This window comes from Myotis nattereri, assembly GCF_964212035.1.
Source record: "Myotis nattereri genome assembly, chromosome: 10".
NCBI lineage: Eukaryota > Metazoa > Chordata > Mammalia > Chiroptera > Vespertilionidae > Myotis > Myotis nattereri.
Window position 1 is genome coordinate 24343555 of NC_138085.1, and position 60948 is coordinate 24404502.

At 47.7% G+C, this 60948-nt stretch overlaps 1 protein-coding gene and 1 pseudogene across 4 annotated transcripts; one reads left to right on the plus strand and one right to left on the minus strand.

The window, feature by feature from the left end:
- Positions 1-14443: 14443 nt before the first annotated feature.
- Positions 14444-52541, minus strand: CHST10 (carbohydrate sulfotransferase 10). 3 transcript variants are annotated; one of them, XM_081100895.1, is made up of 8 exons: positions 52320-52541; positions 50397-50466; positions 36029-36117; positions 35060-35191; positions 27388-27479; positions 21302-21536; positions 18845-18950; positions 14444-17434 (listed from the first exon to the last, which is right to left on the minus strand). In XM_081100895.1, exons 3-8 carry the CDS (start codon positions 36069-36071, stop codon positions 16897-16899), a joined length of 1146 nt encoding a protein of 381 aa, XP_080957021.1. In that variant the 5' UTR covers positions 36072-36117; positions 50397-50466; positions 52320-52541; the 3' UTR covers positions 14444-16896. The 3 variants fall into 3 exon arrangements, with proteins under 3 accessions (XP_080957021.1, XP_080957022.1, XP_080957023.1); XM_081100896.1 differs by lacking the exon at positions 52320-52541 and adding an exon at positions 51116-51179; XM_081100897.1 differs by lacking the exon at positions 52320-52541 and adding an exon at positions 51116-51179 and having other exon boundaries at positions 35060-35216.
- Positions 52542-57832: 5291 nt separating this feature from the next.
- Positions 57833-60090, plus strand: LOC308526485 (corepressor interacting with RBPJ 1-like; annotated as a pseudogene). The gene is made up of 2 exons: positions 57833-57952; positions 58823-60090. The product of its transcript is annotated as a corepressor interacting with RBPJ 1-like (transcript).
- Positions 60091-60948: the final 858 nt, after the last annotated feature.

Sequence of the window (60948 nt, forward strand, 5' to 3'; positions counted from 1 at the left end):
CCAGGTGCCTGCGACCAGCTGGAGGAGGGAATTCTGGGTCCTGGGTGTGGGGTGAGGCAGAGGCAGTTAGGGGCGATCAGGCCAGTAGGAGAGCAGTTAAGGGTGATCAGACAGGCAGGCAGAGGGGTTAGGGGCAATCAGGCAGGCAGGCAGGTGAGTGATTAGGAGCCAGCGGTTCCGAATTGTGAAAGCAAGTCAGATATCCCCCAAGAGGTCCCAGATTGGAGAGGGTGCAGGCCGGGCTGAGGAACCCCGCCACCCCTGTGCATGAATTTCATGCACCAGGTCTCTAGTCTATATACATAAAAGCCCAGCAACCTGAACAGTGAAACGACCAAAGCAACCAGAATGACAGTTGGCTATGACATGTACTGTGGCAGCCAGTCAGCTTGATCTGGGCCCCGATGCTGCCCCTCTACCCACTGGCCCAGCCCCCAGTGGTCCCCCTACACCACAATTTAGGGGTGGGGCTAGCCAGCCAACCACCCGCAGCCCGTCCCATCTGCCGAACCAGCCTCATGGGCCCTCATTCTAAAATGGGAACACACACAGAAATCTAACTTTAAAATGGGTACACACACAGAAATCTAAGTCTAGGATATAAACAGGAAATTCACAGAGAGATACAGTTGGGCTGTGAGGAAGAGGATGAAGAAGACCCCAGATTTGCATAAAATTCAGGGCTCTAGGCCTCCTGTATCTGTATAACTCGGTCTCCAAGACCCAGTTTCCCCCAATTTTAGAATAGGGGATTATGAGAGTTTCTAACCCCAAAGGATTAATACAGGTCATTTCCCTCCCCTCTCCCCCTCTGCTGGCACCACAGGGTGGACGGGACCAGATTTCATGAAGGACGTGGCTTAGTCATTTCTTGCTGTGGAGCAATATCTCCACTGGCCTAGTGACACTACACATTCGTGACTGTCTGACAGCTTCTGCAGTCAGGAGCAGGGCATGCTGTAAGCGATCCCTCTGAATCAGGGCTCACCAGACCAGGGTTTTGGCTGAGACTGTAGTCTCCCCTGAGTGTCTAGGAGGAAAGGAGATACTTCCAATCTCACTCGGTTGTGGGCAGAATTCGGTTTCCTGCAGGTGTAGGACTGAGGGTGGATTTCTTGTGGCCGTGGCTGCGGCATCCTCAGCTCCGAGAGGCCACAGGGAGCTTCAGGGGTAACCCCAGCCCAGCCACTTGGTGCTGCACAGCCCACAGAGCAGAGGGCCAGCAACTCCAGCTGAATGGGCGCTGCAGTCTGTGTGAGGAACCTGTCAATGTGTCGGTGCCACCACGGTGGACATGTGCTCTCCTGCTGTCTTCAGATGTGTTCCTGGATGGGGCTGGATGGGATCAGAATCAGTGGGGTGGATGCCAGGGTGTCCTGGCAAAAGCCACCATTTGGGGTTGAGTGACAGTGTGTGTGTGAGGAGGGTGTGGGCACGAGGAGCCTGTGGATTTAGAAACTTGAGAGAAGTGGCCACTGAATTGTCATTTGAGTGATCTGACTGGGTGTGTCTCTGTCCCACAGCCTGACCATTCCCTGACCCAAGGCCCTGACGGTCATCAAGTGGAGCAGGGTCCCAGGACAGGAAGCCCTTACTGGGCTTTTCCCCAAAGGCTGTGGCTGGAAGCCCAGCGTCACCGTCCATGGAACCACCAGGGAGGAGGCGTGTTCTCCTGAGAGCTGGGGCTGCATCTGTGATTCTTGGGGGCAGGAGTCCTGCAGCTGTGGGCGCCGGGTTTGCATTTCCTTCAGCTCCCACTCTAGCACCCAAACTACCCGTCCCTGACCAGGCCCTTCATGGACTTCCACCCTCTGCCCTGTGCACATGTGCAGGCCCCGGTTCATGCAGACCAGCCCAGGGCCCTGGGGGGGCACCGCAGGGAAGTTCCCGTGTCCTTGGAGGGCAATGGGTGAGAACCTGCTGCTCGAGTCCAGCCCCCAGGGATGTCCAGGACCGATGGGTGTTGGTGTGACTATAACTTCTGGGCAGCCCTAGGCTATCAGATTCAATAAAAGTAATTGAGGTGAAATACATGTCACACACAACTGACCATCTGAGTCGTTTTTACGTCTACAGTTCACTGGTATGACGTATATTCACACTGCTGTGCAACCACCCCCACCCACCTCCACAATTTTTTCATCATGCAAAACGGTAGCATTAACCCCCTATCCCCCGCCCTCCCATCCTCTGGCAGCCACCCTTCCACTTCCCTTGTTTGTGACTATGAGGGAAACAGAAATGTCATGAAAGTGGGATCGTCCATATTCGGCCTCCTGTGATGGGATCATTTTCCTTAACACAGTGCCCTCAAGATGCATGTGCTTGGTCCCGGCAGGTGTCAGAATTCCCCTCCTTCTGAGGCTAATACTGTGGGAGCACATGGTGTTAGATGGCGGGGGCGGGGGGGTTGGCAGGGCTGGCAGCTCCCTGCCCACTGCCCCTGTGGGCTCCTTCCTTGGAGACTGAGGTTCCCCTTCAGGGCTGCAGGTTCCCAGCACCACATACCCATCCAGGTCTGGGAGCCTGGAACACACCTCCAGGTGCTCCTGGGAGGTGAGGTCCTCGTCCTGGCCGCACAGACAGCCCTGCAGCTTTCATTCAGCTGGTTTCAATACTGGGCACATGTCTAATTTTAAACAAAAGTTGAATTTCTAGCATCCAAATATCTCAGTCCAGGCCCTTCCATGCAACAGGAGCAGCCAGTGACATGGACCGTGAGAGTGTCCCCCTGGCCCCTGCCTGTTCCACCTGAGCCTCCTGGCAGTATCTGTTCCCCTTCTTGGCTTCCAGGCCCAGGGCAGGGGCAGGTTCTGTCCTCAGCTCAGTGCTCCTGCCTTTCCCTGGAGAAGGCTTGGCTGAGCCTGAAGGCCACCCCCATCCCCAACCAGGAGGTTCCATCTTCCTCCAGAAGCCCCAGGACCCTGAGAAGCTCTGGCCTCAAACCATGAACAGACCCCACAGATCTATGGTCTGACACAGCTCTTCACAAGGGCGATGTGAGGCCAGGGCAGGAGGGGACATGGGCAAGGCCTTCCATAGAGGCACTCATTCTACATTCATCCTGTTATGGAGGGCTTCCTACCGTTGGCCAGGCGCTAGTCCCCTCCCTCAGGTGCTTATGGACACTGGAAGGAGGTGTTTAAATGGATTTAGAACATGTAGACACCCCCCTTGTGATATGCCAAGTGTTCCCTCCATTTTTGAAATACTAATTTTTTAACACTCTCCATAGCCTCTGAGAGGATAGGCTTTTTACTATTGCTGAGTGTCCGATGGGGAAACTGAGGCACAAACAACACTGCTCTCAATCTTTGCACCCCTAGAGTACAAATATTAACACCACACAAGGTCTGTGGCGCAGGCATCGGGACATGGTTTGTCTGGGTGACTCCGCCTCAAGGTGTCAGTGAAGAAGGAGATGTGTTTCAACTGAGGCTCGACTGGGGACAGATTTCCTCCCAAGGTCACTTGCCTGTTGTTCCTTAGGATGCAGTTTGGACTGAGAGCCGGATTTCCTGCCTGTTGGCCTGGTAACTCCATCAGTTCATGCCTTCTACATAAGGCAGCTCAACACATGAATGCTTGTTCTCCCTGTTCCAGAGATATGACAGACAGACACACACACACACATACAGAGAGAAAGTAATATCAAGAGGAAGGAAGGGACCTCAAGAACGAGAGTACGAGAGAATGACAGGACCTGACACCCCATCCGCTGGGCTGTCCTCTATGTTGTCCAGAAGCCAGTTACTGAGCACTCAGCGGACACACAAGGATGTTCCCACCAGGAGGCTGGACTCACTCGAAGCCACTGTGAAGGCCCCTAATGGTTGGACCCACATGAGGCACATGGTCTGATTCTAAGCTTAACAAAAGACACTGGAAGGTTTTAGGCCAGTGGATGAGAATATCGGAATTTCCTGTCATTTCAAACCCTTACAAACTTGAAAATGAGGCCAAATGAGCAGTGACTTCCCTGACTTCACATGCTGTACCCCAGGCTTGTTTTGGTTGGTGTTCCTTGATGTGTCCCACTCATTCTTTTCACTCTTCCACCTCTATGTTTGGGTACCGGATTCACGGGACACCAGCCCACCGTGTTAGGGGCCTTGTCTCATCCTCACTGGGCAGCTTGGGAGCCTGAGGAGGCCCTGAGAGGCACAGAGGCTTCCCCAGGACATAGAACAGGTAAGAAAAAGGAGGTGTGAACACAGCTTTCTCCCCCAAGCTGAGGGCCTGGTACATTCCCAGGGAGATGGGGGAGGTTGTGTTAGGTATTGGTGTACAGGCATGAAGATGGCATGGACAAGGAGGGTGAGAGGTCAACAGCATAGAGGGGGTTTGAGGTGACTCTGATTGGAGGAAGGGCCAAGGTCATGCAACTTGAAGGGCTGACCTCACTTCCTTGGTGACAGAAATTAGAACCCTGGTAACCAGGTACCGACATTCTAGAGACAACTGCCTTTCCCGCTCACTTGACTGTAGAGGAGACCAGGATGTCTCTCTGGTTGCTTCCCATTCTTCTGACGCTCTGGGCAGAAGAAAGCCCAGGGTGAGAGATGTTTCTGTTGCTGTAGAAATTGGTGCAAGCGCCACTGTCGACACTTCTTGCCCTCGGGGAGGAGGCACCCACAGGTAACCAAGGGCAGCCAAGGCCAGGCCCATCCAAGCCAGGCACCAACTGGGCTCCCACCTGGGGAGCCCCACACCTCTTACCCCTCATCCCGGGTATGTGTGTGTGTCCGGGATGGTGAGAAAAAGCGTAGAATGAGGGACACACACATCCTGGGCAGGAGCAGGTTGGTAGGTGTCAGAAGCCTGGAGAGTGTGTCATATTCACTGCCCAGGTCATGGCTCACAGGAAGGGTAGCTGAGTGCTGAGGACTGAGCTCCACTACCCATTTGTTAATCTGAGGGTACTCAAGGGGTCATCAACTTCACTCCCTGCCTGGAGGTCTTTGCAGATGCCCCTCTCTGCCTGATCTGGGGAGCAGAATGGGTGGTGGGCATCTTCCCCACTGGTAATGCCCGGGCCCCTGACACCTCCTGGCCCAGTAGCGGGCTCTGTCTTTGCAGAGCTCCAACAAGGGCAGCGTAGAGCAGCTGGCTGACAGATTCACGTATGCCCTCAATGGGTACAAAGGACAAGTGCGTCAAGACAGGAAAACCGTCCAGTGCCAAACTGAGGTGAGAGCTGGCCCACACCCAGGACCCTGAGGTGACTGGGGTGGGACCAGAAGTCCGACTCAAATCTGGGGCCTCAAAGTTCTCACAAGCCCACTCCCAAAGTGATCTGTATCTTCAATCCTCCCGACCAGGTCCCTGGAAGGGTAAAAAAAACTGATGTGTTTGTTGGGATCATAGAGAAAACAGTTTTTGCTGTCTTTGTGTTTTGCTAATTAACTCCCTGCCCCCAGTATCCCGTGGACCAGAATAGCTCAACTGTCCTTGCAAACCTTCTCAAAGCCTATACATCATCCCACTTGATAGTGCTGTGTATGTTTTTAAAAGGGGCAAGAGGGATTAAGGTCTTAGATACTTTTCTCTGCAACCCATTATCTCACAGAGGATGACAAACCATTGTAGTGCGGCCAGGTGAGGAGCTGTGGCCTTACCCAGTTCCTTATCATCCCAACAAGGACAAAGTTTTCCTCAGTGATTCAGGCTTTCACTGTTAGGCCTTGATGTGAATCAGTTCTTGCTAGATCAGCAGGGCTGCTAGAACAACCTCACTGTGTCCTAATAGGCTGTAAGGGTGTGCTAGGTCTGCCATTACACAAGAACACAGACGTGGTGGAAGATTCCGGACACCTCCTGGCTCAGTAGCCGCTCTGTCTTTGCAGACCTCTAAGGAGGACATCATCGAGGTGGTGGCCCATGGGCCCGACTACACCACCTACCAGGTCAGGGTGCAGGTGAACCAGGCCGATGACACCATCCAGTGTCTGTCTGAGGTGAGAGTTGGCCCAGGACAACTAAGGACCCTAAGATGACCAGGGAGGGACGAGAATCCAGACTTCAATCTGCAAACTCCCCCAGGGCCCTCCCAGGGCTTTCCCACTAGCGTGTCTACAGTCTCATGACAAAGCAATCTGGTCCTCCACTTCCCCCACCAGCTACATGAGAGAATAGAAAGACACTCCTCACATGTTTGGGGGAACTTTAAAGAAAAAAAATAAGTTGTTTTATCTCACAGTAGGCCAGGAGCACATTTGGATTTTGCTATTTTGTTATTGTAACTCCCTGCCCCAGGTATCCCATGGGCCAGTCAGCTCCACTGTCCTCAAAGACCTCCTCTAAGCCTCACTCATCATCACACTTTACTGGGTGGTTTGTCAAAAAGATGGGAGGAGGCAAACTATTGGATATTTTTCTCTGCAACTTGTCATCTCACAGAGCAGGGCAAACCACCATAGGCCCGTGGGCCAGGAGCTGTGGCTACTCACCTCCATACCATCCCATAAAGGACGCAGTCTTCCTCAGGGCTGTTGACCGTGACATGCTGCACCTCTGCTGCTAGTTCAGCAGGCTGCCGCAACATCCTCACTGTGTCCTAACAGACTGTCTCAGTTTGCCAGGGTTGCCATGGGGTAGAGCCCCAGATTGGGGTGGAAGGTTCCTGAAGCCTCCTGGCCCGGTACCGGGCTCTGTCTTTGTAGAGCTCCAACCAGGACATCACTGAATTCACGTCACCTGAATGACTTGCTTGAAGACTAAAACTCAAATGCAGACACATAATGCAGTTTGAGGGGTTGCAAAGTCATGGGATTAGTGGTACACAATTCAGGCCACAGTACATGTAAAGTCCCCCGCTGGAGATGGACGCCCACTGCTGGGGGAAGGACTAGCACGTGTAAAATTTTAACGGCTGCAGGCAGATTCCAAACCCAAAGGGCTGTGGCAGGGACGTCGCCAACAGCAGTTTCTGATGATGGCAGCTGCCTTGCTCCCAGCCTGGCCCAGGAAATCTCACTCATTGAAATTTTCACCTGGCCAACGTCAAGTTGTCCAACTCAAACACAGTGTTCCATCCCTGGCAATTGCCTCAAGGGGACACGGAGGCACCTGTCACTTTTCACCCACCACATGGACTAGCTCCTCCCCGAGTCCTCTGGTCAGACTCCTGCCCCGTGATCGCCTTTCTCCCATCTGCAGTCTCCAGGCATTTGCCACCTTGCGGAATCTGCCATCTCCATAATGAGGGTCTTAAAATGCCCTTTAATGTAAAAGGATAAAACATAACTTTCTCTTTTGAAGTCAAAGGCTTCCATAGGCCATTTCTACCGTGTACACAGTTTCCACGCTGGGGAGGGACAAGGTCCCCACACCCTTTCCACCCATGTCAGTAGCAGGGAAGTCTCTGGTACCTGAGAGGGAATGTCATGCATAACAGTTCCCAGTTCTGACCTGCATGCCCTTGAGCAGACATTTGACATCCCTAAGACTCTGTGTTCTCATCGCTATAACGGGGACGTTCTTGAGGACTCACAGGGCCCGGGCTCTTCATATAGACGATTACTACAAGGAGGTTTGTTGATCCTCAGCTAAAGGAAAAAAAAAAAAAGATGCCTGGAAGGTGGAAATTGTATGAACAGGCACGGAACTTCAGTGGCACTTTGAAGACCTAGTACTTCGTCCAGCCGGGGCACTCCTGTCCCTCCTCTTGCACACGTCCCAGTGGGGCTGGGACCTCCTGACTGAGCTCCAAACCGCCATCCTTGTGGGGTTCACGGTCATGCCGCTGACATGGATGTCCTTCCGTCTCCCACCTGGTGTGCAACTGAGCGAACTGGTAACCTACATGAGTCCTGCAGGATGCAGGCCCTCCAGGAAGGCACCTCGGAGAAGGTGGCCATGGCCATGGTACCAGCTTTCCCGGGGGGAATCGTCCCCACATCTCCACGCTGGCCTGCTCCAGAGCCCAACGGTTCCTGGACGAGCTGCTAACTAGGTGAGCACACACTCGTGACTCTGCCCACTGCTAGCTGTGAAGCTTGAAAATGTCACCACATCTTCCTGAGTCTCAGGATGCTCCTCTGAAAAGTGGGCTGCTGGGGGGGGGAAACCTCATAGCACTGCTGTGGGGACAAGCCATGGCAGGTCTCACCTGCTCCCTGGCTCTGCAGACAGGGTAGCTGAACGTGCAGCGGTTGTTGGTGGCAATTCTTTCCCTCTGTCCCACGGAAAGAACTCTGACACACCCATCAGTGGCCTGTGGCATCGGAGGTTGCAAAGGCACATGGAAAGCGACCTGTTAAGCACTGTGAGATTTCACCTAGCCGGTCCTGCTGCTTGGTGTAGCCACACTGGGGATTTCTGGGGAGAGGAGGGGCCCAGGCTTCTGGTTGGAGTTTCTTTACTCGACAATGTGCATGAAGATCCTACCACAGACAGGCACTTTTGGAGACACTTAGCCTGACTCAAGGAATGAAACAGACACAAACCCTGGGCCTCAGTTCTAGGCAGTGGGTCTGGCAGTCACGCTGTCCATCATTCTCAGGTCGTGTCCACCATGCATGAGGGCTGATGCCATCAGAGTGTTTTTTCCATCTGGAGGCACACCTGCTTACAATGACTGGGGTGACACACCGCAGGACCAAGTCATAAAGTGAGTGGTCTCCGGGTCCAGAAGGAGGGCCCCCTGTGTCAGCAGAGTAGGGACTGTGAGAGGGGGAGTGCCTGGCAGAATCCTAATAGTATATATCATCTGATTCCCAAGAAAGGCCTGAGCTCTGGAGTCTTCTCTTCCAGGAGGACAGGAGTCAAAGACGACAGTGGGTGGGGTCCTGGGTCTAGTAGACCCAGATGCGACGCTGGGCTGAGTTGTCCCTCAGAGTCCCCTTCCTGCCACAGACCCACCCCGCTCTGCCTGCCCCTCTCCATATCCATCTCCCCTGACCACCGTGGCCAGGCTCAGAACAGGATTGTGGTGAGCAGGCTGCTCACAAGTCTGTCTCAGTCCTCAGCCCAGATGCCCAGGGCCTGGAGGATGGGGGTGGGCACTGCACTGGACCTTCAGGGGAGCTGCCAGTGGGAAAAAGAGTCTCACACAGACTCCGTGTTGAACCTGCTGGATCCCACACCTGCTATAATCGGCAGCCACACGGGGACTGGGGGTGGCATGGGGCTGTCCCCTGGATGGGCAAGGGGGGCCTGCACAGAGGCTCAGTCCCAAACAAGGTGCCATGAGAGGGCAGAGTGGAAGGAAAAACCAGGACTCAGACTCTGCTGCCCACCTGCCTCTCCCCAGGGCCTTTGCTGCAATGGTGGGGACCTGGCTGGACCACGTCCAGGGTTTTGGGCAGCCCCTTCCTTTTGCCTGGTTTGAGGTAGAGCAAGCCTTGGTGCCCTTCAACTCCCCTGCCCAAACCTGGTGGGCCACGCCCAAAATCTATGGTTGGAGCTGCAGCATCTTGAGCCCACCGAGGCAACTCAACAAGGTGAGGGGGACTGATAACCTGGGCAGATCATCTGGGGAGGGCAGGCTCATGGGCTGGAGTTCCCTGAAAGACGGTGGCATCTTTCCTGCCTGTGCAAAGTCACAGGAAAGCCAGGTGTGTGAGTCAATCTGTCTCTTTCTCCTGCCCCAGGTCCACGCCCAGAGCTCCAGAGCTCTCCAGAGCCAGAGGAAGGGCCTGCTCAGGGGCCAGAGCCTGGCCTGAGGCAGTACCTGAAGCCATTATGGAGCCAGTTGCTGTCTGCACTGGAAGCCTTCTCTATCTTTGTTCTAAGAGTTCTAGGCAATTACCTCAAATAACTAAGAGGAATACACCCCAACTATATATTTATAATAGCAAATAATGATAATTTCCAAAAATACCTAGCTATTTATGTAGACTATAATCCATTAAATTAAATACTCTGGAACAAATAAAGTTGTTGATTTAAAATATGTGTAGATGATATCTACTCGTGTATATAGATATATGTTTGTGTATATATGCTGATATGGGAAAATGCTCACTATACCACACATTTTAAAAATAACTTCTGAAATTTAATTTTTTTCTGGTAATTAAACAAGTATAAACTGATAAAATGATGAAATACAGTTTGGAAGTGTATAAAATGTTAACACTAGTGAACTCTAGGAAGTGGGACTGTTAGAATTGACAGTTTCTACTCTTTCTGCTTAGTACTTTTGGTTTTTACCAGAGGCCCAGTGCACGAATTTGAGCATCTTTTTTTTTTTAAATTAAATCTTTATTGTTCAGATTCTTACAGTTGTTCCTCCTTTCTCCCCCCCATAGCTCCCCTCCACCCAGTTCCCACCCCACCCTCCACCCTCACCCCTCCGCCCCCACCACTGTCCTCATCCATAGGTGCACGATTTTTGTCCAGTCTCTTCCTGTATACCCGACACCCCTTTCCCCCACAAGAATAGTCAGTCCACTCCCTTTCTATGCCCCTGATTCTATTATAATCACCAGTTTATTCTGTTCATCAGATTATTTATTCACTTGATTCTTAGATTCACTTGTTGATATATGTGTATTTGTTGTTCATAATTTGTATCTTTACCTTTTTCTTCTTCTTCTTCCTCTTCTTAAAGGATACCTTTCAGCATTTCATATAATACTGGTTTGGTGGTGATGCACTCCTTTAGCTTTTTCTTATCTGTGAAGCTCTTTATCTGACCTTCAATTCTGAATGATAGCTTTGCTGGATAAAGCAATCTTGGTTGTAGGTTCTTGGCATTCAACACTTTGAATATTTCTTGCCACTCCCTTCTGGCCAGCAAAGTTTCTGTTGAGAAATCAGCTGACAGTCGTATGGGTATTCCCTTGTAGGTAACTGACTCTTTCTCTTGATGTTTTTAAGATTCTCTCTGTTTCTTTTGCTCTTGGCATTTTAATTATGATGTGTCTTGGTGTGGTCCTCTTTGGATTCCTTTTGTTTGGGGTTCTCTGTGCTTCCTGGACTTGTAAGTCTATTTCTTTCACCAGGTAGGGGAAGTTTTCTGTCATTATTTCTTCAAATAGGTTTTCAATATCTTGCTCTCTCTCTTCTTCTGGCACCCCTATAATTCGGATGTTGGTACACTTGAAGCTGTCCCAGAGGCTCCTTACACTATCTTCATATTTTTGGATTCTTTTTTCATTTTGCTTTTCCGGTTGGGTGTTCTTTGCTTTTTCATATTTCAAATCTTTGACTTGATTCTTGTGATCCTCTAGTCTGCTGTTGGAACTCTGCATAATATCCTTTATTTCAGTCAGTGTATGCTTAATTTCTAGTTGGTCCTTTTTCATAACCTCAAGGGTCTCACTAGATTTCTTGAGGGTCTCACTACATTTATCGGCGGTCTCACCAGACTTTTTGAGGGTCTTACTAAATTTATCGGCGGTTTCTAGAAAGTTCTTGAAAAACCTTAAAAGTGTGGTTTTGAACTCTATATCCAGTAGTTTGCTTTCCTCCATTTCTGTCATTTGTGTCCTGTTTCTTTGTCTCTGCATATTTTATGCTTCCCTGTGTTGACAGAGTGGCTTTCTGTGTTAGGTGTCCTGTAGGGCCCAGTGGCTCAGCCTCCCCAATTACCTGAGGTGGACACTCTTGGTGCACCCCCTTGTGGACTTTGTGCACAGTCTTGTTGTAGTTAAGCCTTGATTGTTGTAGGTATCACTGGGAGGAATTGACCTCCAGGCCAATTGGCTGTGAGAATCAGCTGTGTGTGCAGTGGGAGAACTTCTGTGCTGGAAACACCCCTCCGGGGCAAGACTTGCTTCAGTGGGGCTTTGGTGCTCACTGAGTCTGCCCCCTGAGTGTGTCCTTTATGGATCCGAGGAGCTGCAATCTGGATGGTCCCACTCTGACCACTGGGTACACTGGCTCCTGGATCTCTAAGGAGGTGCTAATCTAGCCTCTGCCTGAGGCTACCCCACAGGAGCTCAGCTGTGAAGCAATGCAAGTTGCCATGGGGCCTTGGGCCAGCTGCAAGTTTGTTAGGTAATTTTCAGATTGCAAAGGGCCAGGCCTTTCATATGCAAAAGCCGGTGCACAGCTTGGGCAGGGCAGGGGTCCCAGGGGATCAACAGGGTGGAGCAAGCAGCTATGGCTGCTCTCAGAGGCCCCGTTTCTCAGTGTCCTGGCAATCGCTGCAAGCACCTCCGAGAGAAAGCTGCCCTCGAGTTCCGACTGATGCCAGACAGTCCAGTTTCTTCCGTATGAGTCTGGGTCCCCAGAGACTCACCCGGAACTGGAGCTCAGAGCTTGAGACTCCCTACCGATTGAGAAAGACAACCATGTCCTCAGCCGCCAGCCCTCTCTGTGTGCGCCTCCATACCTCTGTACTTTACTTCCACACCGCAGCTCCTCTGAGTCTCGTTATGCTTTTCTCTTTCCTAGTTGTAGAATTTCCACTCAGCCAGCCTTCCTGTGGTTCTGGATGATGTCCGTTCCGTCTTTTAGTTGTATTCTTGAAGTGGTTGTGCTAAGCAGCATTCTCCGGTGTTTACCTATGCCCGAATTTGAGCATCTTGAAAGGAACTGTGGGCTGCGAGGCTGCGGTGGGCACAGGGTCGAGTCTTGGCCCATCCTTCATGCCCCCAGCCAGCCCCATTCACTGCGGCCCCCGGTCCTGTATGCCGGCAGTCCTGCTCCTACCCACTGACGGCATGGAATGGTTGGGGCCGGTGCCAGCAGCGGGTTCAATTGCCCCTCAGGAGCAGGGGGAGGTGTAGAAGCCCTCAGGGGCTATCTGGGCCAGCAGCTGCTGCTCGCACCCACTGACGGTGCTGAGCGATTGAGACCAGTGCCAGGTGCTGGCAGTGGGTGCAAGTGAGGCTGGCGCAGGCAGCAGATGTGAGTGCTAGGCGGGACTGCGGCGCACGGGAGCAAAGAGTTTTCAGTAACCACTAGAGGCTCGCCCCAATGACAGCAACCAGTGCCCCACCTTGGTCTGGTGCCCCTGCTCACCTGCTCCACCATCCTGCTGTGGCCGATGCCTGCCATGCTCCGCACATACCCCCTGGTGGTCAGCGCACATCATAGCGACCGGTTTTTCTGCTGTTCGGCGTATTTGCATATTAGCCTTTTATTATATAGGAAATTACCTTCTGTCTTAGGTTCAACCATTTCTTTGAGAAGCTTTTGTTCCTTTTATTGGAGAATGACATTAGAACCAAGACCAAGGTACAAATGGTATCCTAGTTTCTGAGCATTATGTTCTTTCCCCCCAGATTTATGGAGGTATAACTATTATACAAAAATGCACATAATTAATGTATACAATTTAGGAGTTTGTGGTGATATCAACATACACTTACGTTGCTATCATCACAACCAAGGTATTAAATATTTCCATCACCTCTGAGTTCCCTGTGTCCCATTATTTATGGGTTTTTCTTTTTGTGCTAACAACACTTAACATGAGATCTCCCCTCTTAACATATTTTTAAGTGCACAACACATTATTTCTTAACTACAGGCATGATGTTGTGCCATAGATTCTCGGAGCTTTTTCTTTATCTATTGATATGACCGAGGAATTTTTGGCCTTTATTCTATTTATGTGGTGTATTACATTGTTTTGCATATGTTGACCCTTCCTTGAACCCCAGAAATAATTCCCACTTGTCATGGTGTATGAACCTGTTAATGTTCTGTTGAAATCAGTTTGGTAATATTTTGTTGAGGATTTTCACATCTGTAATTATCAAGGTCATTAACATACAGTTTTCTTTCGTTGTGGTGTCTTTATCTGGACAGATTCAAAATGGTTATTTTTCTCTTCATCACAAGAATCTGGTGGGGCTCCAGGGATAAAACCCATGAAAGAGTAGCAACCTCCCTAAGACTGCAGCCTCCTGCAGTTTCTCACTCTTTACCACAATCCACACTCAGCATTCCGCAATGTGTCACAATTACCATTTAATGCTCCTAAGCGCTCAAGGCTCCAGCAGCTCCGGCTCCGGCAGAAATGAGAAGGCCCTGTGCTCTGGAGCCTCGGCAGGTATCAGGGTGATGAGTGCAGGAAAAGTTGTTGGTTTTCAAATTGTTCACACTTTTTTCTTCACGAAGAGTAACAACTTCTAATGCTCTACATTTCAGCTGTTACCACAGTGCAAGTAGTTAATATTTTATAAAAGTTATGGTCCAATTTAGATTGCAAATTAAAGAAAATAACCAATCCTCGGGCCAGTAATGTCAGAAGTGCTGTTATAGTAGCACCAGGGGCTAACAGTCATCCACGATGCTGCTGGTGCCACACCATCAGGAGGCGGGGGCAGCAGAGGGTGTGGCGACCAGTGTTTTGTCTGCACACAACGTGAATCCTATGTGAACAGGGCCTACATCCTCATCGCAAATGTGCTGATGGGCACATCCCTGTGGTCATTGCCCCAGGGGCCTGAATGAAACGCAATAAAGGCAGCACCTAGATTTTCTCCCTCACCCACTGACTCCTCAGTCTTGCTATGAGACTGGAGCACAATGTACACAAATATTGAGTAAAATTTTTATTATTACACTCTGAGACTTCAGGCCATTGGACACAAAGAAAGCCTAAAATGAGGATGAGAGAAACATCGATCAGCCGCCTCCCACATGTACCCCGACCAGGAATCAAAGCCGCAACCTTTTGGTGTACAGGATGACACTCCATCCACTGGGTTCTCACCCTGACATTTCCCACCAGCCACCGGCTCCTGCTGCTACCCCCTTACCTGGGAAGGCAATGAGCTGTGAGCACTGCGCCTTGGGGGCACCCCAGCCCCACACCCACCTTAGTGCCCCTCCCTGTCGGGACCCTCCAGCCTACCCCTTGGCAGGTCCAGGGTCAGCCGCAAAGGCCCAGGGCTGAGGACACAGGGCTCTGGAGCAGCATGGGCACAGGTTGAGACAGCTGCCCAAGCGACACCTGCCAGGTGAGGGAGGACCCAGCACAGGCGGTGTTCGTTTCCAGGAAGGACCAGCAGTGTTGAGTGTTGGCTCCAGGCTGCATCCTCAAAGTTCCCTCTGGGCAGCAGTGAGGGGGAAAGGGTCTGGGTGACAGGAGAATGGGCACCTCCTCCTGAGGTCGGGGGGGGGGGGGAGGTGCGGGGAGGAGGAAGTGGGCTTTGGAGAGGGAAGGAAGCGAATGATTCTGGTGGAGGTGACTGCAGTGGGGCGCTGTGTGGAGTCAGGAGCTACAGCGCACAGGGGTGGTGGTGAGGAATGGATGTTTGGGACATCCTGTGAAATGTCCAGATGTTCTGGTGGCCAACCCTATTTGTTGGGCAAAATCTGTTAGGAAAATGACTGAAATGCCAAAGAAAAGTGACCTAAATCTAAAAGCCAGAGGATTGGGGACACATGGGGACGCAGCTTTCTGACCTTTATTTCTGACAAGAAAGGTGTTTTTTAAAAATTAGTTGTAACTTTAAGGCCTTAGACTCAAATGTATTTTTCACACTGTTACACTGCAAATAGGAAAGAGGTCATCAATCGGCTGATCAGGTGTGAAATGATTTTCACAAGACTTTACAGAAAAAGCTCATGTGACATCCCCTGCTTGTCAGCTGATGACAGGCCACCACACTGACGCCCCTTGGTCAGCGCTAGGGCCTGTCACACTTGGGCCTCTCCTTCTGTGGTCCTGCCACCAGCAGCCACTAGAGCAGTCTTGCAGGCCCCTCGCTGGGGCCAGGCCGCGGGAACCGTGTGGGGTCACAGAGAGCCCCCTCAAAGTGCAGCACGTGTCGCGTTTGGACAGTTTTTATTCATTACTTTCACATTCACAGACTCAGGCGACCCCTTTGAGAAAGGGAAGGGGGACGCTGCCTGGAAGAAAAGCTGGGCTCATGGCACGTGGGACTTCTCACAGGAAAACAGTCCTCGGTGTCAGCAGGCACCGGCATGGTGGCCGCAGCTCGCTCCTCGGTGCCTGGGAGATGCATTCCTGGAGGCTGCCTCAGCCCAGGATTTTATTGCTGGTGAACCTCATTGTCCAACTTACAGCCCGGGGTGATGGCACTAACAAAACAGGTCCAGGGGAGCAATTGGCTGAGATGAAATTGGACCATGTAAACTGCACGGACTGCCACGCTGCCCTGCTGGCCTTCAGCCCCAGGGAGGGCCTGGGGAGATGGAAAGGGAAGTCCCGCTGCCCATCCAGGTGGAACAAAGACAAGAGAGGGACAACCAGCAGGATGGGCATGCCCACATCCACAGCAGCCTGAGATCCAGAACCCACCAGCTCTTCCTTTTCCCAAAGACGTTCGCTTCTCAGGTGGGAAGAACACTCCACTCCCCTTTTTCTGAATATGTAGCTCTTAGGCTCAATGAGAAAAACACCTGGCAGACAGAGGATCGGAAATATGGACGAGGGGTGCTCAGGCGTGTATTCTGAAAGGACGGACTGCCGAAAAGTGTCCTAGGGTCACCCCGAATCCCACAGGAAGGAGACAGTCGTGGAAATGGTTTACCTCTGTGATTACAGCAGTGCCAAGTTGAGAGCCAGCGCTGTCATTTTATTACACAGACTTGGTCTTGCATTAGCTCCTGCCAGTTCTGCACACCATCAGCTCCTCGGGTCTCCTGAAAGCGCAAGGTGCCCTTAATGCCGTCCCCCGGTGACAGGCAGGCCCTTCCCCTCCTTGACAGCGAGGGAAATGACGCCTGTGCTGTGTAACTGCTCCTCCTGGTCTGTCAGACTGCAAATGTTTAGTCCTTTTACCCTTCTGGGGACCAAAGGCCTCATGGCATTGGTAGGCGTGGGGGCGAAGGCCCTCAATGCACCTGATGTTCACACTAAACCAGAACCGTTGGGTGCAGCTTCACCGGCCGAGGTGCACATAGCCCGTGGATGCCCACAGGAGTCTTGAGGGGTGAGATGGAGGAAGTGTCAGTTCTGTGCCCAGATCTCCACTTGCTTAGCCTCTGGTCTAACAGAGGTATCTGAGTTCACAGATCTACACATTAGTTTAGCAAAAAGTCTGGCTTCTGATACCCAAAGAGCTTAAAGTCCCCTTCAAAACGGGCATACAGGCGCCGGATGTCCCGCTTGCTGATGCCCAGGAAGTAGTGCTCCACCTTGGTTTTGTTGTACACGGTGATGCCCGGAGGGATGGTGGGGTATGACACCAGGTGGTCTATGCCCGCCTCTTTTAAGATGTATGGGGCGTCGTCCTCCAGGGTCTCGTGGTGACCAATCACACTGTATGATATCTCACAGGGCGCGCACAGCTCGACGTACGTCACCCAGTGAATGATGTGGTCCCCAAACTGGAGGTCCAGCCACCTGTGGTTTGGATCGCCCAGGTAGCGCACAAAATCTTCAAACTGGATGCCCCGGGTCTCCGTCCGGTTCCGCCTGTACTTCCTGATGATGCCGGGGGCAATCTCGTGCCTGTACCAGGGTTCAAAGCGGGGATTGTGGACGAACTTGTCCTTAAAAGCAGATATCAGTCTTTCAAAGGGATCTCTTACAATAAAAAACTTGAAGTAGGTTTTCAAGCTAAGGGAAAAATGTAGATAAACAAGAGGTGAAGCCGATGCTACTGGTGGTGACGGCTGTGAGAGTGGGAAGAGTGGAGAAACAGCTGGAGCAGCTGCAGCCGCCATGTCCTGAACCCTCCCCCGGGTGAGCTCTGAGATGAGCACATCACACACATCTCGCTTAATCCACTCAACACCACTGAGGGCAAACCTGCTCGTTAGCACCCATTTTATAGGTGAGGAAATGGAAGCTCAGAGACTGTAACTGTCCAGGGCCTCAGCACTCACCCTCGGGGGCCACTGTGAAAACATCTACTTAACCTATGTTTTGTTTTACTTGAGAGTTTCAAAATTTTAAGGACATTTAAAAGTTTTGTTCCTGGGCATTAAATCCTAAGGACAGAAACTTTGAATGAGTTAGGAACAACGGAGGCCAGGAAAGTTACTTTATATCTTAAAAGGCTCAATTCAAAATTGCCAGGGGCAGGAAAAATAAGAGCAGTGGTGGCAGAAGATGGAGTGAGGCTCAGGCCCCAGCGGGAGGGGAGCTGGCCCAGGAGACCTGCGGTAGTGGCAGTGGCAGCCCCAGGGCCCCAGGGAGACCATGACGACAGCGAGGCCGCTGCTGTCACTGCAGCGGCTTACTCCGTGCCAGAAACTGCTCAGTGCTTTGCAGGCCCTCACCATTTCCTGACAAAAGCCCAGGATGGTAACAGGGCAGCCCTGACCCAGCTGGGCTCTGGCACTGAACAGCTGTGTTCTGAAGGGTTTGGACACGTTGGAAAGCCTCCGGAACCAGGGCTGGAAGGAAGAGAAGGTGCTGACGAGCGAGGCAGGGCCAGGTTCAGGTGGGTCCTGACATTCTTATTCCTGTTGAACTTGGCTCTGGCGGGGCCATTTCATAGCTAGTAAAGAGAACTTTTCAATTTATAGCTAAGTTTTAGCGCCAGTGCCCTCCCTGCTGTGATTGGTGGGTCTGTCTGCTGGCTGTGCTAGGTCCAGTCCACACCACCACTCCCAGGGCAGTGGCGGGGAAGCAGGCTCGGGGCCTTTGGGGAAAATGAAAACTAGGTGGGGTTTCCCTGCAACCGAAATCCCTTTCTTATGAAGAAACAATCATATCCAGTAAGGAGGCCATAAAACTAAACACAACCAACGCAGAGCAAAAATGACCCCTCACTTCTATTGGGAAAATGACCTTCCTTCATTCCCATGGACTGCATGAAGGTGAGGGTGGAGAGCCATTCTGAAATTCCCATCAAGATTTCTGAGTTTAAATGCACTGAACTCTGGGCATGTGCAAAGCTGCCTCTGCCCCACGCAAACCAACAGCCCACTGGAGTCCTTGGCGCAGTGTGGGACACAGGACAGTACAGAGCCCAGCCTGGGACGTATCGGAAAGCCCCTCCCTGCAGGAACCTGTTCCTACCGCTTCTGAATTTCTGCATCGCTGAAGGCAGAGAGACGAGGGAGGCCGTTCTTTTCATGGTCATGAACCACGTTCTCGGGGATGTCTTCGATGGAAGGAAAGGCACCTAGGAAGTAAACAAGGGAGAAGCTGTGTGGCCCCCTCAGTGCTACCTTTAAAGAAGATGCCCGTCTCTTAGGCCCATGTTCCCCGCAAGTCATCCCCAATATCCATGGTGATATCGAATTCCAACTACGAGTGAGACGTGGCAAAATGCGAGTGCAGACAAGCTCTGGTCACCGGTAAGCCAACAGGAGGAAACAAGAGGAGTTAAGAGGAGGAGGGCGAGGGGGCGAGTAAGGGGTGGAAGGAAGGATGATACCTACCCCTGGTAGCGCGCTGGAATGGGCTAAATCTGACAACAGACACATCGCTGCATGCAAACAGAATGCCTAAGGCCTCCCACACTCACTCTCCTGTGAAACTGGGCTCATGAGAACCACCTGCTCACACCCACAGCACTCACAGGCCCGTCACTCCCGACAGGCAAGGTGTTCCCAGGACCACATCCCTGGGCCTCAGGTGGGTTCCTAGGCAACCTCAGGGCATCCCAGAGATGTGGCAAGTGGCAGAGATGTTTGGTGCTGGAACAATCCAGCTAATGTCGTGGGATAGATATATTTGAAGCAAGGGTCAAGGATGAGACGGGGTGACTGAGGAGAAAATGGCAGGGTCAAGAGCACAGTGCTCGGAGGCAGGCTGACGCATGTAACCTGGGGAGGGGCATCCTTGGGTTGGCGGGTTGGGCAGGTTTTTCATTCTTTTCCCAACTTAGACAAATGGAAATAAAGTGTCATTACCCGAGCTTTTAGCCAAGCCTCTGCAAACCGTTAGATCCATCTGTGTGTTACTCCTGCCTTGCTACGCGGGGAGTCTGGTGGGAGAACATCTGTTGGGCCATCTAAGCAGTGGCCACAGCCTATTTCATTTATTCTTCCCCCAAATGTGTAAGCGCCAGTCTAGACCTCTACGCTACCTGCTGTGGATGGCTCTAAATGGGCAAGACTGTCAAATGAACCAACCTGTGGATTTGCACATGGGCCCGCTCAGGTATCTGTCCCCATCCAGGTGCATGTAGGGCCGGCAGAAGAGAGCCACAAGGACCACCTGCTTTTCTATTGCAGGCATACCTTGTTTTATTGTGTTTTGCTTTATCACGCTTCGCAGATGCTGTGTTTTTTTTACAAACTGAATTTTTACAATTGAAGGCAAGAACCTCCACCAGCAAGAGGATTATGGCTGGCTCCGCTGCGGTATCTCCTTCACAGCAGTGGTCTGGGCGGGTCGCAGTGCCTCTCGGGTGCGCCTACATGCGCGCTGGCAACCTGCTCCTGTTTTGGACCTGCCCTTGACTGATGCTTCATACAGTGGTGGCAGATTTGTAAGAATCGTGTATTCATTGTTTCCAATTTGATTTGTAACCTCATTCTACAACATCAAAAATCCAACATGCAGTCAGATTACTCAAGCATATACATTATATACCAGAAAACAAGGCGAGTGTCTCTCTTCTCCCCCAGCCAACCTGGGAAACGGCCAATGACAACAAACTCTGACCCCTGACTGGGGCAGAGCAGCAGTCGGACAGGGGACAGAGGCCAGGGCCACCGCCCACAGGCCTCCCAGGCCGCATTCTTCATCCAGGGTCACCCGGCTCTGAGCTAGAGCCGTGCTTCTTTTACAGCTGAATTTAAGACACAGAACCCATTAAGTATCTTGTCAGTTCAGAGTACGTAGCATTTAAACTAATAAACATGGTTTCTGGAAGAGCAGTGAATAATAAAAAACTAGGGTATGAGGTCACTTGCCAGTGATCTCATTTGTTCCCAAGAAAACATCAGATTTCCTGAGGCAAGTCAGCTAAATCCTCTGAATATGATGCTTGGTGTAAGATGAGGACATTTCTTTCTACCCACGTGGCACTGAATCCTTTGGCTGTGGGTAGAGGCTCCCCTCCCAGGGCCTGGGGTAGGCGCCCTTCTCACTACGGGAAGGGCAGTGTTGGGGGCGGCTTCCTGGCACTCAGTGAGCGTGGGGCCTTGGATTACAAGGACAGAGCCAGTGTCTAGTAAGAATCGATCCTGTGAATCTGAAGAGAAGGAATGGGACCCACCAGGTGAGCAGGCTGCCTGAGATGGGGGCTCTGCTGTGGAAAGTGAGGAGCTCGTGGCCTTAGGGGTGGCCCTTTGAGAACAACCAGTATCCACATTAACCCCACTACCTTTTAAAGTACAGCACTCACAGGAAAAACACAACGGAGAACTGTCTGGCAGGTTACCAGCTCCTCTTAGGAGATGTCCCTTCCTGTGGCTCCTCCCTGCCCCCTTGTCTGCCTCCCCCGACCCCCAGGCCACAGTGGCCTTCCCCGGGCAAACCCCAAAGTCACCGAGGGAGGACACACCGCGGGCCCACACGCACCGTTTAACACGATCAGCACTTTCTTCCACTGCGTGTTGCCCACTTTGGGAGTCTGGCAGAAGAGGATCTTGTGCTTGTCACAGACGAATATTCGGTCCAGGACAAACTTGGACACGGCCGTGTGTGAGAGGTTCTTCAGGGCCGCATCCCTGCAGACGTTTCGGATGAGCTCCAGGCGCTCCATATAGACCAAGGGCTGAGCAAGCTGGCCGTCTGCGAGCATCTTCCCAGTTGGCTGCAGGGACAGGGAGGCAAAAGGGCCCGAGGGCCTCCTGAGCAGAAGACAGGCTGCCGCCGGGGAGGCCTGCGCTCTGGCCTCCAGCTGGGCAGACAGAGAAGCTGCATCCGACATAAGCAGGGCCCTGTGGACCGGATTCACCTCCAGGGGCCTGGGACTCAGGTCCATGTTCAGAGAGAAGCGAACCCTCTTGTTCCTCGTCCTCAGCTTGGACAAAATGAGGGGTGGTGGGTGGGGTGTCTACCAGTCACTTTGCTGATGAAATTATGACCCTTAATTTTCTGGAAACTGCAGGACACTTTTCATTCAGGGCTTCAGAGAAGGCCAGTTCCCTCTCCCCCCTCTCGCTCCCCCCTATTCTCTATAGCCTTTCCCTCCCTGTGATTCTACGTGTGCCTGAATGGCCTGTATAGAAGGACCAGCTATCTACATGGTGACTATTTGGGAGATAGTCTGGTCTATTAATTTAAAAAACACCTTAGGTCATTTAGTATGTTTTGAAAATGCAGCAGCCATGACTCCATTTCCTCAGTGATAGTGTAGCAGGAGAGTAGGAAGCTAGGAAAATCCCCGGGTAAGTGGAATGGGAAACCGGAACAAGAAAATGAAACAAGGCCAAACAGTTCAGCACCTTGCAGCCAGCTTGTGAGTCGAAAGACCTTACCTTCCCCAACAAAGGACACTTGAGAGCAAGTGGTTTATATCCTCCTCCCTAACCAGAGAACAGACATCTGAAACCCCCCTGGCCTGGGAAAACAGAGAACAAAGACCCAATCAAGGCCATCTGTGCCAGCTAGACCCAAGGAACAAATAACAAAAACCCCATTCATGCCCAACAGACCCAAGATAACAGTAAAACAGCCCAAAGAATAACCCCAAACCCCCCTATGCACTCATTTTGATGCATCAGCACATTAAAAATGCACCTGGGAAGCTGATGAAGATTCTGGCCTGCAGAAAAAAAAGGATAAAAAGCCCTCAGGAAAGACAGTGTGGGCTGGCTCTAGAGCTCGCCCCTGCCCCTTCCCAGGCATGAACTTTTTCTTTCTAAGGATCTCCATGAGATGTAACCAGGGGAGCAGTGGGCAGCGACCACTCCACTCGGCTCACCCTGATCCTGTCTCCAAAACCCCTTACTCTCTGACTTCCCCGTGAGCTACAGCAGCCTGCCCAGGCTACCTCGCTCCTTTAATATTTCTAAAGAGCCAAAGCAGAGCCCTACCTTGTTTCTTTACCCAATTCCTTCCTCTGTTTCACTGTCCCCAGCTTTAATAAACGTTCATTCAAACCCATCTGGACTCATGTTGCAAAACCTTTCCTACACAAAGTCAAGAACCCACACACTAGAAGCCGGCCTGAGGCAGACCTGCTCTGGTAACAATGAGCACACAATGGTGTTTCCTGTGATGCAGGTGAAGGAGGGTGTTGCTTGGTGGTCCCACAGGCATTCAGCACTATGAGCACAGGCTGGAGGGAGCACGCCAGCACTCGCTTGTTCTCTAAGGAGTTATCAACCAGATGAGAAAATCCATGCCTGTGGGACGAAGGCTCTGATGCCAAAAACCCCTACCCACCAGGAAAGTGGGCCCGAGACCAAGCAGGGGCGGGTGTGCTGACAGACTCCAGGAGCCCGAGGCCACAGGGACAGCAGGAGCACAGCCTCCCGTTGGGTTTCTGAGCTTGGGGTCCAGCCACACTAGGGAAGGGCAGCACTTCTTTGCTCTGTGATGTCACCACTTTTGAGTGTTGGTTCTGACCATCTCTGTTATCTGGAAAAGGTCTTTCAATAGCTTTTCCCCTCAAAAACATAGTACATAGGAGGCATAGCTCCTAGCCGTGCGTGCCTGAGACAGGCCCGCTGCTGCCCCCACACAGAGCAGACCCTGAATGAAAACAGCGTCACGGCTCTAGCTGGTTTGGCTCAGTGGATAGAGGGTCAGCCTGCGAGTGAAGGGTCCCAGGTTCAATTCCAGTCAGGGGCACATGCCTGGGTTGTGGGCTCGATCCCCAGTGTGGAGCATACAGGAGGCAGCCAATCAATGAATCAATGATTTGCTCTCATCACTGATGCTTCTCTCTCTCTCTCCCTCTCTGAAACAAAAAAACAAAACAACCCCACAAAAACAGAGTCACGGCTCTGCCGCCCAATTCCCGAGCTGAGGCCTCACTGCAGGGATCCCACCGCCATCCCCATCTGACTGTCATTTCTTTGTATGCACCCCATTTAAAAAACATTTTATTATTATTATTGATTTTTGAGAGAGAGTGAGAGAGAGAGAGAGAGAGAGAGAGAGAGAGAGAGAGAAACATCGATTTGTTGTTCCACTTATTGATGCATTCATTGGTTGCTTCTTGTGTGTGCCCTGATGGGAGATTGAACCCACAACCTTGGCATACCGGGACCAAGCTCTAACCAACTGGGCTACCAGGCCAGGGAAGAAGTCAACTATTATTTATTTATTTATTGTTTAATCCTCACCTGAGGATATGTTTCTATTGATTTTGAGAGAGAGAGAGAGAGAGAGAGAGAGAGAGAGAGAGAGAGAGAGATTGTTGCCTCCTGTACATGCTCCAACTAGGGATGGAACCCACAACCTAGGTACATGCCCTTGGCCTGAAATCAAATCCATGACCTTTCAGTGCTCAGGGGATACTCTAACCACTGATCCACCTGGCCATGGCTAACCACCCATTTTAATCCCTGGGTGGCTTATAGCATTTTCTCCTCTTGATTCTAGCACTTTCAACACTTGGCCAGGAAGTGTCAGAGTGGGTCTCTTCACCGATTTGCCTGGAATACAGTGAGCCTTTCTGCCTATATCTTCAGCTCAGGAATCTGAGACAGGGAAAGGTCATGTTAAGTTAGGAGGTGCTCCAGCATTCACCCACAGCGGCTAAACTTCCAAACCCTGCCCTTCTCCTCAATCCACGTTACAGAGAAACATGGCTGTGTGCTTATCCTGGGGAAACAGAGTCACAGGCCATACATATATGCATAACACCTAAATTGGTTTTAAAAAGGAAATATACAAAAGTTGAGCTTTTTCCTTTCAATTTTGGGTATTTCTTTAAAATACACAAGTATGTATTACTTTTTAGTAAAAAACTTGATTTATAAATATTGGCTACGGCATCGAGGCCACCGGCATGCCATCCAGACTGAGGAAGCTCCGGAAACATCAGGGCCACGTGAGCCACGGCCACAGCCGCATCGGCAGCATGGGAGGCACCGGAAGGCCAAGGTCCTGCTGGCGGCTCACATCATCACAGCATCAACTTGGACAAATGCCACTCATTTGGGGAAGTTGGTGTGAGGCATGACCCCTTCACAGGGAACCTGAGCTTCTGCCCAACTGTCAACCTCGGTAACTGTGGGCCTTGGTCAGGGAGCAGACCCAGGTAAGTGATGCCAAACGCCAGACGAGTTGCTCCCATCACTGACGTGGTGCGATCGGGCTACGACCACGTTCTGGGGAAGGGAAAGCCCCCAAAGCAGGCACCACTGTGAAGGCCAAGTTCTTCAGCAAAGAGCTGAGAAGATAAAGGGTGTTGGCAGGGCCTGGGTCTTGGAGCTCGAAGCCATATGGAGGGAAATTTATTAAATGCTCACAAATGCAACAACAGCAGCAAATATTGGCGAGGGGGTGTGGGCACCTATAGAGACTTCTGAGAAGTTCTAGAAAACTCTCCCAAGTCCTCCGTAGATTAATTCTATCCGAAGGCAGCTGGGCAAAGACAGCATAGCATTCTTCCCTCTTCCTTCAGCTCCACCTTCCACAGCCTCCATCAAGCACCCTGGGTTTCCTCGCAGGGCTGGCCTGTCCCTTCCTCCCCATCCACAGGCCCCTTCTCCTCTTCCCTCCCTCCCCTTCTCCCTCCCTTTTTCTACAGTGACAACCACTCTTCCCAGCCACTTCCTGATGCCCTCGTCAGGGCCTTCCACCACCCAGTGAATCACGGGGATGAGTCATACATGGCAAGGGGAGCGGATGCATGACGGGTTCATCTGATTTTCCTTACAAGAAGCTGATGAAAAAAGCCAAAACAGAGAAAAAAGTTCAAGTTCCAAAGTACGGCACCTACCCCTTGGCACGGCTTCAGCATTTAGAATATCTGTAACACAAGAACACACACGGCACTGCATGTGTGTGCGTCTGTGCATGTTGGGGGCAGAGGTGGGGGAAGGCACTGCTGACCAGGGAGCCTTTTCCTCCAGGCCCACTCCTTTGGCCACTTCTCGGTGTGGCCGTGTTCTGCAGCTCGTCTACTTATTCTGCTGCTACGTCTACGTATTCCCTTCAAGTTACAAAGAACTTCCTCCCAAGATTTCAAAGCAGATGGCTCCTCTAAATTAACTATTAAGTGGACCAAAATGCCCTTATTGTACTTGTTAAAATGCCGTAGGCTCCCCAAGCAATCCACTTATGGGGCAGTTGTAACACACTGTCCTTCCCAAACAACTGGGTCAGTAACAAAATGGGAGGACAGAGCCCTGGAGAACAAGGACACTGGAAATTTCGGGACAATACAGGTTTCACCCCACCACCTGGCTCCCTGATCTTCCTTCAGGAATCTACTACAACCAACTCCCAGGCTCACATCACCTTTTTTAAGAAACTCTTGCTCTCTCCTGTGTTTGATAAAGTTTCTTGCGTTTCCCTGGAGGAGGGAAGGATGTCTTGGGGATTCCTACCTCTGCTTCCCAAGGTGAAGACGCTGAGGAAGGGAGAGGGCACCGGCAGGGTGCCCCCTCTGTCCTCTGAAAGCGACCTCTGTTCCTCCCCAGAGAACAGTCTTACCCTCCCTTTGGGTCCTTATTCATCCCAGTCACCAAACATCCATTTCCTTAACTCTTTCTATGAAAGCCACCCTCTACTTCTTATAGGTTTGCTTCTTGTCCACCCACACCTTCCTTGCCCTGGTCTACCCCAAACTGAGAGCAACATCGCAGGCCCACCTGACAAGAGGTCTGCAGACCTGATCCTTACTGCACCCACTCTTGTGAACAGTTAACTCCAACAGAAAGTCACTCTGAGCAGGTGCTGGCTTTTTAGACTCTGGGTTCTAATTCCTCATCCTTACACTGTAAGTCACAGGCAGAAACGGTCCCTTCTCTGTTTAATTCTGAACTGATACACATCTTTAGAGCTTGCACTACCCGTTTCATTCCTTCCAGTGTAATTGCAACCTAAACCTTTCAGACCCAGAATGGGGGTCAGCAAGTGAGAGGGCGTCCCTCACTGAGGCATGGCTAGGAATTTATGTGTGAAAGGAGCCTGAGAAGACAGACTTAGGCCAGAACGTCCACGTGATTCTGGATCATCAGCCTTTCTCCTAAACGCAGCTCCCACCCACACCACTCCCGCGCTGATGACCTGCTCCTCTGTCCAAGACCCTGTTAACTCTAAACTTCCCTGATTCTGGGTCAGAGACCTTTTCCCACAGCCCTGGTTTTCTCCTGACCTTGCCCAACATGCTCCACCCCCCGGCAAGGTTCGCTGTCAGCTGGTCAGGAATGCAGCACAACGGGCATTTACAGAGCACCCACGATGTACAAAGCCCTGTGAGGAACATAAATAAGTGTGACTGTGCCTCCCCAAAGAAAAGCTCAAAGGTGAGCAGAAAGGTGCGGAAGGGACAGAAGCAGTGACTATACAGCAGAACACGATGGTAAATGGGAACAGCTGATGAGCTCAGGGAGCGGGCAGGCCAGTGCCCACGCAGAGATGGTTGCTGGAGGGAGGGTGCAGAGAGACTAAGACGCCACAGGGAAGAGTGGGAAGAGGCAGCCCTGCTCCTCTGCTGACCAGGCCGGAAGGGACAAGGCCCTCTACCTGGCTGTGCCTACCTTCAGTTCCTCAGGAAACTGCTGGTCTCCCTGTAACTTCCCGGAATCCGGCACGGCTGTCAGGAACAGGAACTCCTGTTTGGCGCTGTAGGCTAAGAGACAGAGAGGTGAGAACTCTTCTCATGGAGAAGCAGAAAAGAGGCCTAGAAGTGGGCCTACATGGACACGCCCAACCAGTATGTGACAGGGGCAAAAGCAACTGGGTAGAGGGGGATGTCTTTTCAACAAGTGGTACTTGAGCAATTGAACATCTATCTATATATATAAAAGCCTAAGTAACCATTCTACCATTCAACCAGTAGCTACGATGTGCACTACCTCCAGGGGGCAGATGCTCAATGTACAGGCATGGAAACATGAGACAGACTGATGAATCTCAGAAGGAAGAGGGGAGGGCGGGAAGAGATTAACCAAAGATCTTATAGGCATACTAGAGGCCTGGTGCACAGATTCATGCACTGGTGGGGTCCTTCGACCTGGCCTGTGGAGATCGGACCGAATCTGGTTCTCCAACATCCCCTGAAGGGTCCCGGATTGCGAGAGGGTGCAGGCCAGGCCAAGGGACCCCATCCACTGGGTCTCTAGTAGACACATAAAACTGTAAAGATAAAAATAAAAAACATAGGAGAAAAGTTTTGGAAAATTTGATAAAACAAACCTCCTCAAAATAAAAACTTTGCTTTGCACAGATCACAGAAAGGCAAACTACAGCCCGGGAGAAAAATTTGCAAAGGAGTTATACCTAGAATACATGAGAACTCTCAAAATTCAACAGTAAAAAATAATCCAATTAGAAAGTGGGTAAGACATGAACAGACATTTCACCAAAGAGGATAAACAGGTAGTAGATAAACACATGAAAGGATGTTCAACATCATGAGCCGTCAGGTAAATGCAAATTAAAACCACATTGAATTGCTACAGGGTGGGGCAAAAGTAGGTGTACAGCTATTGGCATGGAAAATAATACAATAATTAATAAACAATAATACAAGAATTGTGTTTCATGTACTCACAACTATAAACCTACCTTTGGTCCACCCTGTAGTTAGAGAATAGTCACAAGGATATAAAGTACAATATAGGGAATATGGTCAATAATATTGTAGTAACTGAGTGTGGTGTCAGAGGACTACTAGATTTATCAGGGTGATCAATTTGTAAGTTATATAAATGTTTAATCAGCCCTAAGAGGTTTGGCTCAGTGGATAGAGCGTTGGCCTCTGGACTCAAGGGTCCCAGGTTTGATTCCAGTCAAGGGCATGTGCCTTAGTTGCGGGCACATCCCCAGTAGGAGGTGTGCAGGAGGCAGCTGATCGATGTTTCTCTCTCATCGATGTTTCTAACTCTCTATCCCTCTCCCTTCCTCTCTGTAAAAAATCAATACAATATATTTTTAAAAATGTTTAATCATGGGGTTGTACACCTGAAACTAATATAATATTGTATGTCAACTTTAATTAAAAAAAAACTTCAAAACAACACACAGTGAGATACCACTACACACCTAGCAAAACAACTAAAATACAAAATAGTGAAAATACAAAATGCTAGTGAGGATGCAGAGAAACAGAATCATTCATACATTGCTGGTAGGAATGCAAAATGGTACAACTCTGGAAAACAGTTTGGTCATTTCTTTAAAAACTAAGCTGCAGCTACCATACAACCCAGCAACTGTTCCCAGGCATTTATCCCAGAGAAATGAGAACTACGTTCATGCAAAACCCTGCACGCAAATGTTTGGAGCAGCTCCATTTGTAATCGCCCCCAAAATGGAAACAATCCAGACATACTCCAACAGGTTAAAAAATGGGAGCATCCACCTTGGAATACAGCAATAAAAAGCAACAAATTACTGATACACACAAATCGGATGAATCCCCAGGGATTTTTTTTTTTATGCTGAGAAATAAAAGGCAATCCTAAAAGGTCACATACTGGATATAATATTCTTTTTTTTTTCACTTAAATTTTAAAAAGTGAAAAAAGTTTTCAATTACAGTTGACATTCAATATTAGTTTTAGGTGTGTAGCATCCTGTTTACACATTTACAAACCTTATGTAGTGATCCTCCTGATAAGGCTAGTACCCACCTGGCACCACACATAGTAATTACAATATTGACTATATTCTCTATGCTGTCCTTTACATTCCCATGACTATTCTGTAACTGCCAATTTGTACTTCTTAATCCCTTTATTTTTTTTATCTAGCTCCCTAAATCCCCTCCCATTATAATTTTCCTGAAATGACAAAATGAGGGAGAAGGGATTAGTGATTACCGGGGGTGTGGGGGGTGGGAGGGGGCAGGTGCAGGATGGAGAGAAGGAGGTGAGTGTGGCTATAAAAGGGCAACAGGAGGGATTCCTGTGGTGAGGAAGGTGTTTGGCATTTTGACTGTATCAACATCAGCATCCTGCTCATGATTCTGCAGCATAGCTCTGAAAGATGTTACCACTTGGGGAAACTGAGTCAAGGGACATAGAACTCAATCTGTTATTTGTTGCAACTACATGTGACTCTATAATGATCCCCCTGGGACCCTTGAGTCCGCAGGCTGAAGCTCTATCCACTGAGCCAAACCGGTTAGGGAAAGAAATTTAATTTTTTAAAAAGCCAGGTTAGAAGTCAAGTTAGTGCTTACATACTAATTTAAAAATTCATGGGAACTGCCCTGGCCGGTTTGGTTCAGTGGATACAGCATTGGCCTGGGGACTGAAAGGTCTGGGTTCAATTCTGATCAGGGGCACATGCCCGGGTTGCAGGCTCAATCCCCAGTAGGGGGTATGGGGGAGGCACCCGATCAATGATTCTCTCTCATCATTGATGTTTCTATCTCTCCCTCTCCCTTCCTCTCTGAAATCAATAAAAATACATATATATTTTTTTTAAAAAAAACCATGGGAACTGAGATGAGACTAGAGAAATCTTACAAAATGCTAGTCCAGAATAATCAATTTATAGCCAACTGATTTTTGAAAGACCTTTGGAGCAAAATTTGAAGATAAGTTTCAGACCTCTATAATCAAACATTTATTTTTCAAAACTTTGCAAACACTAATACATACCTAGAAAAAATAGAGCAAATAAAATTATAAAAATCAGCAAAATGAAGCATGGACAAAGGCACAGTTCACTTTTTTAAAAAAATCAAAACCTCCCCCCTTAGGTCATTAATACCAATACTGCACACGCCCCTGCAGCCCCCACCTGCCCAGTCCTCGCGGCCCCCTCCCCGTCCAGCACTGCCAGGAGAACGCACAGGGAGAACTCCTTACCAGCGCCCCGACAACAGTAACCCAGCTCCACAGCTTCCTTTTCTGACTCCAGTAGAAATCTCTCTGCCATGCACCTTTATGAATCCCACTAAAGTATTTTTTCCCCATTTTCTAGGTTTGGGTTAAAAGGCAGCCTAACCAGAGCTGTGCCCAGCAGCTGTTCTGGACCTGTAACAGGGACACGAGTGTTGTTTATGGCGCGGAACTAGACAAGGCATCAGTGCCATCAGCAAAGCTGCTGGACACACTCAGGCTCTGAGCCCAACGTCTGTCTATCCTCCTCCTGCACAATCTGACCACCTTTGGAGCAACACTAAGGTGCTAATAAAAGGTCACATTCCCCTCCCGTCTGGTCACTTCCTGTTCCCACAGCATCTTCTACTAGTAGCACTACAATGCTTAGCTAGTTCAACACTTAGTTCAACAGACTTCTGTAGAAATCTAAGCTTCTTAATAACATTTAAATAGGACAATGTATTGTGAATTTAAACAACTGACCTATCAATCAATCAGCTTTTGAAGAGCAGCCCATTACATGTACCAGGAGCAAAATAAATGGGCCCTGGCAGCTGTGGAACGTCTCACATACTGGCCAGTCATCTGCCCATTTTTAGCATTTTTATGATTTTAAACTTCCTGGTGTTTTCTCCCCAGCTCGCCTTGGCCCTGCTTCGAAGAGACTGAAATAAAACTGGCAGCATGATTTATGTTTGGTTTGGTCTTTCCATTGCTTTGTCGATGACCATTTATTTCCAGCAGGTATCATTATGCCACTATGATCAAACAGTGGTCCCCTTCCTCTCTGGCCCTCAGGAACAAGACTCCAGCTGCGAGACCAAGGATTCTGATCCTCCAGTTATGGCCAGGTGCCTTCATAACCTATCAGCTCACTTTCATTATAGGCCTCATTCTATTCACAATGCATTTAAGTTTACCAAGTGACGCACTGCTTTGTTTTTCTAGAAGGGATCACATCCACTCATCTCCGTGACCATGCTGTGTCCAGTCACCCAGTGTCTCCCCCTACACACACCAGGCAGGAGGCATGCAAAGACTCTGAAGTCACTGGCTCTGCCCTTAAGCGGCTTACAACCAAGGTGAGGGGCTAAGTGGAGCAAAAGATTGGGAGAGGAAGTCAAACAGAACTGAGCCGAAAATCAGTGTCCACACTTATGCACCAGATGCACTATTCTCAACGTCCCATGAAATTCCCATCGCTGGATGGGATCTATTTCCCTAGTTACAACTCCCGATCTTAGTTCAACATGACACTTGAATGTGTCAACCACAGATAAGCCACTGCCACAGATATCACTGTGGCTTCACTGCTGAGCTGAAGAGAGACCATAACCCTATTAAAAACAAAAAACAAGGTAAGCATTGCTTTCAACAGCAGTTCAGGACATATCTGCTCTTCCTATCAGCTTAACTAGTAAGGGAATCATCGGGAACAGGCAGGTGAGAAGGAAACACGCCCCTCCACTGAGGGGGTCTAGAACAGAGCCGGTTTCCCAGAGGACAAAGCCAGACAAGCCGCCCCACAGACACCGAGTTACAACCGGCCCCTCGGTGCTGGGACCAAGGATTTGCTACCTGCGTTTCAGGAAATGGACGCATGATCCTGCTGTGTTGCCAGTTATTTCCTTATGATAAATATTTCACACGAGGCTTTTGGTTCAAAGCTGAAAATACTGTGACCACCAGTGAAACAAAGCCTAACACATGAGAAAAATCTCTTGCAGACACAAGTTTACAAAACTCTTTCAGTTTCCTGTTCAGCTCTCAGACACACCAGGGGGTTAAGGCTCCCTGCTACCCCTAGAGACAGAGGGGGTAAGTCACCATTCCCACTAAAACGTAGGGCTCAGGGGCAGGAGATGCCTGAACCACCACCCACAGTCTTCTCTGATGGCCTTCGGGGGGGTTGTTTAACTTCAAGGAGCTCAATCATCTACACTAGTAGACCCTGTGTGAGCGCTCACTGCCTTTATTCATAACTCAGCTAACAGACATCCATCTCTGTGACTCTAGCCAGGCACTTAGGGACAAGTCCTCCGCAGTCAAAGATGGCTGCGCCATGTTGTGGGCCCAACAGCAAAGAGTTCTCACTGAGGTCAGTGCACATCATGGGGCTGACACCGCCCTCCCTGGTGGCCCGTCCTCACCAGGACCCTCTCCATGCTTCGCTGAGGGGGGCCCAGTGTGCGCTGGCTCCAAAGTTCCCACCTGGAGTGGTTCACTGGCCACAGCCATCACACGGCCACACGGGGCACCAGAGGGCACAGGAATTACCACTCACCTTAAAGGGCTGGAGATACCTGCTGAGCAGCACAGGTAGAGGACTACACCCATCTTTCCTCAGGTCTTAAATCCCAAAGCATCCAATAGATTCAATAAAACATGTCTAAAATAATAAATAAAATTCCAAAACTTTTCATCCTTCTCTGTAGGTTTTTCCTTCTTTCCCTGTAATTTTTTACTCCCCTTTACAAAACCTCTAAGCTTTAACACTTTTCTGAAAACATTCAGCATAAAATCTGCCATATCAAAGCAGAATGAAACTTCGTTTATCAGTTACCACTGAGGAATGAGGTGTTCTCTGGAGGAGCCAGAGAATAATATAACGCGAAACACACATCTAATTTAATTATTTTTTAGGGAAGTCTCATAAATATATTACCTATTCTACTTTTTTAAACAAAATAAGCCATAAATACTTTAACCTCGTGACCTGCCCTGTCGGTGCCTTCCTTACCAGGCGGTGACTTTTAAAGAACTCACAAGTAAAATGTGTGGTTTCATGGTCTCAGCAGCTCCGATTCTCGTTCAGCTTCCCAGCTCTGTTCACACTTGGGGTTCTCCACCGGGCCCCACTCCTTGATTCAAAATGACTTAGTCTCTGGTTGGCCTCAAGCAGCAAAGGTTTTCAAAGCCCCCAGTGATTCTGAAATGCCAGGAGGAGGAGAACCGCTGCCCTACCTCTCAGCAAGGGGCCTCCATTCTCGGTAACCACGCGGGAGCAGTGGAGCCATGTCCAAACTCCCAGGCTAAGCTCACCACCTCAAAGTCAAACAAGGCTCCGAGACGGAGCCTGTGTGTCTCACAGAGGCCCCAGTGCCCAGGGCAAGCCACAGTTCCCTGTGATGATCCTGGCCACCTGGATACCTGCAGGGATGAGACTACCGTCCCGAGGCTGCGAAGCCTCAGGTTCTCATGAGGGCCATGGATGATGAGGGGTGACTTGTGAGGGGATAGCCTGTTGGGCCTCAAGTACTGAGGGCCTGGTGACTGACAACTGTTGTTAGTGGAAACTATGGAGCTAAGAACCCCGCCTTGGGGCTGATTTCAGGGCTACCCTCTTCTGCCTGCAGATCCTCTTCCAACCTTGCTGCTGCTGAACAGACAGGAACAGACAGGGAGACACAGAGACGGGAGCAGGAGATGGGGGGCACCAGGCAGCCCTCAGTGCTGCAGGGACACACCCAGGAGCTCTAGGCATAGCAGAGCCTGCAGGCAAAAATCAGGAAAATGCTCATGTGATAATTTTCTAATCTTTGCTAAGGGCCACCCTCTGCAGGATGTACAAAGAGTTGTGCAAAATAAGGATGATGAACACACCCACGGTCACAAACATCTTCCGTTAGGAGACCGCGTCAGGCTAACCGAAAACTGCTCCTAAGCCTGACACCTCCCCTGTGTTTCGCCTCACTCTGCCTCTGAAAGGAGTCACTTTGGGGTTCAAGATGACCACCACTGCACCTCCTTGTGCGTGCCCAGCACTTCACCGGTCACTCAGAAAGCCTCGCTGTGCTCAGGTCAGTCTTAGGGGCTAAGACCCAGGTAAGCAAAGGACAAGAGCAAGACCTAGAAGCAGCTCTGCTGAAGCTGGGCTTGGCGCTCTCTGTGTCCTCCTCTGACTGCCCACATCAAGTCAAGGAGTTAAAAATCCTCCAACACAACCTGACATGCACATATTTAAATCACCTTCTTTCTGATGCACTAAGGTGACCCGCAAATGTGTGGCCACCAGTGCACAGCGCCAGCTGGCACCCAGGCATGCTGATCAGCCACAGTCTTGTCTCATGATGGCGCGAAGCAGAACACATTCTCAGATTCGGAGCCTGTGGGATGCCATGGAGGAGGCACCAAGGAACCCACCAAGAAAGCATGTTCTGTCCACCCCGAAGGGCGGAGCTGGTGAGAACCATCCCCTGCCTTTTCAGCCGCACCTCTATATGGTTAAGGATGTGGATGCCATGACCTCCCCAGAATCTTCTGGAACAAAAGTCCTTGGATTCCGTGACAGAGATCATTTGTGCATGTACTCAGAAACAATATCACAGCAATGTCTGGATTAGCCAAAATTCATTCCACAAGGCAGCATACCTACCATCCGGGTCTTTAAAGGTCAAGGTGATGAATTTGCTGGCCACCATGAACATGAAAATCACCCAAAAGCATGCAGCCAACAGAAGCCACTGGTGGTGCATGTTGTCAAACATCAGCCATTCAGTAATTCTTCCTGGAAAACAAGTGGAGTGCTCCTGCTGCTTACAAATACATCAATTAAACAAATGATCAGAAAAACAATAGGGGATTCCAGTTAACAGCATCAGTACAAATATTTTTTTAAAAACCTTTTATTGATACCATGGGTATTTTGACTTAGTCTTTAACTTAATTAATTATTAATTATTTATTATTTATTTATTTATTATTAATTATTAATTAATAATAACATCTTGATTTGGTAATTAAGTCAAAGGTAAAACACCTGGATGGGAAGGAGCCACTTCTCTCTGCTTAGGAACTTGTGATAAAATTTTACTTTTGCAGATTTGCCTCTTGACTGCTTTCTGGGTCAGACTAACATCTAAATGTTTCCAATTTCCTGTGCTGAGGATCGCCATCTGCAGGAGGCTGTGCGTAGTGTCATGCAGAATAAGGAAGCTGAGCACACCCAAGGCCACAATCATCTTCTGCGAGGCAGTCCTGTCAGGCCAACCTAAAACTGCTCCCACACCCTCAACATCTCCCCTGTGCCTTGCCTCACCCTGCCTGTGAAGAGTCGATTTGGGGTTCAAGATGACCACCACTGCACCTCTTTGCAGGTACCTAGCACTTCATGCATCAAAATGTTTCTCTTACCCAGCGCCCGCCAGGGCCTAGAAGCAGGTGGGCAAGAGGAGTCCTGCCCAGGGCTAGACCTTCGAAGAGGGCAGAAGCCATACTGGGCATCACAAGCAGGCTGCTTAGAACCCTGACTTCCCGACGAGATGTAGCCACGCTTAGAGAATCTGTACACAGAATCTGTACACAGGAGAAATGAACATCAAAACTTCTGTCTCCATTCACTTACCTGCAAGGGCCAGTGCAGAAACTGGGGGGTGGGTGTTTTTCATGCTTTCGTTGCCCAGGAGGGATGCAGGTCACACAAGTCTCACTCTGCTGCAGGAGACAGATAAAGAACCAGGAAGTCAAGTCAGTTCTCAGCAAGAGAGACAAACATGCATGTTTCATTTCACCTTTAACACAGCGCTTCTTCAAGCCAAACCAAGCCCTTTAAAGGGGCCATGCTGGCTGGGCTGGTTTCTGCCCGATGGCTGAGGGCATCCATCACTCGCCAGTGGTGAGAACTGGTCCTCTCAGCATGTGTTGATGGCAAACAGCTTCAGAGAGCTTCTAAACACTAGATGGGACGGAGCTCGGGGTGGACCCAGGGGATCAACTCTCCTCCTTGTTTCAAAAATGTTTACGTCCTAGACCAGGGGTGGGCAAACTTTTTGACTCGAGGGCCACAATGGGTTCTTAAACTGGACCAGAGGGCCGGAACAAAAGCATGGATGGAGTGTTTGTGTGAACTAATATAAATTCAAAGTAAACATCATTACATAAAAGGGTACGGTCTTTTTTTTCAATAGTTTTATTCATTTCAAACGGGCCGGATCCGGCCCGCGGGCCGTAGTTTGCCCACGGCTGTCCTAGACTCTCACTGGGACCAGGCATCTGAAACCCAAATGTCCCCCACCATGTGGTTATCCAGCCTACACCTCACGCCCTGCAGCGGGGAATTCACCACCTAACATGCAGCCTTTCGCAGGTGGCTTGTGCATCGCCTTCTGTCTTCCTCAGCTGCCGTTCATTAGGCCCATTGTGCTTCCTGAGGCCCCCAAGCAGGGGACCAAATTAAACAGATTAAGCAAAAACATAAGACACCCAGTTAAGTCTGAATTTCAGAGGAACAACAAATAAACTTTTTAGTATCAATATATCTCAAATAGTGCATGGGATATACTTACACTAAAAGAAGCTATTTGCTATCTCTCTGAATTTCAAACTTAACCAGTGTCCTGTATTTTATTGAGCAACACTACCCAACAAAGGGAATGCCACTCCCTCTCCACCTGCTTGAAGCCAGCTGGCCCTTCCAAGCCGAGTGCCCTTTCTCCTCTGTCATCATCTTTTGAGACAGCACTGCAGAAGCCAGAGAGACCTGGCTGGGAACACCACTCACTGGCTCTGGGACTTAGCAAGTGACTTCGCCTCTCTGAGCTTGGCGTCCCATCTCTGCGACCAGGCCTTCCTTCCAGGTGGTCATGGGATTAAGTGTACCTACCTGGTTTGGAGCAGACCCCCTACAAACGGGAACTGGCCGACACCTCAGCGCCCTGTGCCTTTCTGATTTAATCAATTACCCTTCTAAGGGTGGTGGTGGGAAACTGTTGTGACAGGCTGCTCTGCCCCAAGATGAAAGGAAAGGGAAGGCCAGACTCAACCCAGGCGACTCAAGCTACTAGCCCTTCCTTCTAAAGACAAGTGAGGCAAAGACTGTGCCCAGCGGTGCAGGGTACCGCACTCCTGAGTCCACTAAGCTTGTCCTTCCAAGACAGTGACACTCAGTGAAGTCCATCCCCATCGGCGGATGCCCCACCGAGAAACCTCAGCTGTAGCCTTTTCCAACAGAGGCAACGAGGATAGTGTGGACTGGGGAGTGAGTACAGAGAAAGGAGACAGGAATTCAGCAGGTGGTATGCAACCTAAGCAGAGAGGCATCTGCTCCTGTGCACTGGTTCTCAGGACGAGTTAGAGGCGGAGGAAGAGGGCCGATGCTGAATGGCCTGGAGCTTGCAGTCCACGCTGTGCTAAGTGCCGTAGGCAGTGAACACAGACGAGGGAACCCTTCACATATGCACACACACTTCCACTGCACAGCAGGGATCACAAAGACCTCTTCACTGCCCACTCTCAGCTTCTTGCTCTGAGACCCTGTGTACCTCCTGGGTCTCAGGCCCTCGCACCAACCCAGCATCAGGCCCACCCCCAGGAGGTTTTCATGGTTTAACTTTCCAATGGGAACTAGGTTTTTGAAGGGGTCTAATTTGAGTCCACCCAACAAGCTCACCTCTAAATCAAAGCAGGGAGATCATGAAAATGAAGAACACATCTGCTCTCCAGGAAGCCCAGTGGCTTAGGGATAGCATTTTCCATCTGGCAAGTTGTGATGTGAGACATGCATGATCCTGAAGCCATGCCTGCCTTCCCAAGTCTTGGGTTTTCATTTAAAGTCAGGAGCACCTTGCTTCTTCCACCCAGGCCTGGGGCAGGGACAGGATCTGTTCTACTCTCTTCTTCCCTGAGCTGGGTGGCTGGGGATTAGTCAACGATTAGCTCTCTGGGCCCCATTTCCCATCGATAAGGATAAAACAGCCACCTGTGTACTTTCCCGTGTGCTGTGAGACAGAACCTGCCTCCTCAAAACTTGTATCACCTGCCCAGCCAGCAGGGCTCGGTGGTTGAGCACTGACCCAGAAACTAGGAGGTCATGGTTCAAATCCTGGTCCGGGAACATGCCAGGTTGTGGGCTCGATCCCTAGTAGGGGGCATGCAGGAGGCAGCCAATCAATGATTCTCTCTCATCGTTGATGTTTCTACCTCTCTTCCTCTCTCAGAAAACAATTTAAAGAAAAACTTATTTAAAACAAAGGCTATAGTAAGAGACAAAGAAAGACACTACATAACGATAAAGGGCGCAATCCAACAAAAGGATATAATCCTTGTAATCATGTATGCTCCCAACATAGGAACACCTAAATTTTAAAAGCAAATTTTGATGGATGTAAAGGGACAGACTGACAGTAACACAATCATAGAAGGGGACTTTTATACCCTATTGACATCAATGGGTAGATCTTCCAGACAGGAAATCAACAAGGAGAGTGTGGCCTTAAATGGCACACTAGACCAGATGGATTTAACTGACATCTTTAGAGCATTTCATCTCTAAGCAGGAGAATATACATTCTTTCCAAGTGCACACAGAATATTTGCTAGGATAGACCACATGTTAAGAGACAAAACAAGTATCAATAAATTTAAGATTTCTGAAATTATATCAAGCATATTTTCTGACCATAATAGTTTGAAACTAGAAATCAACCACAGGAAAAAAACTGAAAAACTGAAAAAGACATGGAGGCTAAATAACATGGAACTAAACAATGAATGGGTTAACAATGAGATCGAAGAAGAAATCAAAAGATATCTTGGGCCCTGGCCAGCATGGCTCAGTGGATAAAGCGTCAGCCTGCAGACCAAAGGTCACAGGTTTGATTGTCTGGGTTGCAGTTTGATCCCCGGCCCTAGTCAAGGCATGTGCAGGAGGCAACTAATTAATGAGTCTTACTCACTTTCTCTCTCTGTCTCTCTCTCTCCCCCTCCCTTTCTTTTTTCTTCTCTCCCTTCTACTCTAAAAACTCAATGAAAAAAATAGCCTTGGGTCAGGATTAACAAACAACAAAAATCAATGGAGCCCTGACCGGTTTGGCTCAGTGGATAGAGCATCGACCTGCGGACTGAAGGGTCCCAGGTTCGATTCCGGTCAAGGGCATGTTCCTTGGTTGAGGGCACTTCCCCAGTAGGGGGTGTTCAGGAGGCAGCTGATCGATGTTTCTCTCTCATCAATGTTTCTAGCTCTCTATCCTTCTCCCTTCCTCTCTGTAAAAAAATCAATAAAATATATATTTTTTAAAAATCAATAGAAAAAATATCCTCAGGTGAAGATTAGCAAATTACAACAAAAAAGATACCTTGAAACAAATGAAAATGAGGACACAACAACCCAAAATCTGAGACACATCAAAAGCAATTCTAAGAGGGAACTCCATAACATTTTAGGCCTACTTCAAGAAACAAGAAAAATCTCTAATAAACAATCTAACTTCACACTTAAAAGAACTGGGAAAAAACAACAAACAAAACCCAAAATGAATAGAAGGAAGGAAATAATAAAGATCAGAGCAAAAATAAACAAAATAGTCTTAAAAAATAATACAAAAGATCAATAAAACCAAGAGCCAGTTCTCTGAAAAGATAAACAAGACTGACAAACCTTTAACCAGACTCACCAAGAAAAAAAGAGAGAGGACCCAAATAAATAAAATCAGAAATGAAAGAGGAGCATTAACTACTGACTCCAAAGAAATACAAAGAATTGTAAGAAAACATTACGAACATCTATATGTCAATAAATTGGACAATCTGGAAGAAATGGATAAATTCCTAGAAACATACAATCTTCCAAAACTGAATCAGGAAGAATCAGAAAATATGAATAGATAAATCACAACTAGTGAAACTGAAGCAGTAATAAAAATAAATAGATTAAAAAAAACCAAAACACCAACAAATAAAAGTCCTGGATTGTATGACTTTACAGATAAATTTTATCAAACACTCAAAAAAAACCTAATACCTATCTTTCTCAAACTATTATAAAAAAGTCAAGAAGTGGAAAGACTCCCAAGCTCATTTTATAAGCCAGTTTATCCTAATTCCAAAACAAGATAAAGACACTGTAAAGAAAGAAAATTTTAGGCCAATATCCCTAATAAACATAGATGCTAAAATCCTCAATAAAATATTAGCAAACTAGATCCAGAAATATATTAAGAAGTTCATACACCATGACCAAGTGGGATTTATTCTGGGGATGAAAGGTTGGTATAATATCTACAAATCAGTAAGTATGACACATCATCTTAACAAAAGAAAGATAAAAATCACATGATTATATCAACAGATGCAGGAAAGTGCTGGATAGAATCCATCATCCACTTATGATCAAAACTTCAGGAGAATGGGAATAGAGGAAACATCCCTTAATGTAATAAAGACCATATATGACAAACCCACAGCAACATCATTCTCAATGGGCAAAAACTAAGTGTTTTCCTTAGGATCTGGAACAAGACAGATCTTATTCAACATAGTACTGGAAGTCCCAGCAACAGCAATCAGACAAGAATAAATAAAAGGCATTCAAACTGGAAAGGAAAAAGTAAAACTGTTATTATTTGCTGATAACATGATACTGTATGTAGAGAACCCTAAAGATTCAACCAAAAATCTACTAGAATTGACATATGAATTCAGTAAAGTAACAGGATACAAAAGAAATACCCAGAAATCAGTTAACATTTGTATACACCAATAATGAACTATCAGAAATGGAAACTAAGAAAAAAAACCCATTTGCAATTGCCTCAAAAAAAACCCAAACAAACCAAGGAATACATTTAACCAATTTAAAAGACCTGTTCTCAGAAAATTTTAAGGCACTGAAGAAAGAAACTGAAGAAGATACAAATAAGTAGAAGCATATACCATGTTCATGGACAGGAAGAATTAATGCCATTAAAATGTCCACACTACCCAAGATTCAATGCAATTATAATCAAGATACCAATAGCGTATTTCATAGAACTAGAACAAATACTCCAAAATTTTATATGAACCACAAATGACCCAGAATAGCCACAGCAATCTTGAGAAAGAACAAAGTTGGAGGAATCATGCTATCTGATATTAAACTATAGTATAAGGCCATAGTAATCAAAACAGAATAGAACTGGCATAAAAACAGACATATAAACCTATTGAACAGAATAGAGAGTCTGGAAGTAAACTAACATCTTTATAGTCAATATTTACAAAAGAGGCAAAAACATACAATGGGGTAAAGATGGACTATTCAATAAATGGTGTTGGAAAACTTGGACAGATATTTGCAAAAGAAAAAAAAAACACTAGAACACCTCCTTATACCATACATAAGAATAAACTCAAAATGGATTAGAGATTTAAATGTTGGACCCAAAAACATAATAATCCTAGAAGAAAACATAGGCAGTAAAATCTTGGACATTTCTCATAGCAATATTTTTCTGATATATTGCCTTGGGCAAGGGAAACAAAAGAAAAAATAAACAAATGGGACTACATCAAACTAAAAAGTTTTTGCACAGCAAAGGAAACCATCAATAAAATGAAAAGACAACCCACTGACTGGGAGAACATATTCACAGACACAGTTACATATTAATAAATTTGGCTTAATATCCAAAATTTACAAGGAAGTTATAAAATTCAACATCAAAATAACAAATAATCCAATTAAGGAATGAGTAAAGGACCTGAATAGACATTTCTCCAAAGAGGACATACAAATGGCCAATACACATGAAAGGATGCTTGCAGTCACTAATCATTAGAGAACTGCAAATTAAAACAATGAGATATCACCTCACACTTGTCAGAATGGCTATCATCAATGAATCAACAAACTAGTGTTGGTGAGGATGTGGGAAAAAGGGAACCCTAATGCACTGTTGGTGGGAATGCCGATTGGTGCAACCACTGTCGAAAGCAGTATGAAGTTATCTCAAAAAATTAAAAATAGAACTGTCTTATGATCCAGCAATTCCTCTACCGGGAATATATCCAAAGAAACCCAAAACACTACTTTGAAAGAACAGATGCACCCATATGTTTTTTGCAGTGTTATTTACAACTAGAGGCCCAGTACACAAAATTCATGCATGGGTAGGGTCCCTAGGCCTGGCCGGCGATCAGGGCCGATCAGGACCTTCCTTCATTCCGCACCACACCTTGGTGGTCAGCGCATATCATAGCGAGTGATCAAACTCCCAGTCTCCCAAACTCCCATGGGGACAATTTGCATATTAGCCTTTTATATATGTATATATGGAAAATCTAAGATTTGGAAGCAGTCCAAGTACCCATCAGTAGATGAGTAGATTAAAAAGCTGAAATACATTTACACAACTGAATATTATTCAGCCATTAAAATCTTATCTCTTGCAACAGCATGGATGGACCTGGAGATTATTATGCTAAGTGAAATAAGCCAGTCAGAGAAAGACAAGTACCATATGATTTTATTTCTATGTGAAATCTAATGAACAAAATAAACTAACAGGCAAAGTGGAGACAGACTCATAGATATAGAGAATAGATTGACAGCTGTCAGAGGGAAGGGAATTTGGGGCGGGGGGGTGGGGGGGGAGTGGCCTGGGATTAAGCAAAAAAAAAAAAAAAAGTGAAGGAATTAAGCAAAACAAACAAACAAAAAACCTCATAGCCTCAGAATGAAAGGAGGATGAGGGGGAGTACAAGAGGGCAAACTTGGAATAAATGGTGCTGGAAGGAGACTTGACCTGGAGTGGCCAACACAGAATACAATATACAGATGATGTAATGTAGAATCATATACCTGAAACCTATATAATTTTATTAACCAATGCCACCTCAATAAATTCAATTTAAAAAAAGCAGTAAAACATTTTTAGAAAAAATGAGAGCTGTTAGGACAACTTAGGAGAGTTGAAAGACACTTTAGCAGACACCTTGCCCAACTTTCTACCTAAGACTTTCCAAACTAAGTATTTTAATATGAGGCCTCTTTTCAACTTCAAAATTATTTCTTCAGTCTCCACATGAGAACAGTTATATATTTAATATCCATTAACTGAGACTAGAAAACAAGCTACTAGGGTTTCAGTATTACTTGAAAATAAAATTATATTTTATAAGTCACTTTAATAGATATGGAACTTAGAAAATAAAGAATGGAAGATTAATAAATCCTGCAGAAGTTCAAAAAATATTTTTGAACTGTAAATAAAACTCTATGCCAAAAGGTGCGCCAATGATGGGCCCAAAGTGTCAAGATATATCAGTAAAAAAAAAAAAAGAAAGAAAAAGTTGCAGAACTGAATGTATGATCCTATTTGCTAAAAAACTGTATATGCATGAATGTGATTATATACACATGCAAACACACACATATATATATGCACAGAATAAATTATTGAGGGTGAGTGGAGTCATTTTTTGCTTTGTACGATTTTGTATTTTAAAAAAATTTTTGCAATAAGTACATATCCATCCTACATAATAGAGAACCATGCAAATTAACCATCCCTCCGCTATGCTCAAGCCACACCCACAAGACAATAAGGAGGGAGTATGCAATTAACCCAACTAAGATGGCGGCAGCCACGGAGCTGGAGCAGCAGGAGGCTTGGGTTGCCCCCGGCGATGGAGGAAGTCAAGCTTCCCACCTGCCCTGGCCAGCCCTGGGCTTCGCTCAAGGAGGCACTGAAAAAAAAAAAAAGAAAGAAAGAAAAGAGAAAAAGGAGAGGCTGGGAGCTTGGGTCGCCAAGGGGCGTGGCCAGCCTGAAAACGGCCATCAGCCCCTCACCCAGGCTGGCCAGGCACCCCAGCGGGACCCCCCCCCCCCCGAAACCCTAAAGGGGCTGTGGGCAGCCTGAAAAAGGCCCTCAGCCCCTCACCCAAGCTGGCCACACCCCCATGGGGTGAGGGTCCCTACTGGGGGGCTTGGCTAGCCTGCAAACAGCCATCAGCTCCTCACCCCGGCTGGCCAGGCACCCTGAGGGACCCCTCCACCCTGAAGGGGCTGTGGCCAGCCTGCAAACAGCAATCAGCCCTTCACCCAGGCTGGCCAGGCACCCCAGTGGGGACCTCCACCCTGAAGGGGGTGTGGCCAGCCTGCAAACAGCCCTCAGCCCCTCACCCAGGCTGGCCACACTCCCATGGGGTGAGGGTCCCCGCTGGGGGGCTTGGCTAGCCTGAAAACGGCCCTCAGCCCCTCACCCAGGCTGGCCAGGCACCCCAGTAGGACCCCCACCCTGATCCAGGACACCCTTCAGGGCAAACCAGCCAGTCCCCTCCCATGCACCAGGCCTCTATCCTATATAATAAAAGGGTAATATGCAAATTGACCCTAACAGCAGAACGACTGGGAATGACTGGTCACTATGACACACATTGACCACCAGGGGGCAGACGCTCAATGCAGGAGCTGCCCCCTGGTGGTCAGTGTGCTCCCACAGGGGGAGCTCTGCTCAGCCACATGCCAGGCTGATGGCTGCCAGCACAGCGGTGGTGGCGGGAGCCTCTCCCACCTCCTCAGCAGCGCTAAGGATGTCTGACTGCAGCTTAGGCCTGCTCCCCGCTGGCAAGTGTACATCCCCCAAAGGCCCCCGGGCTGCCAGAGGGATGTCTGACAGCCAGCTTAGGCCTGATCCCCCAGCCAGCTTAAGCCAGCAGGTGGACATCCCCCGAGGGGTCCCAGACTGCGAGAGGGCACAGGCCAGGTTGAGGGACACCCCCAAGTGCACAAATTTTTGTGCACTGGGCCTCTAGTTTTATAATAACAACCAATAAAATATAGAAAATGCCAACTATATACATGTACCCTGTTGTCTTTATTTCTGTGGTTTAATTTTTTTCTGTCTCATTTCTAACAAATTCAGTTTACTTACCACTTTGTAAGGTATGATAAATACTTTCCTTTCTGGGAAAAACTCATATGAAGTGGCAAAGTCAGTATGTATCTGAATATTTAGTAAATACATCTCTATCATCATTGTTTTTTAGTTTTTAAAATATGTAATATTTAAAACATAAAGTACAGAGGATAACATAACAAATATCTGTTTATGGACACTCAGCTCTAATAGTTTTGTTGTACTTATTTGAGTTTTTTAAAAGGAAATCAAATATACAAATAAGGTTGGCACCTCTCTATGGTCCTGCCTGGTCCTAATTCCTTCCCTCTCCAGAGCCACCCCTCAACCTGGGTGATTACACTTTTACATCAGAAACTGCTCCTTTGATAGACACAGCAGCAGGGGCTTAGGAAGGTGGTCTTCCCTGCCCAGATAAAGGAAGGCAGACTGGGGAAGGTGGGAAGGTGAGTTTACTTGGGACCTGCAGGGAGATACTGCTCTACGTAAGGATGCTTTCATTGCGTATGAGGACACAAGCCAGAGGAAACGCCTGGCATGGGGAGATGCACAATTATGAAGCACTTACTCTTTTATCTTTCTCATGGTATTGCAAGAAAATTCATAAATTGTACACAGACTCAAGTGAAAAAGCTGTCAAGGTAAACTGGCTAAAAATTTAGATAAACTGAGATTTGTTAGGGGGGGGGGAGAGAGAGAGAGGGAGGGAGAGAGAGAGAGAGGGAGGGAGAGAGGGAGAGGAACATCGATGTGAGAAAACACTGATGTGAGAAACATTGGCTGCTTGCCTTCCGTAAGTGCCCTGACTATAGATCAAACCTGAAACCCAGGCATGTGCCCAGACTGGGAATTGAACCAACAACCTTTCAGTACACAGGACGATGCTCAAACAGCTGAGCCACTCCGGACGGACAACTGCATACACTTTTTTAAAAAATTACATTAGTCCATGTGACTTTTCAAAAAATATGTTTTTATTGATTTCAGACAGAGAAAGGGAGAGGGAGAGAGGGAGAGAAATATCAGTGATGAGAGAGAATCATTGATTAGCTACCTCCTGCACACCCCCTACTAGGGATCAAGCCTGCAACCCAGGTATGTGCCCTGACTAGATATCAAACCATTACCTCCTGGTTCATAAACACTGAGCCACACTGGCTGGGCTGCATAAACTTTTAAAGGACACAACCTAAAAATAATTATATTTACCAATATCATCATATAAGGCAGTGATGGCGAACCTATGACACACGTGTCCGAGGTGACACGCAAACTCATTTTTTCAATTTTTCTTTGTTAAATGGCACTTAAATATATAAATTATCAAAAATATAAATCTGTGTTTTACTATGGTTGCAAATATCAAAATATTTCTATATGTGACACAGCACCAGAGTTAAGTTAGGGTTTTTCAAAATGCTGACACGCTGAGCTCAAAAGGTTCGCCATCACTGATATAAGGTGTACCCACCCATCCAACAGAACAGCAGGGATACTACACTGAGTCTCAAACCAAGACACACACACGGTTCGTGTCTTATGGAGCCTGCAGTCTACTGGAAAGACCCACATGCAAAAAAGAATCTATCCAAGAAGTGGCATGAGGCAGAGGGACGTGCTGTGAGAGGACAATACGAAAGGACATGACCTGGATGGAGAGATGGGGACAACACAATTACCTAAGGAGGTGAAGGGGTCGGGTTCCAGAACAGGGGAACAGCATGAAACTAGGTCCAGAAGTAGAAGGGTGCAAGCTGGGGGCCCCTGGGTAACTGAAGGAAGGCCATGTGGCTGCAGTTTCCAGAGCTTGGTTATCAACGAGCCTAGGAAGATATGGTCAGATAATGCTGGGCCTGAGAGAGCTGTTACAGAATTTGGTTTCTACCTCGTGAGCAATGGAAAGCCACTGGAAGGAGTAATGCATGAGATGAAGGGGGATAATATTGAGATACACCTTAAATTTTGAAAGCATTTCTCTGGCAGCACAAAGATGTAAAGTGCAACTGTCCACTTGGCCTCCCTCCAGTCTCAAGGCATTTCCAACAATGGAGCAGGAATATTCTACCGGGCACAGCAAGCCCAGGTAAGTGTTCCACATCACACATCATCCTCTAGATGCCTCAAACCAGAGAATGAACCAGTAAGATCCACAATATACAACAGGTTAGGTCTTTATAAATTCTAAAGAATGGCATGTCCAGTTAGCCATGGCATGTTTTTGCATTGTGATTGCATGCATTCTGAATCTAGACAGCTACCTAATAATGTCTGACTTTATGTTTAGGGCAGTGGTTCCCAGCCCTGGCTGTACATTAGAATCATCTGGGCTTTAAAAACATATAGCAATGCCCTGGGCCCCAAGATCACTTGAGCCAAGACAAGACAAATCTCTGGAGATGGATCCTGGGCAGGTTTTAAAAGCTCTGCCCAGGATTCCAATGAGCAGCCTGGTCCAGGCCCTCAGCCCCTCTCAACTTTAGATGACCAAAGGAATCCGCTGGGGAATCTTGTTAACCTGCAGATTCTAGGCATTCTAACATAATAGATATTTTCCTAACACCCCTTTGCAGTATAAGGAAAATTGGTAGCAAAAGAGTATCTGCCAACTAGAGTCTACTGATGATCTGAATTGTGTCAGAGCTCTGTAAAAACAGCTTAAAATTAATTAGAATCAAAGACCTCCACCACTGTTTTTCAGCCCTCCCATCTGTAGGTAACGGACTGTGTAGAATTAGGGTTTGGTCTGACCTTGAAACAATCATGATAATTTGACCCAACTCTTTAGACAGAAAGAAAGGCATTCCAAATTCCCTTCACCAGCCCCTCTGAGCCCATGCCAGAGTCTGCACTGTTTCCTTGAATACACATGTTCTCCATGGAATTTACCTCCTGTCCAGGAGGACACCCACAAGGCTCACTATTGCTATCTGCAGAGAGACTGGGCTTGACACAAGCAGTCCTTCCCGTGGCTCTGCCAAGGGCTGCGGCTGTCCTTGCAGCCTGGTGACAAATGGCCTTTAAATTCCCTGACATTTTCTGTAATTAACTCTCCTTTGTTCAAGGAGACAAGACAACTCTGAGAGTGGCTCTTGCAGCTAACAGTGGCAACCCTGAGTGTGCCCCAGGTCCCCTTTGGTCATGGTGGGCTGCTCTGAACAGAGCCCTCCAGACCCCGAGGACTTTCCTATTTCCAGTCATTAAAGGAGATTTTCACGTGACAAGGTGGCAGGGTCTAAACTGAGTCACAGGGTTGGGCTCTTTAAAACCCATAAGGCGGAACCTAAGATCTTACTGGGAAAGCAGGGGCAGAAAACCAAGAACATAACTGAACATACAAGAAATCCTAGTGTGTGTGTGTGTGAGTGTGTGTGTGTCTAAACTAAAAGAAAGCACACATTTTACATGTTGGTAATTACTAACAATGGGTTTGGTACTACAGGCACACCTTGGAGATATTCTAGGTTCAGTTCCAGACCACCTCAATAAAGTGAGTACTGCAATAAAGCGAGTCATAATCTCTTTGTTGGTGGAGGGTCTTGCCTTCAAATTATAAAAAACACAACATCTGTGAAGTGCAAAAAGCAAAGCACAATAAAATGAGGTATGCTTGTATTACCATCTTTGGGTGCAAATTCTCCCTTCCCTACATTTTCAAAATGATACTTATAAACCCATTTTGCTCAGCTGCCAATCACATTCCTGCCCATGGCTCCGCGCCCCCCCCCCCCCCGCCCCCGCCGCCCGGTGTTTGTCACCCAAAAGCACAAAGCCTTTCTGAATTTGTGCTGAAGAGCCTGACTCCCACCTGCCATGCTCCACTTCTGCCATGCACATCTGCTTATTAAAGGCTCTGAAAAGTCCTGTGGTATAAGCCCATCTAACTGTTTAAAACAGCTTTTTCCCAAATGTCATTCATTCAGCAATATTTACAAAGTGCCAACTCTAGGCCAGGAGTTCTTCTAGGTCATGGGGATATGTAAGGAAATACATACTCCCTGCTCTCACGGTGCTTGGTGCTAACAGAGGATGACAAGACATAAACAGAGCCATTAATGTATAGGATCACACCTATGTGTAGGGCACTCGGTGCCACTGATAGTAACAAAGAAGAGTAAGGGACAGAGGGAAAGCCTCTAGTAGGGTATGATGCTGAGAAGAGGCAAAGCAGAGTGAGGAGACAAATAATACAGCCACCTGGATGAAGAACTTGGCTGGATCCCAGAATCCCAGGAGCAGCAAGGAGACCCATGTCCCTCGTGGACTGAACACCAACGAAGAATCCTGTCAATGGCCCTTTACTAAGATGGAAGCTCCTGGTCCCCATCCCCATCACACACAAACCCCAGGGGAAGGACCATGTGTCTAATGTTCAGTTTCTAAAACATTCTCCCAAAACATATCTAGACACTAAAGTAAACTGTACAAAAATAATCCAGTAGTGCACAAGAAACTGATAACCCTGGGAGGACTCGCAGGAAGAAGGGAAACTAGACAGCTGAGGGCTAGAGCAACGGGGGACATTCTACAAAGAAGTCAACCTTTTCAGGCCTTTGAGTTTGAACTAAAATGTATTACCTAATCAATAAAATTATTAAATCACAACTTAATAAAATAAAACATTGCATATGATCATAACATATATAAAGTTCTATTACGATAACTGTGATTTTTAGATTCATAGTTAGGGTTTCTCTCAGTCTAAGTTCAGAAATTTCCTGTGTCTACTTGGCCATCATTACAATTTACCATCTTAGAATGACTGCTCATCTAGTCACATCTGTCCTAACTCAGGACGGATATGAGGTTAAGCCAGATTTTCATGAATAATAATAAAGAACAAATCATTAGCAAATACCTGTGTAGGGCTCACTGCATGTCAGGCACTCCTCTTAGCAAGTACTAAACTCAACTAATCTCCAGGCCAGGCTTGCTCCTATAATATTTAAGAAAACATTTCTTCAAAATATATGTGTACAAACTCCTATTGAGGAGTTTTAATGTTCCTGAAATCTCCACATGAGCAAGAAAGGAGGCAGTAAGAGTACAAAATGATGCAAATCTCAGCTAACTAGTGAGCGCATGTTCTCCTTCACATACCTTCTGAGGCCTGGGGTCCACATTTCCCAGCAGTATTTACTTTGCCCGAGGTTCTTGCTTCCTCCTGTCACTGTACAGGATAAATTTTAAAACCAATTAGCATCATTAAAAGCGACAAGATCAACTTACTTAACACAACTTGGTTTATACAAAGTGGTTAACCACTTTGATTATTCAAGTACATTTTCCACAACAGGTTTCTTATAGAGGTGGGTAATACTTGGATTTCTTGGTAAGTGAACAAGCATTCTAAATGTACCAACAATGCCAACTATTTAAAAGAATGACCTGCAATGTAGTATGAAAAGAGAAATATGTTTTGTAGCAAAAATAATCAAATCCTGTTATACCTGTTTTATATGTTTGATATTGGGTAAAGAATTCCTGTGTAAGATGATCAAAACTTCCAACGCAAGGTATTCCCTGGGTTTTGCATTTCTCCGAGCTTTAACACCCTAGCAAATTCTAGTCAAATGTCATATCATGAATAACCAGAAATAAGTAACACTCATGGAATTAGAGAGATTACAGATTTGACAACATTTAACAGAATTGTATGGCAAAATAAACAACTCATTTGACACACAATGCAGCCCAAACTGCCCGGGATGCATGTGGCACAGTCCAGCTGTGCTTCCCTCAACTCTTACGAACTCAATGTGAAAATTAAAAGCAGTTTCATGTTACGGAGATAAAAAGATTAAGCTTTATGTACTCACATCCAGATTCTTCCAGACCGGTATCGGGAGAAAACAGACTCTCTTGGCTGCTGCAATCTCTAAGGCCCTGCATTCACCTCTCTCCCTCCTTTCCATGTCTGGCTCCCTCCCACCTTCTTATTGTATAACCTCAAGGATCTGAAAAATGACCTGCCTGTAAATGCAGATGGCCTACGATATGCACTAATTCTTTCCTTTCTTTGTTCAGTTCTGTAAGCACTCCAGGTAAGGAAAGAATTTTTCTGTCCGGTATTTCTTTGAGATTCTTTTCTTCAGGGTCAAGAGCAAAGATGGAACGATTTTTCTTTTCATCTTAACCCAAGATGGACTATGTCCTCATTTTAAGGGGAAAAGGGAGAAGGCCACTTCTCTCTGTGTGTCTTTCCTCTTTCACCCAGTCACTCACTGAAAAGGTAAATGCTGGAGACCAGCAAGCCGGAGCTAGACTCAGCTGCCTAATTTGAAAAACGTCTGAGACATTTCTCACCCTGGCAGTTAAAACTGACCAGTACCCAACCCTCCGTGGCTCAAAGCCCCAGACTTTGGATTTTTCAGACAAAAACTCCTTTATGACAGCGCTCCCGCTTAGCGGTCCAGAACCTGGCCGCGCTGTTTTCTATTCACGGTGGGCCCCGTCAGCCTTGGAAACAAAAACGACAGCTTTGGAAGGCCCGGTTCATCTTCCCAGCCACAAGTGCAGAATTCATGCCTCAACCTCAACTTCTGACAGGCCTCTGGGTTGTCAAACGCGGAGCGGAGCGCACTCTGGGGCCTGGCTGGAGGGAGGCTGCATTTGCAACCTTCCCTTTCAGCTCACCCACCAAACTGTGCACTTAGGAAAGGGCGCACACGGCCCCGAAGCCCTGCATGCTCCCTGCACCCAAGAGGAACCTTTTCTTCCTCTTTCCGCCCGCAATTACTAATGCAAAATCTCAGCCCAGGATGAAAGACGTGACAGATCGCCGCGTGTCCATAATCCCAGCGAGCCCAGCATCCCGCGGGGAGGATGCCGCCTCATCGCCACAATGAACGCGAGGGAGGTTCTCCCCAGGAAACCCGCCAACTAGGAAGGTCCGCACGTCGCCAAACACTGGGATGCTGCTCGCAGAGAGAAGGCGGCTCGCCCCGATCAGTCCCCCCGGGTGGTGTGGGGGGCGGGTGTGAACGTCCGAGGAACCAGCCCCCGGCCGGGCCCCGAGCTCACCCTCCGCTGCGCCGGAGCGTTTCCGCGGCCCTTCCGCGAAGCTCAGCGCGGCCTCCGGGGCTGGGGGCCGAGGGCGCGGGTCCCGGCGTCCGGAGCGGGCAGCCCGCCCGCCCTCAGGTCCCCCGTGCCGCCGCGTCCGGCCCGGGAAGAGCCGGCCGCGGCGCCGGAAAGAGGAACCCCACGCGCCGGGCCCTTTCGGGGGGCGAGGCCACCACCGCCCCCCGCGGCCCCCGCGCGCCAGTACGCGTCGGTACGTGCCACCCGCGGGCTGGGCGCGTCCACACCGCCAACCCGACGTGCGCGCGCCGCCGGCTCCTCCGTGCGCGAACCCGCCGCCGTCCCACCGGGCGCGCGCCTCCGGACCCGGCCGGCGCGAACGCACAGAGGCCGGAGGTGGCGCGGCAGGGGGTTCCCAGCGACCTTGTCTGCCCGGATCTTCCTCCCCATGAAAACAAATTACACCCCAGGAAATTACCGGGACACGGGCGGCCACTTCGCGTCCCACCAGGTCTCCAGCCAGAACACAGGTTTGGTGTTTCAGAAGGGAAAAGCGCGCGCGCGCGCGCGCACACACACACACACACACACACACACACACACACACAAAACCCAAAATTGGAAAAATAGGTGCCTGCCAACATTTCCCAATCAGCCTGGCTAGGAAAAGCGGGGCCTCTGTTCTTTGTCCAACCTCCGCGGCAGCCGGTCGGGGGGGGGGGGGGGGGATGTCCCCTTGCTGTCAAGGTAGAGTTGATTAACAAACAACTGAGAAAGGCCCGCGAACAGTGCACAGTCCTGTGGAGTTGTAACTTTACAAACTCTAAAAAAATTTTTCATTTACAGTTGATATACAATAACATATTCGTTTCCGGTGTACAAGGTGAAGGGATTACAAAGTCCAGGTTGCTAGTTGTATCTTAACCTGCAGAAGTGGATGTGACAGCAGGATTTTAGAACCTGCTATGGAAGTCACTCCCAAAAGGGTTAGAGGTTTTATTGCCCTGGAAAAGGTAAAGTAGTTTTGTTTTGATCTAACCTACATGTTTGTTAACTACCTCACTATTCTATATCTATTTAGCAAACAGGGTAATATAGATATGTGCACACAAACACACACATTTTCGTCATGCATTCAAGAAAACAGGGTTTTTGTTTTGTTTTTGTCTACCCTGTTGGTTCCCTCCTCAATTAGTTAAATATATCAATGGGGCACGGTCTTTCAAGATTTCACTTTTTTAAAAAATATATATTGTATTGATTTTTTACAGAGAGGAAGGGAGAGAGAGAGTTAGAAACATCGATCAGCTGCCTCCTGTACATCTCCTACTGGGGATGTGCCCACAACCCAGGTACATGCACTTGACCAGAATCGAACCTGGGACCTTTCAGTCCGCAAGCCGACGCTCTATCCACTGAGCCAAACCGGTTTCGGCAAGATTTCAATTTTAATGTGAAATTTAAGCCAGCATAGCTTAAAACGGCAAGACGTTCTACTTGGCCTAAATATCAAGACATTCAGCCCTTTGGACACTATGGTCAGCCTGAGACATTTCCTTTCTTCTTGAGGATTTGAATGGGCCCACAAATATGGGAGAAGCACAGTAAGCAAAATTGGAGCTTAGATGTGACATGGAATATTGTGCAGGACTTAAGGGCCCAGTCTCTGGGAAGTAGACCTCTTGAGTTCAAACCCACATCTGTCTTGTGATCCTGTCTTCTTTTACCTTTCTCTGCCCCAGTTTCCTCATCTAGAAAATGGGATTATATGGTATTTACCTCAGAGTTTGCAAAAGAGTAGTGGAGATATTGCATTTGAAGTACATAGCACAGTTCTTCCCCAGTAGTGAACCTTACAACAAACATAAGCTACTTTCGTTATTATTATTTACTAGGGGCCCGGTGCACGAAATTCGTGCACTGGGTGTGGCGGGGGGGTGGGGGGGAAGAGTGTCCCTCAGCCCAGCCTGCCCCCTCTCACATACTGGGAGCCCTCAGGCGTTGACCCCCATCACCCTCCGATCACCTGATCGGCCCCTTGCCCAGGCCTGACGCCTCCGCCAGAGGTTTCAGGCTTGGACAGGGGACCCCCATTTCCCCCCCGATCACTGGCTCTGGCCTCCACCCAGGCCTGAGGCCTCTGGCCCAGAAATCATGCCTGGGCAGGGGACCCCCATCTCCCTCTGATCGCTTGCTCCACCCCCCGCCTAAGCCTGACACCTCTGACCCAGGCTTCAGGCCTGGGCAAGGGGACCATCATATCCCCCCAATCCCCGGCTCCGCCCCCCACCCAGGCCTGATGCCTCGGCCAGAGGAGTTGACCCTCATCACCCTCCGATCATCAATCACCGGATCGGCCCCTTGACCAGGCCTGAGGCCTCCGGCAGAGGTGTCAGGCCTGGGCAGGGGACCCCCAGCTCCCCGCAGTTGCAGGCTCCGCCCGTCCCTGCCCAGGCCTAACGCCTCTGGCCTAGGCGTCCGGCCCAGGCAGCGGGGACCTGCAGTGGCAGCGGGGGGGGGGGGGGGGGGGGAGCCGCGATCCTGGGCTTCGCTTTAGGCCCAGGCAAGGGACCCCTAGCTCCTGGGACTGCCAGCTTCGACCGTGCCCAGCTCCCATCGCTGGCTCCACCCCTACTTCCTGCTATCACTGGCCAGGGCAGCAAAGGCGCCTGATTCTCCGATCATGGCTGGGGGGCAGGGCAAAGGCGGCCCCAGGGCCGCCTTTGCCCTGCCCCCCAGCTCTTAGCGCCCCCCTGGGTTTCTGATCACTGTCAGTGACAGGGGGCTTCTTCTTGCTTTCCCTTTCGCCTCCCTGCATTGTGCCTACATATGCAAATTAGCCGCCATCTTGTTGGCAGTTAACTGCCAATCTTAGTTGGCAGTTAATTTGCATATAGCCCTGATTAGCCAATGAAAAGGGTATCGCCGTACGCCAATTACCATTTTTCTCTTTTATTAGTGTAGATTGCATTCCCAGGATGCTGTTCAAATATTAAACGATAATAGTTCTTTCCAGGGGCTTGCACTTTGATGACTAAGATAACTGAGTGTTTTTCTTGGGGTTTCCCCAAATTATTTCAGTTCCCTTTGTTGTTTCTATAAGTAAACTTCAGGAAAGTATTAGCAGTTAATCTTTATAACGGGAGGATAGTTTCTAAAATAGTGGTTCTCAAAGTATGATCTGTGGACCCCTAGAGGTTGCGATGTTAAAACTACTTTCATAGGACCTACAGAAGGCCAAGACAGATGGAAACATGTTCAAAGTCACTAATCATCCGAGAGATGCAAATCAAAACGACAATGAGGTACCATCTCACATCTGTCAGAATAGCTGTCATCAACAAATCAACAAATGACAAGTGCTGGCGAGGATGCAGAGAAAAAGGAACCCTTGTGCACTGCTGGTGGGAATGCAGACTGGTACCACCACTGTGGAAAACAGTATGGAGTTTCCTCAAAAAATTAAAAATGGAATTTCCATTTGACCCAGTAATCCCACTTCTAGGAATATATCTCAATAAATCAAAAACACCAATCAGAAAGGATATATGCACCCCTATGTTCATAGCAGAACATTTTATAATAGCTAAGATTTGGAAACAGCCTAAGTGCCCATCAGCAGATGAGTGGATTAAAAACAATGGTACATCTACACAATGGACTACTATGCTGCTGTAAAAAAGAAGGGACTCTTACCTTTTGCAACAGCATGGATGGACCTGGAGAGCATTATGCTAAGTGAAATAAGCCAGTCGGAGAAAGATAAATATCACATGATCTCACTCATTTGTGGAATATAATGAACAACATAAACTGATGAACCAAAATAGAGCTAGAGAAAAAACTATATTTTAGAATATAATAGAAGTAATCCTGTTATTTGCAGATTTTTAATATTTCCTATTCCTACAACTTTTGTGATATTATATTATGTTAGTATAGTTTTGGTAATATTATATTTTAATTCTTTTTTCTTGAAATATTAATTTTTATTGCATGTAACATTATTATACTTAAGATTTTTTTCTTGAAATAAAAAAAAATTCCCTGAATGCAAGGGAACAAAAGTGAAAAAACAAACAAAAAAAATACTATCACAATAATACTAGAATGTTAGTTGTCTTCACTATACAGGTATTTGCTCTGATGGTGCAAAAGTCTTGGTGGTAAAACTGTGACACTTAGCATGAATCCAAGCAGTGGAACAAAATTGACTTGGTAGTCACCCCCATACACTTAAAGTAAAAACAAACATACCAACGTGTCACAGAGGGAAGCCCCATTCAGAATGGAAGGGAAGGTGCACAGAGCACTCCTGCATACCCAGGTGTGGTGGTTGTCAGGAGGCAACGCTCTTGGGCGATGGTTTGCAATGCAAAACAGCTAGCTGCTTTTTTTAATGGAACATCACCATTTTACTTGAAAGAACTGACAAACTGATTCCACAAGCATGGGTATTTGGTAGTCATTTTCTCCCAAATGAATGAAATGAGCCTATCATTTCAAGGAAAACAACTGAGAGTGTTTGTCGCCAATGGTAAAATTCAGACTTCCAAGTGAAAAATCAGATTTTTGAAAAGACTGCATTTGCCACTATGAGTTTGACAACATCCCAATATTTAAAGATTTTTCTGATGAAATCAGTGGTCATACTAACAATCTTTTTAAAAAAATATGTGGTATACTGATAGACTGATTGTGGCAAAATAAGAAATATATACCTGGCCTTTTCTCCAGTTCATGACTGAGACTTCTAAAACCTTTGTAAAGTCCCAAATGATAGGAGTGACAGGATCATCCCTTGTTCTAATATTTGTTCTTTGTTCCTGACAAAACTCTCCTACTCTTTGGGTTTCTTGATAATTTTTAAAATATATTTTTATTGATTTCAAAGAGGAAGAGAGAAGGATAGAAACATCAATGATGAGAGAGAATCATTAATCAGCTACCTCCTGCATGCCCAACACCAGTGAATGAACCCACAACCTGGGCATGTGCCCTGACCAGGAATTGAACCCATGACCTTCTGGTTTATAGGTCAATGTTCAACCACTGAACCACACTGGCCAGGCTGGGTTTCTTAATAATTTTTAAGAACTGTACATGGGTTTGAAAACTGCTATTCTAAAATAACTGCTATTCTTTTACCAAATTCTTAATGGTAAAAGAAAAATATACCAGATTCCTTTACCCTCCATAACTGCCAAGTGTGCATCTTTAAAGTCAAAGCTAACAGTGCCTGAGCTGGAGGTGGCACTGGGGAATGACAGAAATTAACCACTAACCAAAAAGTATTGCCATCTGTTTGAACCAAACCTGTGCATTAATCAAATCGATACTTTTAGAAAAACCCAGATGCTTCCTATAGAGAGCGTGGGTTATATGGACAACCATCATCCCATGAGAGTAGGAATTTGCCATTTCATCTGAACATTCTATGGTATTGAGATTTTATAGAGAGTTCATTTATGTTACTCTCAGACCTAGCAGCTGCTTTCTCCAGCTCAGCCTTCAAGATGGGGAAATCTTTCGCCAATTTCATGTGCAAGGAGGACTTGCATCCCGCCTCCACATCCAATATCAAGAAAGTATGGATGGCAGAACAAAAAAAATTCTGTATAATAAGAGAGAAACATGTAAATTGACCGTTCCTCTGCTACACTCACCAGCCAATCAGGAATGAGTATGCAAATTAACCCATCAAAGATGCAGCTTGGGGGCCATGGCTCCCTCGGTCGCTCCTTTGGGGGGATGTGGCTCCCTGGGTCGCAGGGCGGAGAGCAGAGCAGGAGGGCCGGAGGCTTGGGGGGCCGTGGCTCTCTCAGTCGCTCCCAGTGTGGGGAGCACCAGGAATGCTGGGAATCTTAGTTCTGGTGGCAGATGGATCTCCTAGACACTAGAGCAGCCGTGGGCAAACTACGGTCCGCGGGCCAGATCCGGCCCGTTTGAAATGAATAAAACTAAAAAAAAAAAAAAGACCGTACCCTTTTATGTAATGATGTTTACTCTGAATTTATATTAGTTCACAGAAACACTCCATCCATGCTTTTGTTCCGGCCCTCCGGTCCAGTTTAAGAACCCACTGTGGCCCTCGAGTCAAAAAGTTTGCCCACCCCTGCACTAGAGCAAAGTAGCCTGGAGCAAGTTACTGTTGTGGTGGGGGATGGAAGGAAAGCAAAGGTGAGAGACATAAGTAAAATCAGAGTGTCTAGTTTAAATTAAAGGGAAGGTATTCTAAAACTTCCAGGAAATCTCCACCAATGAAGCAAAGAAAAAAAAAAGTCTCTATTATTCTGTGAGCAACAAACCAAACTGGGTTGGGGGGCGTCTCAGACAATTCGCTCATATGATTGCAAAGACAGACAGAAACACCCAGATTGGAGAGGGCTCCCCTGAGGGCTCCCAGATTGGAGAGGGTGCAGGTCGGGCTGAAGGACCCACCCCTCCAACACCCGCACCCCCCCCCCCCCCCCCCGTGCATGAATCTTGGTGCACCGGGTCCCTAGTCCTATGATAAGAAGAAACAAGAATTAATGAAAAAATATCTTAAAGAACAAGAATCATATGATGATAGATTGCTTATGGGAGATGAGCATATAAAGAATGGTCTTAATTTCATGTATGAAGCCCCACCAGGAGCTAAAAAAGAAAATGAAGAGAAGGAAGAAACAGGAGAGACGGAATACAAATTTGAATGGCAGAAAGGAGCGCCACGAGAAAAATATGCCAAAGATGACATGAACATCCACGATCAGCCCTTTGGTCTTCAGATTCGAAATGTGAGGTGGAGGTGCATTAAATGTCACAAAAGGGGTCATGTCAACACAGATCAGGAATTTCCTTTGTTTGGTCTTTCTGGAATCAATGCAAGTTCAGTTCCCACCCATGGCTCAGGACCATCAATGCACCCTTTGGAGCTAATAGCGGAGGTGAGAAACAGTGGGTTTGCACTGAAATGAAATGTACTCTGGAGAAACTTTACTGCAAATGATTCATCATAGGAATATGTTGCAAGTGAGGGTGAAGAAGATCCAGAAGTCGAATTTTTAAAGTTACGACCAAACAAAAACAGAAACTTCCCAGGAAATAGGATCGACTTGAGAAGGAAAACAAGAAAAAGAAAAAAGGTAGAAAAAGCTTCAGAAGAGTAGAAATAAACATAAACACAAATCTTCCTCCCCCTCTTCCTTCTCCTACTCTTCCTCCCCCTCTTCCTACTCCTCTTCCTTCTCCTCCTTCAGTGAGACTTCAGAAAGCAGCAGTGAGAGTGACAACAAAGAAAAAAAATACTAAAGAAAGAAAAACAAATGTTCAAGAAAGAAAAACAGTGATATGGGAGAAAAGGACAAGTCTATGAAGAGAAAACTTTATGAAGAACTTTCTAGCAATCACTGTAATAAGGAAAAAGTCAAGGAAGAGCCTAGATTTTTAAAACAAGAGAGTTCTAGGGAGACTAGCAAATGAAATTATCCTGATTTCGACAAAAAGTAGAGGAGCCATAACCACAGCCCAGAGAACAGAGGATCTGAAAGAAATGAGAGGAGCAGGAGAAGCCGAAGCAGAAGTCATAGTAGTTACAAGGAAAGGAAAGTAAGAAAATGGTCTTAGCAGAGTCCCAGTGAAGAGTGGAATACAAGAAATGATGCCAGAAGCCACGGCACAGATATATACAGAGGAGGAAAAATGGACAGAGAAATAAGCATACTAGAGTGACACACAGAGAATGAAGCAGTAGAGAGAATAGAGACTGCATGTGACAATTAGCTGGGAATAAAAATATCTCTTCTTATCATATACTTTTAGCAAGGGCTAATATGTACTATTGTCTTTCTAATAAAAAAGCTCTCTTTTAGTTTTCAATCTCTGTAAACTGCCATATCAAGGAAAAACTACATGAATCTCATAAAACTGAACTTTGCAAATATTTGTAAGTAATCTATTTTGGAGCTGTAAAAATATTTTCTATTGATAAGTATTTTTGTGCCCTCTATACCAGATTTAAAAAAAAACACACAAATACCATAAACTCTGGGGAAAAAAGATTTTATAAGTTTCTCTCCAGTTCTTTATTTTGAGTCAAACATGTATGGATTTGGAGTCCTTTGGCTTCGGTGCTGTAAGTGGACATTCTTTTCCTTCTTGCCTCTTCCCTAACTCTTGCTATGCCATAGAAAGGCTCCTCATTCTGCATGTCAGCTGGGGCAGGAGACAGTTCCCACAATACCCTTGTTTCTGATTCCATCTCAGTGGACACCAGCCACTCAGAGGCTTCCTTGGGGTTTCTTTGAAAGAAGTGGGTGGAAATTATTTCTCAGCCACCCTGGTTTTTAAAGCTAATGGTAAATTACTCACCGAGAGAGCATATCCCATTTCCTTTTTCTGATCCCACTGAAAAATTGCACTTGGCTCCTTTGATGGGCGTATGAGGAGATGCTTACCAGAGTTGAAATGAGATTTTGTCCAGGTTAAGGCTTTAGGAAAGCTGTGGTGGCCATAACCAGGCATCTGTATGTAGTTCTAGATCTATGAAATGTTTACTTAATTGGAGGGCTCTTCTCAGCAGACATGTTGTTAGAGCAGGGGTTATACAAACCCACACAAGTTGATTTCCCTTTGCAATTTATAGATGGCT

Excerpts from the sequence above, each read along its gene's own strand:
- CHST10 (XM_081100895.1), bottom strand. The coding sequence starts at position 36,071 with ATGAAAAACACCCACCCCCCAGTTTCTGCACTGGCCCTTGCAG. Across the intron at positions 27,480-35,059 it reads GACCTTTAAAGACCCGGATG|CCTACAGCGCCAAACAGGAG; the intron begins GTAGGTATGCTG and ends TCTGTCTCTTAG. Across the intron at positions 18,951-21,301 it reads AGTGCTGATCGTGTTAAACG|GTGCCTTTCCTTCCATCGAA; the intron begins GTGCGTGTGGGC and ends TTTACTTCCTAG.